This window comes from Lactuca saligna, chromosome 6 (assembly GCF_052625555.1).
Source record: "Lactuca saligna cultivar CGN05327 chromosome 6, ASM5262555v1, whole genome shotgun sequence".
Taxonomy (NCBI): domain Eukaryota; kingdom Viridiplantae; phylum Streptophyta; class Magnoliopsida; order Asterales; family Asteraceae; genus Lactuca; species Lactuca saligna.
Genome location: NC_136422.1, coordinates 78741124 through 78813212, shown reverse-complemented (window position 1 = coordinate 78813212; position 72089 = coordinate 78741124). Strand labels below are relative to the sequence as shown.

The window sequence follows — 72089 nt, the reverse complement described above, 5'->3', positions numbered from 1 at the left end:
TCGCTTGAATCTCGGAATCACTACACAGAATGCCAATAAACCGATAAAAATAAATTACAAACATTATTTATAACTATAAAAGAGTTATAATACCATAAGATAATTTAAAGTCACAAAATTTTCAATTTATTTTGATATTCAAAGTTTATTAAACTCCAAAACCCTAAAAGCCCTAAAACCTAAATTTTATAAAATTTGACATCAAGTATTCTATAAAAATAGTTATGAAACTTATAATATTATCTTAAAACAATTAAATTCAGGGAAATATAATCAAGGAAAATAAAAATTTTAAGTCATTAACATTCATCCTTAATTTATAAGTCAAAAAACAAGGTTTCATGAATAAAAACTTGATTTTAGTGCACATTTTATATAAAATTTAGATATTTTATAAAATAACTTCAATTTTATAAAACAAAATGAATGAGAAAGGGTTATTATACTCAAAATTTTGGACCCCTCTCTTCCCATATATCTCTCTCACACTCTCACTCTCCAACACATACATATCTCTCTTATTTCTCTCTCTAGAAAACTCTCTCTACCTTCTCTCTAATTTTTTTCTCCAAACACCACAACCACAGCCTCTTAACCACGAAATTATGGAGATTCATAAGGGTTTTTCAAGCCACAAATAAATTTAAGGTAAAGAACATACATCTCTTGAAGATTCACAACAATGATTTAAGTTATGCATGTTCATTTTACTTCAAAAACCGACTTCTACTTCATCATCTTCTTCAAACTTGTTTTATTTTTGTTAAAATGGTTTTTAGAACATCATGGATGTGTTCTAACACCATGCATGTATGATAAACAAGGTTGCATGTTCATGATCTTAGTGCAAAAATCGATTTTAAGGACTAAAACATCAAACTCAAGTTAAGAGTTTTTGAGAAACAAAATTTTGTTCATAAATGCATGTATACATTTTGATAAGTTTTAATCTTTTGATCTCTGGAAACATGACTAAAATATGAATTTATCATGATATATTTAAATTATTTCAAAATATTTACTCAAGGAAATGATGAAAACTCACTTTCCTAACCAATCATCATGCATGCAATCTGCCAGATTTCTTTACCTGAATTTAAACTGTCATATCTCACTCATTTCTTAACCAAAATTCGTGATTATTTTTCTAAAATATAATATTTTGAGCTAACTTTCAAACCCAACTGGTCTCACTATAAAATATTAAGTATCCGATTTTTGGCAATTTTTACAAAATGGTTGCGCAAACAGCTCTTTTTCTGTGATCACCATTTTTGCCTTGTTTGATCAATGGCCTTAAACCCGACCATAAATCTGGGGAAAAATACTTTAGAGACTTAACTTATCCAGTGAATGATGGCTGAAATTTCGTGGCTTAAAACCCCACTGAATGGGCTATACAAATTCGTGAACTTCAGCCACATTTACATCTCATGCACCATTGCATGCAACATTTCTTAACTTGTTTGGGTTCAATACCCCTATTTCCCTTCTGAATAAATTTTGAACATTTTTCCTTTTGAAAGCCCTCACATGCATGTAGGGCTGTAAACGAACTGAACGTTCGGCGAACCTGAACAAAAATTACATTGGTCTCGTTCAGCCATATTTACATCTTATGTTCGTTTATTTAATAAATGAACAAACATGAACAAAAATTATCGTTCGTTTACTTAAATGAATGAACATGAACAATGGTCTCGTTCGTCCATTTATGTTCGTGAACGTTCGTTTATGATGTTCATTTACGTTCGTTTATGTTCGTTCGTTTAAGTTTATTTATATTCATCTATATTCAATTATTTTTTATTATATTGCTATATTATATATTCGTTTATGTTCATATATGTTCAATTGTGTTTTTTTTATCTTTGTTCGTTTATGTTTGTTCGTTTATGTTCGTTTAGCATGTTCACGAACATAAATGAACGAACATGAACAAAGTAATTTGTTAAACGAACGAACATGAACAAGAAAAATCTCGTTCGTTTATCTGTTCGTGTTCGTTTGTTGTTCGGCTAACTTAAATGAACGAACATGAACAAGACCTTGTTCGTGTTCGTTTGGTTCGTTTACAGCCCTACATGCACGTGATAATATGTAAAATACCAAAAGATTTTATTATTTCTTTGATTTATTAAAATTATTGCTAGAAACCAAGGGCATAAATCACATAAAATACTTCCAGAGATCAATAAATCCGGAATAAATTCATGAATAACCCTTACGGTGAATAATGACCCCTCACTAAATTTCATCAATTTTTGTTGCTGTTTGGTATGATTACCGATTTTCTTTTCGTTAAGGTATAATAAATCACAAAACCACCTTAGGAACTGTGAATATTGTATCTAACAATTTTCGCTACTCTTACCTGTGGTGGGAGACTCAGAAAAATAATTTCAGAATTTTTCATCATGCCTTCCTATTTTTCTCAATTTTTGGTATTTATAATGGCCTAAAAATAGGAAAAACAGTTCTGATTATCGAAAATTCATGACATTTTACCACAACATCATGTTGTACAGTAGGAGGTTATATAAAACTTTTGATGATTTTTTATCTACTGTATACTATTTTTCTCCTATTTTCTAAGGTTAAATACACTTAAATACACTTAAATACACATATATACCCAAAATATGATTATACAATTTAAAAACCACTTTTGGTATTTTTCCCAGATTACTTACATTGTAAATGAAGTTACAAAAAATTTTGGTAATTTATTTTAACTATTTATTATTTATTCTTCAATTAATGATTATTTAAGGGGATAAAACAAGGAAAAATAGAAATACCCATTGAAAAATATCTTTTATATTTTTCCCAGCCTAGTTACGTATAATAACAATTAAATAAAAAGTTTGGATAATTTTGGAAACTATTTTCTATTTATTTCAATTTTTATTAGAATAAATGCATAAAAATCATAAAAATTGGTTAAACAGTTTTGAAACCCATTTTTATATTTTTAACAGATTAAGTATGTGTAATGACATTACTATAAAAAGTTTGGGGCATTTTCTCAACTGATTTCTATTTTTCATGAATTTTTATATATTTAGAGAATTAAATACATGAAAAATTGTTATGCATATCCATAATCCATGAAAAATTATCTAGTAGTCTTTTAACACATTTAGAACCAAAATCTTAAGTTTGGTAATTTTTATTATCTGTTTAGTATTTTTCATAGTTTTATGGTTATTCGAGAAACTAAAGTGGTGAAAAATAGTTAGGCAAATCAAAAATTCAAGAAAATTTATCTTGAGGTCTTTGACTTCAATTAAAACTAAAATGCAAATTTAGGGAAATTTTAGAACTAAATTGATTTAGTTTTGAATATTTAATCATTGGAACACCTCTAAAATGTTAAATATTAACATTTCAATAATGGAAATTTTCCACTTAAATTGTTATATAACAATTGATTCTTTAAAACTTAATTTCCATAGAAAAATATTTATAATTTATCAGTATTCAATTGTGACTCAGTATTGACATAATTCTATTGTAGTAGTATGTATACTAGTGTTACATTTCGATTAGAGACTCACCAGTGAATACCAATATTGTAGGAATCGGTAGTGGTACACGTGGAAACATAGTCAAGGCACCATTTGCATCATCTCAATGGATTGTGAGTATTCACGCACTCCCCTATTTTCAGTTTTTATGTTTTTGGGTGGAAAAGCATGTCCTAAACTACTTATGTTCGTTATATTTAATTGACTCGTATAAACTTGATTACTATATTTTGCACATTGTGAGTACTCACGAATCCCCTATTTTACGTTTTTAAATGTTCTGGGGTGGAAAAGCATGTCCTAAACTATTTTTATGTTTGTTGTATTTATTTTGACTTGTATGAAACTTTGTTGCTATATTTTCGTATGTATGTGTATGTTACTTTTATTCATGAGGACAGTATCGCGGTTAAGTCCCTGGAATCTCTAGACACAACTCATTAACTCTTTTGAGCCTATGGTTATTATGGATAGCGCTATCAGGTGGTAGACAACTCCTCACTCGCACGATTCGCTTGAGTGCATCTTACCATTTTATACACTATGTTTGCGATACACATAGTAGTCAATAGGGCACGATTCGGTCATTAGGCTTGGGTTCTGAACTCATGAATGGAAACTTGATGCACATACTATTCTTTATGCACATACGAAACTTGTATTCCCGTGTTAGCAAAGACACTTGTATACTTATTTTAGCAATCAAACTTGAATGTTTATTTTAGCAACGAAACTCGTTACTCATTATAGCAATAAACTTGTTTATTAATTATAGCAATGAACTTTTTTTCTCATTACAACAATGAACTTTTATTACTGAAAACTTATATACATGTTTTAGCAATGAAATTGTTTGCTCACTGTAGCAACGAAATTGGTTGCTCATTTTAGAATGAAACTTGTTTACTCGTTTGAGTAACGAACTTTATCTTTCATGAGAATATTTATGTTGCATCTTATTCGGGCAACATACTTTATTTCTCATGATGACAACGAACTGTGTTTACAAACTTATTTACTCCTTTTAGCAATATACTTTTATTATTGAAAATTTTTATCAAAACCTTGATTTCAACCCGTGGAACCAAGATTATTTTGTTTATTTGTGAGTACTCACCAACTATTTTTATAGTTGATGCTCGTTTTACATGCTTTTTCAGGAATCATCGAGTAAGTGGCACTTAGGGACACTTCACTTTTAGGAGCATTCGCATGTGTTGTATTTCAATTTACATTGTAATTTCTTTTAAAAGTTGTTCAAACCCATTGTAAAATTATAATGATTTTTAATACTATGGCTGGTGTTGTCTTTTAACTTTTGTTATGAAACCCTTTGTACTGCCACGTCCTGTGTTTCCGCTTTAGCGGGGTGTGATAGAGAGACTCACGACAAGCTCGAACCTCGTAGTGAGTGATGTATTTTCATCGGCTACCTATAGAAATCCTTTGGATATCTCTTCTATAGACCGAGTGACAATGTCGTCTTCGTTACGAGGAGAGGGGTTTTCTGAGAGCGAGAACTCATAAACCAAGGAGACAATGGGAGGCAAATCGATCTTGATGAGATTGAAGAGTCGAGTGATGAAGGAACCTCGACCGCTGGCGCTCAACCCGAGGAGGAAACTCCGGTTGAACCGATTGACCAATCCTTACCTCTTAGAAATTCCGAAAGAGTTAGAGTTCAACCCCAGTTGTATGGTTTTCATATTACTACCGAAGGGGACAAGTATATTAGTGACAGTACAGTAGTAAATCTAGATGAACCTAACAGCTATAAGGAAGCCATGGCAGGCCTGGAGTTTGCTAAATGGAAAGAGGCAATGGATAGCGAGATTCAGTCCATGTATGAAAACCAAGTTTGGAATTTGGTTGACAATGTGCCCGGACGTAAGACGATTGGGTGCAAATGGATCTTCAAGAAGAAGACCGACATGGATGGGAATGTGCACACGTATAAGGCGCGATTGGTGGTGAAGGGCTTTACTGAAACTCCCGGAGTTGACTATGATGAGACCTTCTCACCCGTTGCCAAGATAAAATCTATTAGGGTGATGCTAGCCATTGTTGCATTTCATGATTATGAGATTTGGCAGATGGATGTCAAGACCGCTTTCCTTAATGGGAAGTTGGCTGAGGATGTTTACATGGCTCATCCAGAAGGTTTTGTCAATATGAAGCATCCCAATAGAGTGTGCAAGCTTGAGAAGTCCATTTATGGACTTAAGCAAGCATCTCGCAGATGGAATCTTTACTTCGATGAGAAAGTCAAAGAGTTTGGATTTATACGAAGTGAAGATGAATCATGTGTATATGTCAAAGCCAGTGGGAGTATAGTTAGCTTCCTCTTTTTGTATGTCGATGACTTATTGCTCATAGGAAACGACATCCTGACTGTGCAGGAGGTTAAGTCCTGGCTCGGGAAGTGATTCACTATGAAGGACCTCGGAGAGGCTTCCTATATTTTAGGAACAAGGATAGTGAGAGAACGAAGTAAGAGACTAATAGGACTTAGTCAGAATACTTACTTGGATAAAGTACTAAAACGTTTAGTATGGAAAACTCGAAGAAGGGAGAACTAACGATACAAAGAAATGCCAAGTTGATTAAGACTCAAAGTCCGAGTACTGAAGCCGAGATAGCTGAGATGAGCCGAATACCTTACACTTCCGCAGTTGGCTCAATCATGTACGCTATGACTTGTACTCGCCCTGATGTGGCCTTTGCTTTGAGCATGGTCAGTAGATATCACGGGAACCCTGACAGAGCTCATTGGATTGCGGTTAAGAATATTCTTAAGTACCTTCGGAGAACCAAGGAATGGTTTCTAGTCCTCGGAGGGAGTGATGTCTTAAAGTTGCGAGGGTATAGTGACGCTAGTTTCCAGACCGATAGAGACAGCTACTGTTCGCAGTCGGGCTGTGTTTTTACCCTAAATGGAGGAGCAGTAACTTGGAAAAGTTCCAAGCAGAAAACTGTAGCTGATTCAACGTGCGAATCAGAGTATATTGCAGCGAGTGAAGGATCAAAGGAGGAGATATGGTTGAAGAACTTCATTGGTGACCATGGAGTTGTGCCCGCCATAAAGGAGCCTGTGGAAATTTTCTGTGATAATAAAGGAACGGTTGCCTTGACCAAGGAACCGAGGGATCATGGTAGATCTTGGCATATCGACATAAAATATCACTTTATTAGACATCGAGTAGAAGAAGGACACCTCGTGGTTAAGAGGATATCATCAGAAGATAACCTAGCAAATTTGCTTACGAAGGGACTGAGTAGGGTTAAGCACTTGCAGCACACTAGGAGCATTGGACTTAAGGATGATATTAGTTTAGATTAGATAGTTTTAGAAACATATAATAGATAAATGTAATTGACATTTGATGATTAAATAAAGAAGTATTATTTATAAGTAAAGTTACTGTCTTATGTTAATTGTTTAACTATTGTTTCAATTTGCATGTTTTTACTTCCTAAATAATTGAGTTATTAAGAATAATCGAATTATTTGATTGATCCACAACCGTTCATATGTTGGAAGTAGGTATGAATGAAGATTGTCATGAATTGGTATGTAGAGTGTATAAAAGGTATTATACATAGCAAAGGTTTGCTACAACGTTCATGAGTGCTTATGAAGATGTTTTGAGAATCGGAATAAACCCGCGCTTGCTGGAATCACTTTATGGAATGTGACAAAAGTGATCGCAAGACGATAATATCATATGGTCTTAAAACCTAGATATATGGTTTATTATTTACTAATTGGTTGTGCATTGATAATGCGAAACCGCATCAGCAAATTGATGTTATAAAACGCATTGTTGTGTATAATTGATTACTGGATAAGTAAATGCATATAAGTCGAAGTTTATCTGTTACATCTATCCTAAGAGGGTAAAAGCGATATCACGGCTGCTCGATGATTTGATTTGACTTATGTGTCAGGCCCGGTCAGGACTGAATTGATGTGTTCAATTAAGTTCTATGTCAAATAAATCTGAGATCGAGAAACCAACTTCTGGACAATTAGTTCCATGAGATTGTCCGTACAATATCTAAACAGAGGACTATACGATCCCTTATCTAAAGGACAGGTTACTGATGAGATCAGAATTGATAGCGTCTTTGACAACTATGATTGCTAATCGGATTGCGTTTTCATTTATAGTTACTAGACTTATCCAAGTGGGAGACTGTTGGATTAGTGTCTAAGGCTATAACTATATTTGGTAAGTACTTGACCTGGTTGTGCATGGTCCTTTTGGGCTGCCTTCACCATAGCAACTTGACAATGTGATTTATATAGAGAGAAGAGATATTATTATCAATGTATTACAAGAATAATATGTTAAAGAAAGAATAATATTATTTGATTGATATAAGTCATAAATTAATTAGGAATTAATTTGGTGACTTAAAGAGATTAATTGAATAAAGGGGCATAAATTGTCAAATGTGTGATAGTTGTGTTTTAGGCTATGAATCCTTATGGATATGGGAAAGGACGATTGTAAGGACATGGATATCCTAGAAATCGTCCAAGGCCTTATCTAGAAGCATCTTTGGATTGCTTTGAGGCTAAGTTATCCAATTAGAGCTTAAGGTAAAACCCTAAGAACTCATAAGTATAAATAGACCCTTAGGGTTGGAGAAAGCAGCCACTTTATGCATGAGGAAACCCTAGAGCCGATTTCCTACCTCTCTCCCTCTCTCAAATCATCTTCTTGCTAGTAGGTGTTTGTAAGCCATTAGAGGACTCACAATTATGACTCTAAGCTCCAAGGAAAAGAAGTTTTCAAGCAAGTAACTCAAGGTATTCTTCTAGATCTGATTTCATATGTTATGAATTGTTTGTTTACACTAGATCTATGATTCAAAGTCTTGGATACAAAGCATGTTCAATTAGAGAAACCTAGATCCAAGCATTAGGGTTTGCATGCACACATAGGAAAGTTCTTATGGCTCAAACCCATCAGTGGTATCAGATCCTTGATTGGTTTCAATTGAATATGATGCTTAACTGCTTTGCTTGCTGAAAATCGTTTTTCTTGGCCTCTTCCCGATCCAACTCGGCGAGTCAGTGTCTGGACTCGGCGAGTTGGCCCTTCTCGATGAGTCCAAAGCTGACTCGGCGAGTCCAAGCGTTAGGCAGAGGATATTTCGGGATTTTGTTGTTTTTTTGTCTTGGATTTGATACCTAAATCATTATGTTATGTTAAAATCCGAAATTTGACTTAGTTTTATGATTATCCATGACATAACAATAGATAATTTCAAATCTTTTGAATATTGGTTATTTATATGATTAATATTGACTATATAAAATTATTTGGTAATTATCTAATGACTAAAATTGGACTAGGTCAAATATAGATAATTATGAAATTAGTTATTTGAATTATTTGTTATTTGATCTCTCTATTTTTGAAAAGTTCAAATTTTGTCCCGAAGTTTTGAGATTTAAATTTTGTGATTAAAAGTTTAATTTATAAGAGTTTAAATTTCAACCCTTAGAGTTTTACAAGTTTAAAATTCAACCCTATACTATTATATTATTAAAGCTTAATGAATATATATAAGTATAATTAAAATGCTAGTCTTACCGTTAGTAGGCCTCATTCACGAACCCGGTGTATAAGGTGGGTATAAGGTTGCTGCCTATAAAGTGGCGTTTAATGAGTGTACACTCACACCCATTGCTTGCTTGACTGGTGGAGGGTCGTTAGCCGAATGGGTAAGATAGGGCAACTCTCTCTTCTCATTAAAAGTATAATGTTAAAATATAAAGTAACTACATGTTTTTCCAAATTCCCAATCGTAGTTACTTTAGGCAAAAGTGAATTGATGCAATCCCATAAAATTACACTTTGCGCCCTTGCTAAGAAGTTAGTGGAGCGTATGTGGTTTACCGGCACACTAATTGGTTCTAAGCAAAGGTGGCAAATGGTGATTCATTGTTTATCATAGTTCGATGGAGTGTGTGTGGTTTACTGGCACATCGAATAGGTGATTGTAACAATGAAGACACCGTGTAGATTAGCATGGTTATTCACACCCACTTTGTGATCCTCGGTATCCCAGTCACAAACGAGAGGGGCATATCGAGATTTAAACATGCCATTGAAAAGTTCAATGAATCTCCAAGAAAATATAGGAATTCTTAGTACATTTAAAACTTAAGGTTATGTTTTTCATGGCGAAGAATCAGTGAGTCATCATTTACTTACCTCCAAATTGTTTGCATGTTGGATTACAACATCCTTTTTCTAATATGTAAATAATGTTGTTGGGTCCTAGCCCTAATTTTTCAATTTGGGTGTTTAATTAGGGATTCAATACTAATCAAACTTTGTCCTTTCTATTTGTATATGTCGAACGCAAACAGTGTTGCTGCTAACCCATTCACGTTAATGAGTCTTATTCAAAAGGTGACTTTCGATGGATCAAACTTTAGTGATTGGATAATATACATTCGCACGATCGCGTGATACGAGGACAAGGAGTGCGTTCTTGATGAGAAGCTCAAGAAGATCAATCCAGAAACTGCTACTCCCGAAGAAATTGTTGTCTTTGAAACACATGAACGTGATGCAACAAAAGTCCATTGCATCATGATAGCCACAATGAACTCCGAATTCCAAAATTCCTATGAGGACATGTATCCTTATGAGATGCATGTAGACTTGATGGAAAGATATCACCAAAGCGCAAGGCAAGAGCACTATGAGATCCTAACGAATATGATCACTGCTAAAATGGGAAGTAGAGAGTCTCTAACCATGCATTTACAAAAGATGCAAAGTTATTTTGATCGTCTTCGCAAGTTGAATGTCAACTTTGGGGAAGATTTGGCTATCGACATTGTTCTTCACTCCTTGCCCTCATGCTACAACTAATTTAGGATGAACTACCACATGAACAAGGAAGAGGTCACCCTAAGCAAACTCCAAGGGCTCCTAAGGATTGCTGAGAGCAACCTTAAAGACAAGTCTATTGCACCAACTCCCAATCCATCCACTGCTCTTGTTTTGGTTATTGGGCAGGGAAGGAGCAAGAAGAGGAAGGGTCCGTTAAAGAACCACCGCAAGGGAAAGTCCCAAGATGGTTCCTCTTCTAGTGGGACCAAGGTTGATCCTACCAAGCCCAACCCTAATCCAAATGAGGCAGAGTGCCATCATTGCCACAAAACAGGGCATTGGAAGAGAAGCTACCCGGAATATCTGAAAGCCATCAAGGATGGAAAGATCAAGCCATCTTTTGCAGGTATATACACAATTAAATCTAATGATTCATCTTATGCTATTTCTTGGGTTCTTGATATAGGGTGTGGTTACCACATTTGTTCTGATTTGAAGGGACTAGGAAGAAATAGGGATGTGGAGCTTGGAAGAATAAATCTAATCATAGGGAGCAGAAGATCGTCGTCTGTTACCAAGATTGGAGTGTATTCTTTAGTGCTTAGTAATGGATTGAATTTAGATTTAAATAATTGTTTCTACTCACCAGATATGGCAAGAAACATCATTTCTTTTCATGGTTTATTTAGACAAGGATTTAGATATTCGTTTAATAACGAGAATGGTCTGATTTATGCTTATCTAAATGGTGTTTTATATTTTGAAGCAATGCCTTATATGGAATTTATGAAACGTCTATGGTTGTAGATGTGACAACCCGATATTTCGAGGCAATATGATGGAATGCAAGTCAAATTTGGGTCAAAATTTAACTTTCCTAAAATCTTATTTGGGTTAAATAAAGTAGTAGGAATCGTATCAAGGTTTTCGTACATATAAAGAACCCTAGAATCCGAGTTATAACGAAGAAGTTATGACCAACCGAAGATTCTCGGCAAAACCGGCAACACCGATTAAACGAAAAACGCAAAGTTTCAATACAATAGTTTTTAGCCTTAAATATCTAAAAGAAAGTTGTAGATAACATTAAACCGTAAACATACATAAAAAGAACGTCCAAATCTGACTTCATATGAAGAAGTTATGATTTTTCCAAGATCCGGATATAGCAGTAGACAGCTAAAAACTCGAAATAGAGATCGAGAGACTTTCGGCCAAAACAACCTAAATGAGAATCAAAGGTCACAACAATAGTAGTACAACAATGAAAAGTCTAACGAAAACGGACATCGGATGAAGAAGTTATGGATTTTTAACGGAATTTTCGTCTCCCAACCCGTTAAAAATAAATAATTAAAAATAAATTCAAAATTAGCCAATGAAGTCTAAAAGAGAATTGTAGATCATGTTTTCAGCTACGCGTGCATATAAAGAACGTCGAAAACGAAGGTCGTACGCGAAGGTTATGGATTTTACAAGTTCGGGGTCCAAAATCCAAGGCTGTCAGGCCCCCACGACGTGGCACAGCTTGGCCGCGACCCGACAAGTGACTGAGGGCGTCCAATCAATGGAAGAGGATAACGCTTGCTCCCCACGACGTGGCCAACTTTAGCCACGACGTGGCACACTAGAAATGCCCCTATAAATAGAACTCTTGGGGTGCCGGGTTTAGGTGCTCCATTCTTCCATCTCTCGTGCTGAAACTCTATGGTTAAGCTCCCGAAGCCCTCCCAAAGCCCCGGTTTTCACCTTCAAGTCCCGAAAGAAGGTTTTGTGTTCCCGAGATTCCCGAGATTCCCGAGAATCCCAAGATTTCCCGCGTTTTCAACTCTTCCTGTCGAAGTTCTACTCGATTCTTTTCTCGACTACTTCAAATCAACCACTTCAATCAAGTGATTTCATACCCCTAATCAATGTTTTAAATGATTTTAAATGCTTTAAAGGGGGGGATACAAGTAGAAACAGACATGTTATTAAATCATTGTTATGTATTTTCTAACTGTGTTTTTCATTTAACAGATTTCACATACTACAAAATGTGATGCATGAAATGGTTTTAAATCTTAAAAGCGCATTGTTATCTATTGTTTTACCTTTGAAATGTATATTAAAATGACATCAATCATTTTTAATTATTGTTCAAACCCATAAGATGTCTTATAAAACCATTGTACATTATTGAACTAAACTATGCATGTACACTTATATTCTTATATATGTATTGATGTTATAGTTTACAGTTTTCATTTAGTTTCTCACACCCTTGAGTAGTAAGAGTGTATAAACCTACTTGAACAACCAATTACCTTCCAGTAAATTATCATAGGGATAATTTGGAGATATCAAACATAATTCCTATTACAAGGAATCACAAAAGAGTCAGTTCATTCATGAGTCTATACCAGTACATTACCTGATACATGAGTACCTTTACATTTCATTACATGATACATGAGTACGTTTACATATACTTAAATGATACATGACCACGCTTACATGAACGTATTACATGAGTACCTTTACGTAGATATACTTAATTATGTACATTAACTGAATACTTGTACCTTGAATTGCGAGGATGATTTATTAGTACCTTCTGTGTAAATCTTCCTGCATATCCCCAGTACCTCGGGATATCTAGAATAGGACCCTATCCCCAGTACCTTGGGATACCTAGATGGGCCCCTATCCCCAGTACCTCGGGATATATGGATGGGACTAACCATTCCGGAACCCATCTGTTAGCAACAGTGGGTAATGAACATCTACGGATGCCTACGGTTATTACTTATACTAGGAGTACCTTTACGTTGATACCTTTACCTATGTATACTTATTTGAATATTTGTATCATGAATTGCAAGGATAATTTATTAGTACCTTCTGTGTAAATTATCTTGCATATCCCCAGTACCTCGGGATATCTAGAATAGGACTCCATCCCCAGTACCTCGGGATATATGGACGGGACTAACCATTCCGGAACCCATCTGTTAGCAACAGTGGGTAATGAACATCTATGGATGCCTACGGTTATTACTTATACTAGGAGTACCTTTACAGGTACTAACCCTTCCTCCCCCTGCTACTGCTACAGAGGATAATTGGACAATCTCTGGATGTTCATTAAGTTATATAGGTCATGTTAACCCTAGTACCTCGGGATAACAGTTACATATGTTGTGTTAGTCCTAGTATCCAGTGACAACACTTACAGTAGTACATTTTCCTGTTTACTTTATTTTGTGATTCTTTCACATAAATGATGAGTTAGACTAAGTAATTTAGTACTAAACAATTAAAGGAAAACTATCATTTTACTTACAAAACATTTGGGTCTTGGTAGAAGACTACATCTCAAACTGATAGGAAATAAGGGATTTTCTAGGGTTTTTCATACGTACATCAACATTTTCATTTAACGATTTACAAGGCCTTTATAACAGATTTTCACAAACAAGGCAATGACACTTATATACTTATGAATTCACCAGCTTTAAAGCTGATACTCGCATTCAAAATAATTTGTATTCTCAGGTAATCAGTAGACAGGTACGGAGGCCAGGTTTTGAGAAGACGGAGTAGACAAATCTCATCTTTTATTTTGATTGTATATTTTTGGTGTCTTACTACAATGAAAGAACACACATGTATTAAAACTTTACTTATAATGTAATGGATGTTGTTGTTGCTTGTTTATTATATAACATTTGTTGTGATACATTACATGACGTCTTCCACCCCAGAACGTTTCCGCCGTTCTCGGTTTTGGGGTGTGACAGATTGGTATCAGAGCATTGTTTATAGTGAATTGAGTATATCAACCCATAAAAGATATACTAACTATAAATACAATGGGATTAAAAAAATACTCTGATTTAGAGTTTATACTTTAAATGATAAAATATTTAAGTAAGTATACGTGCCTGCATTCATACTAAAACCAGTGTCACTAGGACAGTACAAAAGAATTACGATTGTTGGGCAACACAAGTGGGCTTAGAGACATATGGTCAAAACTGGGAAGATATAGCCTAATCACCTATATTATCCGAGGGTTGACTAGCGTGTGCCTAAGTTTAAATTGGGTAGTTGCAACAATGCTAAAATCTTACCAACCCTACCTCAATGAGAGCAATAGAACATAACATTAAAATTAAAATACTACAGGAGTATTTGGTGTTACTATAAGTACTTTATACTTGAGAACTAAAAACGGGATCTTCATCACTAAGTTGATAGTTGCTAAGTGGATACACTAAGGCTATATGTAATTAGGATGTTATAGACTTAGAATCTGTGAAAATTTTACTTCACCCCTATTCTGTGTGAATACGGAGTTAAGGTCACTTATTCGAAGGTCTATCCTGTTAAATTACACATAGCTGGTATGCACTTCACAAATAGCGATGTAACTAATGAAGGTTTTCTAAATAATTATCTAGATAATTCATCTAATAATTATTCTCTTACCCTTAAATTCTCGCATAGAAAACATAGCTGGACTCCATCCCCACGACAACCCGTACTTCCCGAACGAAGGAAGCGCTGGATGGTTCAGAGAAGAACCAGAGAATGATCATCTACTCCCTTTTGAATGATCACCATGCTGAAGACCTTTCGGATGATGATAACTCCGAACCCGAGGATGAGAACCTACCCCTAGTAGCTCCCAATTCAAACCCTAACCCTCGTCCAGCTCTTCATGGCCCGACGCCTCCTTGGGTAGAATGCTTGGAAACATTGAGTGAAGAGCAAGATCAACCTATGCCGTTTAATGGATACCGAAGCTTCTACCTGTAACGTCATAAAATTTCCAACCAAAAAAATTCATTTTTACAACCATTAAGACATGAGCAATTAATTTAGATTTCCAAAATAACGTTGTAGTCTCCAACGATTACATGACAAAAGATAAAATAGTTTTCCCCGAGTGTGTGTACGATCATGCTGGCGCCTTCCCACGGTCCTCACTCGCACCTGAAACACATAAGCAACAACTGTAAGCATAAAGCTTAGTGAGTTCCCAAAATACAACATACGCACATACGCCTTTCCAGGCCTTGACCTTCCGGTCCATGTATTTCAGGGGACTTCCGTCCCGACTGGGTAAACCTTCCGGTCCTACCCACATCAACCTTCACAGTCCATATGACCACGCCTTCCGGCCCATATCAAACATATCATACATGTCACATATAGCAAATAACTTAACACACATAAAGCATATATTCCGTATCATAATCGACCTTCCGGTCACATAGTCAAAACCCTTCCGGTTACAGTATAGTGAGAAGACTCACCTCGTATGCCTTGCTAAGCTGCTACTCGTAAATCCTGGAATCACTCGGGCTCGAACCCTCGAGCTGAAATCCTCCTACGATATATATATAAATCTATAATTATTACTTGTACCACTAAGGTGGACCATTCAACTCAAGTCAACACCGGTTGACCCGGTCAGCAGTCTTTAGTTAATTTGGACTAGACTCGGCGAGTGCACAATAGTGACTCGGCGAGTCTACGCGTTTTTACCAACTCTCAAGAATTTTCCCTTTGACTCGTCGAGTACTCCCCTGACTCGACGAGTTCCACCTGGGCCTGAATCGCAGGGTCACCGCGACTCAACTCGCCGAGTCTAAGGCCAACTCGGCGAGTCCCATCCTGACTCGGTCCACCTGTCAAACCTTTCCAACTCTCTGCGACTCACTGAGTCGCTCACAACTTGGTCCAGTCTACACACAAGATGGTCTCAAGGACAATCTTCAAGTGACTCGTCGAGTCTGTTCTTCAGACTCGGCGAGTCCATGCCATGCACCAGCTAAAACTGGCTCTTGCGGTCAGATCCGTTCCATAAATACATAGATCTGGCCTTCCCAAGCTTATTTGTCACGTAAAGTCTCAGTCTTGGTTGCCATGCAATGCATACAAGGCTTATTTTGAAGAAACAACCTTCAATATGGCAAGTATAGCTTCTAACTCAAATGGATGGGCATAAAGCTTGTCATAAGGGATCTCCTGGACCTGCTAAAGTCCAGATCTAGGTTCCATGTCTCCATGGGACCTCTCATACTTCTTATTCAAGCCAAGAAAGGCAAGAAGAAACCCTAGATTTGGCCCATCAACACAAAACACGAAGATTGGCTCAGAAAGTTACCTCAAGAAGACCCCCTTGATGAAATGGCAACAGATCTAAGCTCCCCAACACTTCAAGCTTGCTCCTCTCCCTCCTTTCCTTGCACCAACACACAAAATGAAGAACAAGAGGCCTTCAAACACACACACAAGGGCTTACAGACGTATGGAGGCTCTTAGGGTTCAAGGTGGCCGCATATGAGGGCCATAAGGTCCTTTAAATAGAGCTTAGGGTCGGGGAATTAGGGTTTCATTAAACAGCACGGACTCGTCGAGTCCATCCCTTGGACTCGCCGAGTCCGGACGCGAACCCCCGCTAAAAACCGCGACCCGACTCGACGAGTTCAACCACTATCTCGCCGAGTCCCCTCACAGAATGCCAAAAATATAAGGAAATGGAGATACCTGGGGATCCGGGCTGTTACACTACCACTCAAGTGAAGGAATCTCAGTAGATAGAGTTCTACAGATCATAATCCGTAGAGTTTCCCGAAACAAAATTCAGAGCAGGACGACTTTTCAACGTATCAAAGAGGTTAATGCCAATGCAAGAATGCATACCATTCACACCAATCGCCTTGATCACTAGTGAGAGATCTGAGAGAAACCATGAGACCCTGCTACAAGCACTAGCTAAAACCCGAGCCAAAGTCATAGAGCCCCAAGTACGCCAGAGGGTGTACGAGAGATACCTACTTGATATGAAACACCAACTAACCAAACTAAGGGTTCACCATAGGGGTGACCGTCGCCAGTAGGGGATACCTTACTTCCTTCTTTGTTTTAAAGAACCGTGTTCCTATCTATGTTTTGTGTAGTACTTTTTATGTGACTACCTTGTACTATAAGTACTTTTAGTTAAGTCTTTATGCTATCAAATACTTTTCTACTCCGAATATGATGTATGGCCTACAACAAGGTCAATTTCCCTAAACCTATTACATCTTAAAAATCAATGATATCGAAAGTCGACTAACTTCCGTGTTACTCTTTGTTCAAATACCTTCATTTTACTACCGTTGGAGTCTATCTGAAACCCCATCTAGTCAAGTTATTGGACTATGGTAATTTAACTTCAAAATTATTTTCAAGCCTCTTTTAAAGGTTGGATCATTTTATCCACCAACCTATAATACCTCGGCTTGAACGATAAACGTTTAAAGACCATTCTACAAACATACTTCTACTCTAAACTAGGACTGCATCATAGGGATGTATGTCAAACTATCATGAACATACTTCTAATCTGTACTAGGACTGCATCATAGAGATGTAGGTCAAAACTTCAAGAACATACTTCTACTCCTTACTTAAGCGATCAAAGTACATCCAGGTTCAACCATTCTCACTCACAAATTCATTTTCTTTCCATGTAACAGAATCATGTCGCCAAAGGAAAACGATCAACCCATCAACCAAACACCAACTCTTCAGATTGATGCAGCTACCTTTCAAGCTAGAGTCTCGGCTGTCGTGTCAGCTGTTCTGACCCACCTTAACGCTAACAACGCGAATGTTAGCGGGATTGTTAACAATAACTCCAATCCAAGTAACAATCAAATACCTCAAGACAGCTTAAGACACAGGAAGTTAACTATACAACACATGATCTTGAGTCAGGAGCAGTGATAATCGCTCTGAAGATCTGTAGACACTACTTGTAGGGTACAAGGTGTACTAATTTCACAGTCCACAAAACATCCAACATACATTCGACCAAGAAGAGTTATCACACCAGTAAGGCAAACGAAAGAAACAAAGTCGTTCCCCGATAGTGAAAGGTTCACTGGAAGGCCATGCGAGGATTTGAATTCACTTAGAAACGCAAAGATCAAATTAAACTTCTATCCGTAACGTAGTATCAATTCAGCTTAAACTCTACTTTTGGGACGAAATTCCCTCTAACAGGGGGATGATGTGACAACCCGATATTTCGAGGCAATATGATGGAACGCAAGTCAAATTTGGGTCAAAATTTAACTTTCCTAAAATCTTATTTGGGTTAAATAAAGTAGTAGGAATCGTATCAAGGTTTTCGTACATATAAAGAACCCTAGAATCCGAGTTATAACGAAGAAGTTATGACCAACCGAAGATTCTCGGCAAAACCGGCAACATCGATTAAACGAAAAATGTGAAGTTTCAATACAATAGTTTTTAGCCTTAAATATCTAAATGAAAGTTGTAGATAACATTAAACCGTAAACATACGTAAAAAGAACGTCCAAATCTGACTTCATATGAAGAAGTTATGATTTTTCCAAGATCCGGATATAGCAGTAGATAGCTAAAAACTTGAAATAGAGATCGAGAGACTTTTGGCCAAAACAAACTAAATTAGAATCAAAGGTCTCAACAATAGTAGTACAACGATGAAAAGTCTAACGAAAACGGACATCGGATGAAGAAGTTATGGATTTTTAACGAAATTTCCGTGTCCCGACCCGTTAAAAATAAATAATTAAAAATAAAGCCAAAATTAGCCAATGAAGTCTAAACTGGAGTTGTATATCATGTTTTCAGCTACGCGTGCATATAAAGAACGTCAAAAACGGAGGTCGTACGCGAAAGTTATGGATTTTACAAGTTCGGGGTCCAAAATCCGAGGCTGTCAGGCCCCCACGACGTGGCACAGCTTGGCCGCGACCCGGCAAGTGACTGAGGGAGTCCAATCAACGGAAGATGATAAGGCTTGCTCCCCACAACGTGGCCAACTTTAGCCACGACGTGGCACAACAGAAATTCCCCCTATAAATAGAACTCTTGGGGTGCCGGGTTTAGGTGCTCCATTCTTCCATCTCTCGTGTTGAAACTCTGCAGTTAAGCTCCCGAAGCCCTCCCAAAGCCCTGGTTTTCACCTTCAAGTCCCGAAGGAAGGTTTTGTGTTCCCGAGATTCCCGAGATTCCCGAGAATCCCAAGATTTCCCGCGTTTTCAACTCTTCATGTCGAACTTCTGCTCGATTCTTCTCTCGACTACTTCAAATCAACCACTTCAATCAAGTGAGCTCATACCCCTAATCAATGTTTTAAATGATTTTAAATGCTTTAAAGGGGGGGATACAAGTAGAAACGGACATGTTATTAAATCATTGTTATGTATTTTCTAACTGTGTTTGTCATTTAACAGATTTCACATACTACAAAATGTGATGCATGAAATGGTTTTAAATCTTAAAAACTCATTGTTATCTATTGTTTTACCTTTGAAATGTATATTAAAATGACATCAATCATTTTTAATTATTGTTCAAACCCATAAGATGTCTTATAAAACCATTGTACATTATTGAACTAAACTATGCATGTACACTTATATTCTTATATATGTATTGATGTTATAGTTTACAGTTTTCATTTAGTTTCTCACACCCTTGAGTAGTAAGAGTGTATAAACCTACTTGAACAACCAATTACCTTCCAGTAAATTATCATAGGGATAATTTGGAGATATCAAACATAATTCCTATTACAAGGAATCACAAAAGAGTCAGTTCATTCATGAGTCTATACCAGTACATTACCTGATACATGAGTACCTTTACATTTGATTACATGATACATGAGTACGTTTACATATACTTACATGATACATAAACACGCTTACATGAACGTATTACATGAGTACCTTTACGTAGATACACTTAATTATGTACATTAACCTGAATACTTGTACCTCGAATTGCGAGGATGATTTATTAGTACCTTCTGTGTAAATCTTCCTGCATATCCCCAGTACCTCGGGATATCTAGAATAGGACCCTATCCCCAGTACCTCGGGATACCTAGATGGGCCCCTATCCCCAGTACCTTGGGATATATGGACGGGACTAACCATTCTGGAACCCATCTGTTAGCAACAGTAGGTAATGAACATCTACGGATGCCTACGGTTATTACTTATACTAGGAGTACCTTTACAAGGACTAACCCTTCCTCCCCCTGCTGCTGCTACAGAGGACAATTGGATAATCTTCAGATGTTCATTAGGTTATATAGGTCGTGTTAACCCTAGTACCTCGGGATAACAGTTACATATGTTGTGTTAGTCCTAGTACCCAGTGACAACACTTATAGTATTACATTTTCCTGTTTACTTTATTTTGTGATTCTTTCACATAAACGATGAGTTAGACTAAGTACTTTAGTACTAAACAATTAAAGGAAAACTATCATTTTACTTACAAAACATTCGGGTCTTGGTAGAAGACTACATCTCAAACTGATAGGAAATAAGGGATTTTCTAGGGTTTTTCATACGTACATCAACATTTTCATTTAACGATTTACAAGGCCTTTATAACAGATTTTCACAAACAAGGCAATGACACTTATATACTTATGAATTCACCAGCTTTAAAGCTGATACTCGCTTTCAAAATAACTTGTATTCTCAGGTCATCAGTAGACAGGTATGGAGGCCAGGTTTTGAGAAGACGGAGTAGACAAATCTCGTCTTTTATTTTGATTGTATATTTTTGGTGTCTTACTACAATGAAAGAACACACATGTATTAAAACTTTACTTATAATGTAATGGATGTTGTTGTTGCTTGTTTATTATATTACATTTGTTGTGATACATTACATGACGTCCTCCGCCCCAGAACGTTTCCACCGTTCTCGGTTTTGGGGTGTGACAGTAGATAACCTAGGAAATGATGTGTTATGTATGAATTCTTCCAATAGTATGGATAAAGCATCATTGTGGCATTGTCGTCTTGGCCATCTACCCTATCTGATGTTCTTCGAAGAAGCATAGAAAAAGTTAAGGCTAAAACCAAATTAAAGGTTGATGCCTTCCGAGCCACCACATCTATGTTACGTCCAATTCCTACACCCATAATTGCTCCTATTGATGAAGGTTATCCACTCCAGAAACCGGATGACATTCCGAAAGAGCCTTTTTGATCCTCTCTTTTGTAATTCACTATTGATGAAAACATGCAACATATCATTTCTATTCTCAACAAAGACAAGGGTAAAAAGTATATTTCGGAAGTTCATCAAGCTCATCATTCCGGACCTCCTCCAAATCTGAAATCAGGATGGTCCCAAGAAGAAATCAATCAAGCACTCGAGGAAACCATCCGAATTCAAGCCCTCAAAGACAATCCTAATCTGATGCTTGGGCTCTCACCTCTCTGATGTGAAGGAATCATTTATGATTTGGATATAGTACCTTTCATGTACTATGACATTCCCAACAAGGATTCAGGCCAACTTGATCTTCCTCTCTCTCCTTACAGCAAGTACTACACCAAGTTTGCCCCTCTCCACCTTGAAGATGATCCGAAATTGATCATCTGGACTGAGCGTGAAAGACTAAAGACCTTCTATTCCAAACATGCACTTCCTCAAAAAGAAGTGTGGCCAAGAAAGAGGATAAAAAAATATCAGGGTGTGGAAGGAAGATTTTGACCAAGTATGAACTCAACTGTGTGTTATTCTATTTCTACATCATCCGGAACAAACCAACTCAAAGAACCATCTCTAATGTCGATTTCCCCACAATTAATCCTAACGACATCCTAACCATTGCTACTCATTTCCGAACTCATCAAATCAATGATATCAGCATGGGAGCTTATCACGCTGCCTTAGGCTTCCTCAAGGATTATGTAGCTGAATTTTGCCGATGCGACTATGAATTGGCAAATCTGTTTGGAACCAAAAACTACCTTATCAAGATTGATTACGTTTTGTCGGAAGTTGAGTTACTAGCTGAAGGGCCCATCTATGAGCCAGTGCTAGGGTTTTCCTACAAGAAAAGAAAGACAAACAAGAAGGACTTCTTCCAAGTCCTTGACAAACACCTAGTTCCAACTAAAGCTCTTCATAAATTCATTGGTCGTACATCCAAGTCAGAAGCACCAGAAAACATCAAGGCGAAGTTTGTGAGTCAGTTGCAATGGTATATTGAAGTTAGAGATTGGTTATTCAGAGCTTATGTTTTATCAAGTAAGAAGAAAATTGAGCTGACTTGATTGCTAAGGTCACTTAGGGGAGATTGTTAGAACCTAAAAGTGAACCTCTAGCAATCACCCAATAAAATTCCGAAGTCAGTTTCAGTTCCGAAGAGAAAATATTCTGGAATCAGAATGTGGTTGGATGTAAAGCTTATGTCCGGAGTAGTGATTATGTTCAAGAGAAGGTGTTCCAAACGAAGTGAATGAATTCGGGGGATGAAGATTATGTCTGAATCAATTTATCCATCTGTATTAATTACTTTTGTCATTTAGTTTGATGTAACGTATCATAGGACTTAGTGTCTTTTGTCGAGTTAGATACTCAGAGTGTCAAGAGTAACTCTATTATCCAGTCCTATGTATATTTTTGGTTAGTACGATGTAACTTGTTCTCCTATTTAAGGAGCATTCAATGAGAAAACCACGAGACGGATTGTTCCACCAAAGATAGATATTTTCACATTTAATTCACTTACACCTTTCTCTCAAATCATTATTTCAAACATTCCTTATGTTCATTTATTGTCTTTACTTTGATCATATTCATAGTATCATATTTAATACTTGAAGTACTTTGTTGATTCCCATATTCAGTCTTGACTGGTCTTACCAGACTTGACTGGAACTATTAATCTGAAACAGACATTGATCTAAAGAATTAACTCAAGGTTTGAGTTTTTGAGCCTTGTCCCTACGCAATCAAATTCCTTGTTCTCACAGTTGTGACTTCAAAAAGAGAAGGAATATGTTTTCTTGATTGAACGCATGCTAGATAATCACTCATTTTTATTATTATACTTTTACCTATAGCAATTTAATAATTGTATTGTGGATCAAAAAGTGAATAAAGTTAGATTAATTAAATCACCTTTAAAAATCATGTATATTGTGATATAAAATATCTCATTATGGATATATCATTTTCTTATATCATATATCCAATTTATGCAATATACTGATATAAGTTCTTGAAACTCCCTTCTAACTATTCTCCCTTATAGAATATTGGGGTTTTTTTATTTTAATTTTTTTTTCTAAATCACTTTTTTTGTTGTATATGCTTATCTTACTCTAGGAGCTTGGAAACAACTTTGGGAATAATTGTCCAGCTATAAGTCATAAGTCAATCACATATGAATCACATGTGATTCACATATAAATAATATTTAATTCACATATGAATTTTTAAAAAATGCATGAAGTTCACATGTCAATTACAATTGAATCAAATATGAATTACATATGATTGATATATGAATTACATGTGATTCACATGTAAATCACATGTAATTTACGTATGAATCACATGTGATTCACCTGTAAATGATAAGCGAATCATATATGAATTACATCTATATGCACATATGCATTTTATGTGAGTGTTCTTCGTTATTTACTTTTATTTTTATTTTTTTAACTTTAATTGTGAATTTCATATTTGAATCTTAAAATATACAATCACATGTGAATATCATATTATATAATCACATGTAAATATTACATGATATATATATATATATATATATATATATATATATATATATATATATATATATATATATATATATATATATATATATATTGAGTGTTCTTGCTTTAAATTTTTTTTTTAATTTTCTTGTATATTTGAAAGAATTTGTGGAAAACATTAAAGAGGTGAAAAGTGATAAATTGAATAAAATAAGGAAACCTTGACACGAAGACATGAAAACTTTGAAATTTTGTAGCATTTTTTGTTTTTTATATTTTATTTTGTACTAAATAAAATACTTATAAAATTTTGTTTATAAATTAGTAAATAAAAATGCATTTTTTTATGATTAGTTATGAATATTAAAGCATAAGAAATATGCATATATGCACTTGAATATATATATATATATATATATATATATATATATATATATATATATATATATATATATATATATATATATATATATATATATATATATATATATATATAACGTTGATTTTTTTGGTTAAATATTATAGTTTTTTATTTATTTTTTTATTTTTTAAATTTATTGAATTTTAAAAATTTACTGTTTTTAAAAAATCGCAATTAAAAAAAAATCAATTTTTTTTTTTTAAATTCATGTTTTCTAAAAAAAATTTAAAACTATGTATTTAAAAAAGATAAGAAAATTTGATTTAGTATGTTAATTCTTAGATATTTTTATTAATATTTCTAATAACACAAAAAAGTAAACATTAAATGAGATTTGTAAAATGATGATCATGTCCTTAGTGTGATAATTTTGATCAAATGCTCCAACTTTAAATCTGGAAAAACTATGAGTTCTTAATAGATCTCACACTATATATATATATATATATATATATATATATATATATATATATATATATATAGAGAGAGAGAGAGAGAGAGAGAGAAAGAGAGAGAGACACACGAATACTTTCAAATAAAAATATTAAATAAAATGATGAGGTGAAAACACTACTTTAATTTATAGTTCTATTATAAATTTCTTTTATATTACGATTATCCATAAATGTAAATAATCATATATATTTATATTCATATTGTATTTCACAACAATATTATGTATATATAAAATTAAGACAAAATTGCAAGAATGGTCCCTGTGGTATGTCAAAACTAGCACCTTGGTCCAAAATAGATTTGGCTTGCAAGGATGGTCCAATAGTTTCGTTTTGTTGCGAGTTTGGTCCAATTTCCTATGGACTTTTTTATAATGACGGATTTGCCCTTATATTTTAATTTTCCATTTTATTTTATTATCAGTAATTAAAAAGCAATTAAAAATAAAACAAAAATAAAATACTCTCTCTCTCTCTCTCCCTCTCTTTCTTCCTCTTTCTCTCTCTCTCTCTCTCTCTCTCTACAAACAAAATTAATACAAATCTGGTAGTGGATTTGTAAAATGAAGAACCCTAACTTTTATCAATTTTGTTCAATTCATTGTATGAAGTCGAACAGACTAAACACATACACACTCATATATGCATATGAATATCAAGAACACTCGGTTTTTCCTGAGTTCAAGAACAAGAACATCATATTCACAAACTAAGAAATCGATTTCTGATGAACTGCCATCACTACCATCAGAATCAATTTCTTCTATGAATTGCCCAACTCAAACCCATAAGCACACAAACAACTCAATAAACATAAAGACGAAGGTAAACTACACCCCTTTTATCCCCCTCCCTGAATCGCAGACACCGTATACCCTAAATCAGTACAGGTTAAAAAGATTACGATTTATAGATGAAAGGGTTACGATTTACAACCTAGAAATGTTTGCGTCCTTTCCAATTATTGAATTAAATGCCAATCATGTACCTCTCTCTTGTGCTTCTCTGAATCGGTGTTTGAATCAAATGCCAATCATATCCCTTTCTCTTGTTCTTCTCATCACTGCTACACCCCATCACCATGCTCGTCGCCTTCAAATATGTTCAGTCTGTAGCTAGAGGATCCGGCGGTGGTGTGGAGATGTAACCCAGATCGATGACCCCCTTGATCGATGACAACCACCTCGTCGGAGGCTTAACAGCCGAGGAAAATTGATCCGAGGTGTCTTCCCCTCGATTTCCAGTCGCGAAACCCTCCATCTGAAAACCATAGCCGCCAAGAAACCCTAATCGTCAAGAAACCCAAACTTCAGATCTCGATCTCCTTTCTCTCGTTGGCATCTGTCTAGGTTCAAAGGGAGGGTAGCAACGATCGAATCGGGTGTTTGGGGTGGTGCTACCTGACCGGAGGGAGGCGAACGGGCAGCCTAGGCCGGTGACAACCACTCGATCTTCTTCTTTGGATAGTAGTAAGCAAGAAACGAGAGAGAGAGAGAGAGATAGGGTATTTTATTTTATTTTGTTTTATTTTTAATTATTTTTAATTGTAGGTAATAAAACAAAAATGAAAAATTAAATAATAAGGGCAAAATCGTCTTTCCAAAAAAATTCAAACCAAATTGGACCAAACTTGCAAGAAAATTAAACTTTTGGACCATTGATGCTAGCCAAAACTGTTTTGGCCCAAACATGCTAGTTTTGACATACCACAGGGACCATTTTTGCAATTTTGTCTAAAATTAATTTCAAAATAATAAGATAAGACTTGTTTGATTAAGTCTTGACTTTTTTAGTGTTTTTAACTGAAACATGCGAGAGATATATATATATATATATATATATATATATATATATATATATATATATATATATATATATATATATATATATATATACACTTTGATATCAATAAATTATAATAATAACTAGATATGTTGTTCGTGCTCCGCATGAGGCGTATGCGTCTGATTTAAGTGTGTTTTGTTTATAGATTAATTGGCGTCGTTGTTGACTCTTTTAGTTGACTTTAAATTATTTTTATTGGGTTAAACAGTCAGAGACGGATAGATAGAGGGCAGAAAAAATACAAAAAGTTAAATATGATGACCAATATGTAAAAAATATATCAGAAGAAAAAAATGGTAGACACAGAAAGTGCAATGATGAAAATAATAAAAAACTGTGAGTTTCACTATTCCTAACTCGTTGTTGACTCTTTTAGCGGAAAAACTCGGGTTTGCCCTTGGCCATTTTTTATGTTTTTTGTGAAAAAATGTAATAGTTTTGATTGTAAGGACCAAAAATGTCAAAATGGATAAGGAATTAAAGGGTTGGAGTTAACAAGGTTTTAGAAAAATGACCAAAGTTGTTAACTCCTTAATGTTTTGTGGCCAAACTTTGAATATTAAAAGTTTACTAAAAATGAAAAAAAAAATTGATTGTAAGGACCAAAAGTATCAAGAATAAGAGCAAAGTTGACAAAAAAAATATACAAATTTACTATTTCTAACTTTTAACTTCTATATATATATATATATATATATATATATATATATATATATATATATATATATATATATATAAAATGGGTTTTAAAACTCATCTGTAATATTTTATAGCAGTTGACGATTGAAAATTTAATTTACAATAAGAAATGTTAATTGTAACATAAGATTATAAATTATATAAATATTATTGTGTTAATTTACAATAAGAAATTTTAATTCTTCTTGGTGAGAGAGACTCTTGGAAATCCAAGTTATCAAGTGGGGATTTTTTGTTCATGATATTCGGACCTGGATTGAATCCAAAGTTTGGGAAAATGACTTATTAAGGTAACTAACTATTTCAATTGTCCATATATAGGTAATGTTCTTTTTTTTGTACACATTAAGGTAACTAACTTGTTTTGTTTGTTCACATTTAGGTAATATGACCGGCTATCACCTGTTTTTGCTTATGTGGCATCCACCTGGCATTACGTGGCATGGTGCATATATGGGAAAATGACTTATTAAGGTAACTAACTATTTAAATTGTCCATATATAGGTAATGTTCTTTTTTTTATACACATTAAGGTAACTAACTTGTTTTGTTTGTTCACATTTAGGTAATATGACCGACTATCACATGTTTTTGCTTATGTGACATCCACCTGGCATATGACTTGAATACGTTACACCTACGTGGCATGGTGCATATTTTGTCTTCATTCGATTACACTATAACTGTGTCATACGATTCCACCCCTAATTCTAAACCCTAGATCGATCGATGATGGCTTCTTCTTCCTCATCTTATTCTTCAAAATGACAAGATGAATTTCAAGCTGATTATCAATTGCGGTTTACCATCTCGTGTGAAGATTTCAAGAACTCCTGCAACATATTCAACAATATTGATTTACCATCGAGTTTTAACGAACTCTAAATTTTCTTCCATGGTTGTCAGGAGTTCTTGAAATCTTCACACGAGATGGTAAACCGCAATCACATGGATGATCAGCTTGAAATTCATCTTGTTGTTTTGAAGAATAAGATGAGGAAGAAGAAACAAAACAAGTCATATGTCAGGTGGATGCCACGTAGGTGTAACGTATTCAAGTCATATGCCAGGTGGATGTCACATAAGCAAAAACATGTGATAGTCGGTCATATTACCTAAATGTGAACAAACAAAACAAGTTAGTTACCTTAATGTGTATAAAAAAAAGAACATTACCTATATATGGACAATTGAAATAGTTAGTTACCTTAATAAGTCATTTTCCCATATATGCACCATGCCACGTAATGCCACATAAGCAAAAACAGGTGATAGCCGGTCATATTACCTAAATGTGAACAAACAAAACAAGTTAGTTACCTTAATATGTACAAAAAAAAGAACATTACCTATATATGGACAATTGAAATAGTTAGTTACCTTAATAAGTCATTTTCCCCCAAAGTTTCGACCCCGATAAGCGGTCCTATGGTGTGGATAAAGTTAGTTCCTATCAAGGTTGTCTTATTTATTTGACGTGCTTGTATCAACTGCATCCCGTCCGTTGTTGCCCTTTCACGACGAGGAATTTATATCTTCTCTAACGCTTGTCATGGGTGTTTTGATAGGGTTGATGACACGAATCACCTTGTTTGCTTCCCTTTTGCCACTGACTTCAATGTTTTTCGGTTGCTGAGCTCGTTACTTTTGTTGCAGGATGGGGGAATTGTATAAAAAAGCGCAAGATATTGTTAGCTATCATCTATGGATACCTATGGAGCATTTGGTGAGCTCGTAATTATAAAATCTTCAATAAAATTTGTGTGTCGGCTGCAAAATTGGTTGATAACATTATTACTATAGTTTTTAATTGGATTAATATAGGGGCTACGGGAATTGTAATTGGGTGGATTGGGTTTATTGCCCTTTCAAAATTTTGTAAGCTGTAACTTGTTTTTATTTTCCCTGGCCTTGTAGCTTGATAGACTTTGAGCTTTATAAAATCCCGATATTTCAAAAAAAAAAAATTATGATTGAAATTAAAAATTGGTAAACCAGTGTTAAACTTAATTATTTTAAGAATAATTACATAACAATAAATAAATACGTCAAACCACATATGCGGTGCGGTTTGTGGTTTTGGCTCCGACACAAAAGTACAACGTGCACACCCCTTATTTAGATGCAAAATGTTGATAGAAGAGTGTGAATAATGTGATTAGTATATATATTTACTTTATTTCAAAATAAATTGTAACGTGTATTATTCAAAGAGTTTACTTGAATCAGCACTAAAACTCAAATAAGAGGTAAATCACTTAACACAAACAAATTAGTTGCAGTTATAAATATTAACTTACTAAAAATTTCTAATAGTTAATAATTGTGAAAATTTGAACTTATCAATACATGGACATTCACTTAACTGATTGTGTGTAGGGACGGTGATCAATCTTTCGAGGTTTAGATTTTGATAGATGTAAATTCTAATGCTACAATTTACTGTGTATTTGAGGTACTTGGAGATTAATTAGTGGTCCAATCAAATCCAATTCTACCTAAAAAACCACACAATTAATTCCAATCTCAATCATATATTAGTTCTATTTTGATTACCAAGGTCAGCCCACAATCTCAAAATACTCAGTCAACATTAGCTACTCCACGTGGGACTTATCTCGTTACCTCACATGGGCATTAAGACTAGTGGTTGCTCCTCTTTAGTTTGGTCCCTAATTTGAAGGTATACAAGATTCTGGGTTATGAATGTGTTTAAGTTCAAGGAACTTGTGGTTAAGAAGTGATTTGGGGGAAGAAAGAAAAGGCAGCCCACCAGTTTGTTTGTAGGGCAAGGTACATTTTTTTTTCTTCGAAAAATAAGACAATTTGTTTATGGAATATTTCCAACTTTTGAAAGCCGAACTAAATGATGTAACCTTTAAAGCTTTAACTACTTTAATGTATAAAACTAATGATTGAATCTTTTAGTGGTATCTTAATTCAATAGCTTTTAGGTAGTTCCCATATTCATGGGGCTTAATTCTTATGCGCAATAAAATCTCACTTGTTTAATGTATTTAAGTAACATCAACTTCTTGTACAAGCCCCTAAATTTGTATGAGAGGCCAACTATATCCAAGATTAAGACTTACTGATGTCTAATTTAATTAACTTACAAAATTAATGGATCGAAATAGTTATTCGGTAGGGTTGTCAATATATAATACCATCCAAGTCAAGTTAATATTAAATGTATATATTTTTGTTATTTTTAAGATTTTTGGCTTTACTTATATTCCATATTATATTATCTGGTAGTTTATTAAATTAAAGGATATATACACACTTTAACCCAAAAGATACGATTTAAGTTTTGAGAATAAAAATAACAATAAATATTATAAGTTATAATAACTTTACTCTATAAGACATCGGTCTTGTAGGCATTAATTACTGTACGATTATTAAGAATATATAAAAAAAATAATTTGAAAATCAAAGTCATTCTATAACTTTGACTATAAAAAAGATGATCTATACATTGCTTTTTAATAATAAATATGTTTATGGGAGTCTTAATAGCAACATCCTTATTTATAAACTAAAAAAACTTTTCTTATTGAAAAGTTCAATTACCATTGATATTTGGATAATCAATGCATAATTATTGATATTTCAATAAGAGTTGAATTAAGTTGAATGTCAATTTGATAATTAGTAGATTAAATTAATATACAAGTTTAATTGTTACTCAACTCTATATCATAAACTAAATTTTATAAATATGAAAAATGAAACCTTTTATAATTTAATATATTTTAGAAATAAATAAATAGAGTTCTATATGAATAACAATGATAATCTATAGTTATTAAACTTTAATAGGTTTAATGTATTATGAACTAGGTTAAAACCCGTTGAACCCACGGGTGCTGTTTTTGAATTGAATTTAAAAATTAATTATTTAATAAAATATTATATCAATAATTCTGATAACTTATAAATTGTAATATTGAATATTTAAATAATTTTTTTTATTGGTAATTATTTAATTACTAACTAAATGGGAAGTATTTAATTAGGAATGAAGATTTTTGAAAACTATTTTTTTTTATTCATCATTCTAATTGGACATATGCAGATGATACAATACCAATGTGTGTAATGAAATTAACATAAAATACAACAATACGTAATTATAAAAAAATACAGTAATATGATGGATTAAGTGTGATTTCCTAAAATTGAATAAAACGACGTTACAAAAAAGTTGGCTACAAATTTCGAAAAACTTCCTTATAAACAACATTGGAAGTTTTATTTGTGAGTTTGCCATCTTTATCTAAAATTAATAATTTTAATCCCTCTCTACTCTGAACTCTAGATAAGGCAACATACAATTGTCCATGTGAAAAAACTGGATCTTTCAGAAACAGACCAACCTTTGACAACGATTGTCCTTGACTTTTGTTAATAGTCATTGCAAAACATACAGCCAAAGGAAACTGTCTTCTTGTGAATTTGAAGGGAATCTTTTTTTTTCTGATGGAGTTAAAGACATTCTTGGAATAAAAGTCCGATTTCCAATATTAGTTCCAGTTATTATACGTGCCTCAATAACACGTTTGCCCAATGATAACACCTGTAGTCTTGTGTCATTACATAAGCCGTTTTTCTGATCAATATTTCTCAGTAACATTACTGGAACACCAATTTTTAAAACTAATTTATGATTTGGTAAACCGGATACTTTGAGTCCATTTAATACATCAGGAGAGTATAGATTTGCATCAAATTGATCATGGAGAAATTCGGATTCACATATGCAGTCTGAACTTAAATATTCAACTTGATCTCCTGGAAACTTCTTAAGTAAACGGTCGTTTATTTCCTGGACAACTTCAGTTTTTGGAGCAAGTATCGCTCTTTCTTGGAAATAATTTATATCGCTATAATACTCTAAAATTGAAGGATATACAAACTCAATTAAGGAACCTATAGGATCATGTGAATCATTAATGAGAATATCATCCGGAATATCGATAATCGTTTCACCGTCGTTCGGACCACCAAGTTTTCCTTCTCCTATATCCAACAACCAATTTGCAAAATCTCTTATTTTTCCTATATCTGATTGATCCCTTCCAACAGTTAGCCTCATGTTTTTTGTTAATCTATGGACTTTGCAATGTTCCCATAAATATGAAGAACTCAAAGAAGCATTTACAATGTTCTGTCTACTGCCACCTGGCACAACAGGTAGAATTTGTCTAAAATCTCCTCCAAAGACAATAACTTTCCCTCTAAATGGAATATTTGAGATGGTTGAATTTACGCACCTTAATAAATCCTTCAAAGTTCGATCTAAAGCTTCAAATGCATGCTTATGGACCATAGGTGCTTCATCCCAAATTATCAAAGAGGTTTTCCTTATTAAGCTTGCCAACTCACCGTCTGGATTTATGTTACAAAAAGAATCCTCTGTAAGCTCAAATGGAATTATAAATCGAGAGTGTGCTGTTCTACTACCGGGCAATAATAAGGAAGCAATACCACTTGAAGCAACATTTAATACAATATTTCCTTCAGATCTAATTGCTGCAGATATTGTTTTCCATAAAAAAAGTTTTACCCGTTCCACCATACCCGTAAACAAAGAAGACACCTCCTTTATTTTGTTGAATAGCACTCTTGATGTTTAGGAAAATGTTTCGTTGCTCATTTGTTAATGCAAGAAACATACGATCATAGTCATTCTTTATCACGGGAATGTCGTAATCTAGTTCCTCGGTGATAAGTCGATTGTTTGAAGAAGAAACGGATTCAACATCTGGGTATGACATGTTTTTGAAGTTTTTGAGAGTAAAGTTGTTTCGAAGTAAAATTTGTTGTATTTCGAACAAAGTTAAGTTCTTAAGTTCATCTACTCCGAGAGACAATTCTGCACGAAAATATTAAATAATTAATAAAATACGTGGTTGATATTTAATAATTTCATTACTAATTATTTAATGGGTGTTGAAAAATAAAAATAAATTAATTTTAAAAAATAAGAAAAAATGTAATACCTGCTGACTTAAATCTTCGTCGTTGGCTATATAGAATTCCATCTGCCAAATATTCCCATGTATTTTCCCAAACGATCTCTGGTTTAGACATACTATTACACATCAACAATGTAGCAAATAAAAAGCGTAGATAAAAACCAGATCCAGAATGACTTGCTTCTTTAATTGCATCAATGTATTCCTTGTCATCATCTAATAGCCCGAGTGCATAACAGGCATCTCTAAAAGAAGAATGTGTTTCTCCATTTACCGTGCGAATTTCATCAAATGATGTTGGTCCTTTTACTTTATTTAAAAGAATCCTTAAGAAATATGCTTCACCTAGTTTAGGTGAAACTGAATGAATTCTACCGATGGCTTTTCCTACTTTCCTTCGCTTCCAAAACCGACCATTTAATATCCAAACAAACTTTGTAGGGAATTCAACATATGTGAGTTTTCGTGCTTCACTGTCGATTGCATTACACTCCATCCAAGCTGTGAACTTTGAAGCGGCAACAGAAGGTTTGTCAAGAACATCATCAATATCATCATCTTCGCCATATACAATCTGTTGTTGATTAGGAAGATGAAAAGGTAGTCTAACAACAGAAGGATATCTGCAATGAACATCATATCTAAAAATTCGCCATGATGCTTCACATGCTGATAAATATCTACAATCGTAATATTCAGCTATTTCATCGACCACATCATTATTTTCACATTCATTGTTGGTTGGTACAACAGCAACTGTAGCTCTATCAGGACCCTTATTTATGTATTTAAACAAATACTTTATAGAAGATCCCTGATTGCACCATTCAATATTAATATGTGCCTGATATCTTTTCAATAGATATTTGTTGTATGGAACAACATTTCTATTATCCAACCTTACACATGATTTTTCTACAAAATGACCATCGTTTCTTCGCCTATATAACGGAAAACCATTCTGATCAACAGACGAATGATTAATGAATTGTTTTGGAAAGTTTTTAGAGCACTTTTTTATCCACCATGCATGGACAATTCATATTTTCAGCTCCACATGGACCATGAATCATATACTCATTTACAAGTGAATACAATTTAGGATCTTCAATTCTGTCTGGTATCTCTGCTGAAATTATTGGATCGATAAGTTCAACAGTTGGTACCTTGTTGTCAGAATGCATGAATAGACATATATGACTATGCGGCAAACCTCTTTTTTGAAATTCAATGGTATAAACATCTGTAAAAGAATTTGACAAAAAATAAAAGAGAATGTGATTAGATATCAAAACATATTTAAAATATAATAATAAGATCAATGTTTTATAAAAAAATTAAAAATATAGTTTTAATTACATGCTTGAACTTTGCCGAAAATTTGATTCTCCCTTAAGTCTTTAATGAATGCATCAAGCTTGATCTTAAACAACCTACATAGTATATCAGGTCTGTCTTCTGGTTGAAGTGAAGTATCCTTAAGAAACCTTTTAATCTCAGGCCATTTGGGATTACACGTAAAGGTTATGAAGAAATCAGGATATCCAAACCATTTACATAGTGACATGGCATCCAAATAGTTTTGCAGCATATAGCGTGCACCTCCGGTAAAGGATGAAGGTAATATGACACGTTGGCCGACATTCGAGATATCAGTCGTTCCTTAAGCTTTTTGGTTACGTAAATTTTCATAAGAATCACATCTAAGAACATGTTGTTGCCTACGTATGTAGTACATTCTCTCCGTTTCCATCATAGTATAGGCATCTACCAGAAATTGTTGAAACAACCTTCTTGAATTAAGTATGAGAGAGAACGAATGATCTTTGTCTTGAATCCTATAAGCGAAATATTCTCTCATTGTACATTTCGCACGCTTGCTGTTGGTCGTAAATGACACACCTCTATGAAGAATGTCAACACTATAACCATCATCCCCATATGGAAATAGCAATGGATATTGGAGAGGAATGTACGAAGGATGCAATTCACTGATACGTTGTAGACAACCATTTTTTGTTTGAACGACGATATCCCTCTTTTCGATTGAATCCGAAATGTCACCAATTATTAAAGCAGCAACCTCAGAAGCAGTCGGTAGGTTATATGTTCTTCCCTTCTTGATCCCTTCTCCCGATAAGTCGTAATTTCATATCAACTTCTGGATTTTTTTGAAAAGTATCTCTTACCATTCTATAAGATCTAACCAAGACATTATTTGAATCCAACATCACCTTAATATCTTTAACAATATCACTATCAGTTGATGTTGATTGATCTTTTTCACCACTAAAATAAATAAATTTATACATAATATTAGTAATATATACATAATATATATATATATATAATAATAATAGATTATGAATAAGAAGTTTGAGAAAATACCGAAAACATCTTTGTCTATTTGTAATTTCGTTGTCAGTGTCATAAATGTATAACTGAGAGAATTTTGGTTCCGATCCTTTTGCTGGCAAAAGACTTCCATTACTATGATAATTTTGACCACCCAATCTGAAAATGTAAGGAGCGTTTCCTCTATTGATTGAAGAGTCAATTTTACCACCCATCGATGTGAAAGAAAACATTGAATTGTAACGTCGAATGTTTTTCATGAAATGTTTGCTTTTTGAATCCATATTTCGAAACATTCTTTCATAAGTAGGGGGTGCATTCTTTAAGTCTGGAAGTTGAACTTTGCCGTAACCACAACATAATGAATAATCCGTGTTCCCATTTTCTTTACCTCTAATGGATTCATTTCTCCATAACTTTGCACGACATGTTTGACATACAACATCTTGATCACCATGATCCAAATATTCTGTAAAATAAAAGCGTTGAATAAAATATCAATGAATTTTATAATTATATAGAACATAGTATCTGAAATGTAAAATGGATTTTATTTTTTCATTACCATTTGAGATACCAACTATACGATTTTCATTGTTCACTTGATGTATATTTTCTACATCCTCTGTCAAATCAATCAATGGGATAGGGGATAAATGTCTTGTCTTCGTTTTTAATTTATGACATCCTGGATTTAACTTGATTGATGATGAAGAAGTTGTTACTGTAGATGCATTTTTTGATGTCATATCATTTGAAAGTACATGGTACTGTCTTTTCTTTGCTAACTTGGAAGTGATATATTTATCGAAACCAATGTTATCTGAATAAAATAAAAATAAAATAGTTAACTAAATAAATAAATATTTACATAATGGATAATAGTATATTTTAAAAACCATAAATAATTACCATTCGTAATGTTAGATAACGGATTTATAACATTTGTAATGTTAGAAAATGGAGTTCTAACATCTGTAAAGGAAGGACAGTATTGTATGGTTGTGTTATGCTTTGCAGGTGTTGTAAATGAATTGACATTTTGAGTTTGACGAACAATGTTGGTTGATTGATCTGCAAATAGAAATAACTTATAAAACTTGTAAATATATGTATTCAACTATATAACAGTAAAAGATGGAATATAAAATACTAATACGGTTATAGTTAATGGTTTTTTTGAAGAGATGCTGTAATGATATACTTGGAACGTTTGATATTGTTTTTATTTTCTTCGATCTTTTATTTTCCAAATATATTTTTCTTTGTCTTCTTTTCTCTTTGGCCTGCATGTGGTACATGTTACTATTGTTTTCTGCATAAGAAGACATAGGTTAGGAAATGAAATGTGAAATTATGTACATAATATGTTTATATAATACAATTGAAGTTAGTTAGAATTAAATAAATAATGATAATAAAGTAAATGTATTTAAAAAGTTACCTTTATTAATTTGTTTATTAAAATGTTTAACAAAATTTGCAAATATTAATTTACTCTTTTATAATATATTTTTAAAAAATTAGTAAATTGAAGATTTTAAAAATATGAAACAGTATAAAATAGAAAATATATTTGTTTATATTGTGTAAAAGAGACTTTAAATAAAGATATTAAAGTTAACATGAGTCGGATTGTAGATATGTGTCCGAAACTAAGATTTGAAGCGGAAGATTGTGTTGTAGTTGCAGAAATAAGTCCATCAAAAGAAGTCTGGATGTTTGTATACAACGACTCCAATCTTCCATAGACGGTCGTCGAAGATCAGCAGTCAATGACTGTCCTCGATTCCCCCTAAATCGATCGCAATCTACAACGCATGAAAGGCAACCTAAAAAATCATGGAGATCTACGATACCGTGTAATCGTCCGAATTGGTCTCCGTCAGGATTGAAAAATACGATTCGAAGGTAGACTCTCCTTCTTGCTGTTCCACAATCAATTATTTCCCTAATGAGCATCATGACTCATCATCCTCATTTCCAACCTAGGGTTTATTCGATTTAAATCTACTGTTTCCCCAATTTCAACCAATCGTGGGTTCGGATGATATCAGGGGTTAAAACCCTAGATCTCCATGGAATCAATGAAGGTAAAATTGTGTGATACACGATAATCGTGATGATTATAAATTGCTTATTGATCTTATGTATCTATTCAAGATTATTTTTTTACAATTAGAAAAACATCTATTCCAGCATATTGATTATTGTTGTAAATTTCAACCATAAATTCATAGAGAAAACAAAGTGATTTAAACTGATAATACTAACCTGACATATGGATATGGAAATCTTGCAGGTAGAACTGGAATGAGGATTACAACTTTAATGAAGCAGTTTGATGTAAGCTTAATGAAAAAAAAAATCGCAGAAACAATTGAACATTAAGAAGACGAATGAGGTGTTTCAAAATTTTGGATTTCACGTTTTGAGGTAAAGTTATATGCTTGAATATTGGAAAAAGATTACGATTATATGATTTTATTGTTGTTAGATCTTTATTAGATATAATTTTCTTCCTGATTTTTTGGAATTTAAAAGATTACAACTAAAAATTAGTTTAATATTCAAATTTCATCTAAAAAGGGAGTATAGAATATTAGGAAATAGTTGGTTGAATATAGGTTATTTACAGAAGATAAGTAAATATGCTGCAACCATTACAAAAATGTATGAATTAATTTTAGAGAATCAAAGATATAAATTTTGTTTACATTTTATTATTCACAATACATAAGTAGCAGATTTTATTATTCAGAATACATAAATAGCAATATACTTAGTTTTCGACTTTTGAGTCCAAAGATGTATGATTCGAACTTTAATTGTGAAATCATCCTTGATTGAGTCAATTTCCTTTATAGGAGTAATATGTTCCATTGTACCTTGCAATTAAAAAATAATTGTTTTGTTAACAAATATGTTAAAATATAAAAAGAAAAATCGAAAGCCATTGATTGATTTATTTATTTATTTGTCTTAATTGTTAATTGACATTTATCAAAACATTTTCAAGTTAGGGGCAATATGATCGTTTTGGAGTAAACGAAGTGGAAAAGGGTAACATGACAGTTATAAAAAATAAAAAACTATATCATAGACTATAGTAGAAGTTTTATTATTCAAAATACATAAAAAAAAAAAATAGAAATAGCAATACACATTGAATTTTTTGTTATTCAGAATACATAAATAGCAGAATACATAAAAAACCAAATAGATTGATTGATTATTATAGGTCAGATTTTATTATTCAGAATACATAAATAGCAGATTTTATTATTCAGAATACATAAATAGCAGAATTTTATTATACAAATCGATTGATTGATTTATTTGTCTTAATTCTTAACTGCGATATATCAAATACTTATCAAGTTAAGGGCAATATGGTCTTTTTGAAGTAAAAGAAATGGAAAAGAGTAAGATGACAGTTATAAAAAATAAAAAAGTATATCATACACTATAATAGAAATTTTTTTATTCAGAATACATAAAAAAAAAGTAGAAATAGCAATATACATTCAGTTATTTGTTTTCAAATTAAGGGCATAGATTGATTGATATAGCAGATTTATTATTCAGAATACATAAATAGCAGATTTTATTATTCAGAATACATATATAGTAGAATTTTTATTATACAAATTGATTGATTTATTTATCTATCTTAATTGTTAACTGCGATATATCAAATACTTATCAAGTTAGGGGCAATATGGTCTTTACATATATAGCAATATTTTTATTATACAAATTGATTGATTGATTGATTTGTCTTAATTGTTAATTGCGATATATCAAGCAGATGAAGTAAGATCGATTGTTTTGAAATGCGATGTCAAATCTGTTGAAGGGTGTAATGATTATTGTTTTCGAATGGTATGTGTTCGATTGGTTATTGGGTTTGTATACAGGGATCGATTTTAAACGAAGGTTAAAGATTGTGGGAACGAATAACTGTTAAATTCGATGTTTTCTGGAACGAAGCCTTGGTTATTAAATGAATCATACGAAGGATCTGTTATTTGATTTTGGAATTGGGGCGAATAATCGAACGATTTGGAGTTGCGAATTTGATTTTGAAAAGCCAATCAGTTGGGTTCGCATATGAAAACAGATAAGTTTTGATTTTGGATTCGCAATTGGGTTAATTGGGTTATTGATTGAGGGACGATTCGTGAAGAAAAATGCGAAGTCAAAAAGGACTGTGAAATGTGATTTGTTCAATATTGGAGTCAAATGCAGTTCACGTGTAAAAGCAAAAATGTTCGCATTTGGTAATACAAATCAAAATTGGGTTTCGCATATGAGGTTGTATGGATTGGGGTTAAAGATGCGAAGGTGATTATGGTTAATATTCATTTCGCATTTGGTGAGACAAACAACTCAAATGCGAATGAACTAAAAAAATGACTGGAACATGCGAAGAAAGAGGGTGAATGAAGAATGCGAATTTTACAGTAGAATGCGAATTGGGGAAGAAATCTAAGAATTTCGCATTTTTATTATACAAATTGATTGATTGATTGATTTGTCTGAATTGTTAATTGCGATATATGAAATATTTATCAAGTTAGGGGCAATATATTTTATTTGAGTTATAACCAAAATCAACTAACTTGTCCAATTTAAAACAATAAAAGTATCCAAAAATATTCAAAACCAATAATATTTGACATCCTAAATACCCCAAAATAAAAATCATACCAAGCAATTAAAATATCTTTATAACCAAAACAAATGATCAAAATATATTAAATGTGTCTTATAACCGATAGAAACTCACTTTTCAATTTTTGGAATCAAGAGTGGAGTTTCCTCTGCGGTTGACTTTCTTTTAGCCTTAGTTGAACTTAAATCATATCCAGAATCAACATCATAAATTTCTTGGAGGTTGCGCTTCAAATCACCTGATATTTTGCAAGGACTTGTTGCGGTTGACTTATCAACTGTTGAGGGTGTAAAACTTTCGTCTGTTTGTGAGATCACTTCCTAATTTTAAAAAAAAAATGTTTGATTCCTAAAAAAAATAACTAATATAATTAAAAGTTTATAAAATAAAATGAAAAACCTTTTGAACAGGCTGTACAACATCATCGGATTCCAAAGCAACTTGATTTTAGGAGACAGATTGAATACTCTAAAAAATAAAATGGAAACATGTTAATCGTTATGTACTTTAACATTAAAGAATTGTAAATTTTCAACAATAAAAAATTACATACCATAAGTTCTATTTTACTTTCCAATTCACAAACAATGGACATATCTTCTGTAACTCTGAGAACTGTGTAGATGTTATTATAGTTGTTGACATTGTATTCTGTAATATCTACAACAAAACCAAACTTGCGGTTTTTCAACACGTTAAGTTGCATTGGAAATAGGGCATCACTGTCTCCGGCCTGTAAGATATATTTTAATAAATTAAAAAAATTAAGTAAATGTTTTCTGATTTTAAAGGTATGAATAATATACCGCATCATGTATCTTTTTCAACTCGTAGGCACTTATATTTAACAATCTCCTTGCTTCCCTATCAAAAAGAGTCAATCCAATGGTTCCAGTACAATCTTGTACGTTAATTGGAATTATATACCTAAAACAAAAAATAATTATGTCACTGTTAGTGTTGATTTAAGATTGACAAAATTAATAGAAATAAATATGTCTATACTTTATAACTGACTGAAATTCAGATTTTTTGCATTGTGCATTTGTACACTCGACAACCATAGTTTCTGAAATTCCCTCAGGGTTGGTATACGAATGATTGGTTTTGGGAACAGGGATAATTTTTTTTTCCACATTTTTTGCATGCTTCATAATACCATGGTAGATTCTGCCTTATATTAACAATGGAAGCAACTAATAAAAACTTCATTTCCTGTATCATATCAAATGTAAAAATTATTAAAATAAATTATGCAAAAATAAAATGTAAAACATATAAAATAATGCAATATACCTTAATTGGTTCGGTGATCTCACAGATTGTTTTTAATGGAAAATTGTCCTTAAAGTCATCTGTATATGAAGAAGAGTAGCTTTGAAGTGTAGTTATGCTTTTTTCAGTTATACCGAAATTGTCATGACATTTCAACCTGTAATGTTTAATTTAGATTCATGAATATTAGGTTTTGTGTTTTTTTTAAGTTAAACTACATTATAAAAAAATAAAAAACAATTGGAAACTAACTTATTTTTAAACTCATTTATTTCATAAATGTCAGAATTTATGAACAATTTCGTTACTTCAAAATGACTTTTAGCTTCACCAAGACCTGTAAAAAATGTATATCCAATTATTAAAATTTATATAAAAACAGTAATTATAAACATCTATATATAAAGACTGAATACAAACCATTCCAAATGTTTAGCTTCAAAAACTGCATCACGATAACAACAAAATTAACAGTCGGGTTATTTTTTAGGTATTCTGAAATTTGATATGCTTGACTTCCAAAAATAGTAACCTTCAGATGTACAGAACTAAATAAACCATAAAATAGTATATTAATATTAATTTGTGATTAATTAAAGATAATAAATAATAAATAAATAATACAATATAATCTCACTCTAGGTTGCTAAGAGTGACTTTTATATAATGCTTGGATGGTACTGGATTTGAAGTTTCAAGAGGCCTAAATGACACGATATGTCCAATAACATCTACACAACAGATACCACAAAAAAATAAAAGTTTAGGATTAAATTCGTAATATTTAAATAATAAAATGTATAACCAAAAAAACAAATGATAAAAAATGATTTTATTAATATTTTATGACTAACCAAAGAATGTGTCTTCTGGGCATGTTTGTTCTATGATAGAATTAAAGTCAACAAACATAAATCCATTGACCGGACCCGAGAAATCATCACATTTTTTTAGGATGCTTTTCCAATCCAAAGTTAAGGTCTGTTTATGACCTGTATAACTAGAACCATTAGTAACAGCAGCCATATTGGGTTTTATAACTATATAACTTTCATCTTCCTTTAAAAGATGACGAAATCTGGAGAAATTCTGATTGAAGACACGAGCTTGGTATTGTGTACCCTGTTTAAAAAAAAATTAAAAATTATTATGTTCATGAAACATGTCTAATATTGAATGATGAATAAAAAATATATCAAATACAACAAACCTCCTCATCCATGATGATCATTTCAATGGAACAAACTTTATTATTTCTGACAAAGTTCCAAATTTTAAGCACCCGAACCTTGATATGCGATTTTTCATCTATCTGGTCAATGTTATTTAGGTAAACCTTATTTCCTATTTCCATTTTCTGCAATAAATTTAATCATTATAGAATTGTAAGGAAAATTAGCAACCTTTTAAAATGTACAGAACATCCTAACCAATAAGTAAAACAGAAAAATTATAAATCAACACATGACAATAACAACTGACTTAATGTACTCATAAATTTTTAAATTGAATAATTCATTTTATAATAAAATGGAATACAAACAAAAACAAATAATTCATATGAAATAATGTTTTAGATTGAATAAAAGTTTATATAATAAGATAGAACACAAATATATAATAAACATGAAAACGACAATTATACCGAAAATGCCCCTGCAACATACTAACACTAACAGATAACATAACAATGAGTAAAACAGAAAAATTAAAAATCAACACATGACAATAACAACTGACTTAATGTACTCATAAATTTTAAAATTCTAAATTTTTTTGAGATTGTATTTAGATAAAAACAAACAAAATTTAAAATTTCATACCATAAAAAAAGTTACTGTGCACATCTGAAAAAGACTATTTTTAATTTTTTTTTAAAGAAAATGAACTTGTAATGTTCATTAGTTTTTCGTCTTTTAAACTGAAAAGGTAGAAGAAGTAGACGATTAAGAAGAATTACAAAAAAGAAGAAGAATAGAAATCATACAATGAGAACGTGATAGATACAGATAAATAAGAACATGGAGGAAATATAAATATTGGTAATTCTGATTTTTGAATACAATAACCTGATATTTAATTCTTGAAGCGTTGCAGAATAACAAAGAATGAAGAAGAATACGTTTGCTGTGGTTTCTATGGAGCAGAATTGTTATGGAGCAGAATTGTAAAAACAAAATAACCGTATAAATGATATTTACGTTTGCTGAAAAATACTGCAGATTTTTAGAGATTTAATGATTGCAATATATTGAATTTGCAATCAAAATAAACAAACTTTCAAATTTAATCGTGATTTTCGAATCTGATTATTCATTAACATATTTTTTCAAATTATTTCCATAATCTTTATTCATTTAAAATTAATGCATGAATATTTTGAATGCAGTTGACAGCTAAAATTTCCTGATATATTGCATCAGTTTGAACTTTTATTCAATTTTCGGATTCAATGGCATTTACGTAAATATAGAAGAAAAAATGAGCGGGAAAACTCTATTTTGGGGGGCTGGAAGAATGCCACGTGACCGAGTTCTACTTATTTATTAGAATTAGGATCTATATCTATATAACAATTTATGTTTAAAATGTTCGCATAATACAATTCTATAAACCATAAATTATTATGTATAGAAAAAAACTGTTGTTTACTACTTACTTCCTATAAACTATGGATGCTGTAAGAATTTAAAGAAAATTGAAGAAAATTTTGAGTTAACGCAAATTACATCAAAACTGAATAAATCTTTAAATCTTGGTGTAATATGGAATAGCGTTATCACATAAGAATAAATTTGAGGCCCATATCCCATGCGTTAGACTCTTAGAGGGCCTTTTCGTGGGTTGTTTTCAGCCTTCTTTAACTCCTCAGAAATTCTTGTGCACATTTACCTATCCACAATCCCATTGTTTTATAAACGTGCTAACGAATTGCTTATTATCATTAGTTTGCCTCAATATATCAGGGTATGTGAAGAAGATGGCACATCAAGCTTCTAACTTGGCGGATATATGTACATGTACTCTTTTTGCCAAACTTAGGCACCGGCTCAGGAGGCTGACTGAGAAAGAAAGTAAGACTTTACAATAATACCCTTGGCCTTGGATAAAAACAAGGTTACAAGAATTGAACTCAAGTCCCCCTTATAAATATAATGATGTTTACCAGCAAGCTAAAGGGTTTTTTGTGTTTTAATCTCTAAAATAATATATTTAATGTCTATTATGTTGGAAGTTTTTGTATACATTATTATTATTATTATTATTATTATTATTATTATTATTGTTATTATTATTATTGTTGTTGTTATTATTATTATTATTATTATTATTATTATTATTATTATTATTATTATTATTATTATTATTATAAAGAGCATCAGGGTAAAATGGTCATTTTGCATCAGTCAGAACTTATTACTCAGACAGACCTTTCTCAATCAGCACTTTCTCAGTCAGCAACTATCAAACGACCCCTTAGTACGTACAGAAAATATATAAGGGGGTGTTATTCAGAGTTTCGATAAGGACTAAGTGCATTCTTTTGGTTTTGGTACATATAAATAGTTCACTCCATTGATCTTGTTCTCATTAATCATATGCCTCCCAACATGATTGCCTAAACTTAGCAAAGCAACACAGATTAACTAATCATGTGTTATTCATGACATACACCCTCCTGACCATTTAAGAGCTAAATTGTGGTCACGGGTTTTGATTTCCTTTTGTCCAATCAATTTATATATATGCTATTTTCATCCATCGATCATTTAGCCTCTTTTTGATCATCTTTTATTTTCTGTATACGTACATATGTAAGTACCTACGTATGGATTCCATAACTTAACCAACTTTATTTTCAAGAAGAAAACAATAAACTAGACCAGTTGCTATTACTTTATTTCCTAGAAAATGACCATCTTAAAGCTATCACTTTCCAATATCCCAATCACATGCAACGCCTTGTGGCCTAACCCTCCCCTATTTATACCTCTGCACACCCTCTCACCCCCTCCACACATTTACATCTTCCCTTAATTCAATTTCCCTTCTCTCTCTTTCTCTCTCTCTACTCTTGACCTCTGTCCTATCCATTTCACTTGCCCATACTTGGAAAAAAGAATCTAGACGTATACTATTGTATTCATTCAATACTTTTGGTCCTTTTGATGCTTTGTTCTTGTAATACTATCAACCTTGATCATCATAACTTCACAACGATGGTTCATCAAGCTCATGAACATGGCGACTTGTTCTCCCGGAGATGCATACTGGTAAACGGTCCGGTGATAGTTGGGGCTGGCCCATCGGGTTTGGCAGTCGGCGCAGGTCTCCAGCGACATGGAGTTCCCTTTGTCATCGTTGACCGTGCTGACTGCATTGCTTCCCTCTGGCAAAACAAAACTTACGATCGTCTCACACTTCATCTCCCAAAGAAATTCTGTCAGTTACCCTTCTTCCCTTTCCCACCTAATTTCCCTGAGTACCCTTCGAAATATCAGTTCGTTGACTACCTTGAATCGTATGCGAAGAAATTTCAGATAAACCCACGTTTTAATGAGTCTGTTCAGTCTGCGAAGTATGACGAGAGTTGTGGGTTGTGGCGTGTGAGGACTGTTGTGGATGATTGTGAGGTTGAGTATATATGTAGGTGGCTGGTGGTGGCAACCGGAGAGAATGCAGAGAAGGTGGTGCCGGAGTTTGAAGGGTTGGATGAGTTTGCCGGCCGTGTTATGCATGCTTGCGACTACAAGTCCGGCGAGGCTTTTGAAGGTGAAAAAGTTTTGGTGGTCGGCTGTGGGAACTCCGGCATGGAAGTTTCTCTTGATCTCTGCCACCACAATGCTTTTCCGTCCATGGTTGTCCGAAGCTCGGTAAGCTTAATACTAAAAAACAACATAATTCTTTAAATTTACAATACGTTATCTTAAAAATCAAAACTGGAAATGTTTCTTAATTCTTTTGGTTTGAATCCACAGGTTCATGTCTTACCGAGGGAAACTTCTGGAAAATCGACATTCGAATTGGCATCTTTGTTGATGAAATGGTTGCCAGTGAAGGTGGTGGATAAGATTCTGCTGATTCTTGCTAGGTGTAGTCTCGGGAATTTAGAGAAATATGGTATAAAGAGACCAGTAATGGGTCCAATTGAGCTCAAGAACACTCATGGGAAAACCCCTGTTCTGGATATTGGTGCATTACAAAAGATCAAATCTGGAAAGATTCAAATAGTTCCAGGAATCAAGAAGTTTTCAAGTACTGGTGTGGAGCTCATCAATGGCGAAAATCTAGAAATAGGTTCAGTTATTTTAGCAACGGGGTATTGCAGCAACGTTCCTACATGGCTAAAGGTAACATCTTTAAGAAATTTCAATACCATTAATCATTAATCCCAACAAACATACTTTTATATTTATTTTCTTAAAGGTATATCGATTCATGTGACAGTTATGGAAGTTGGGTTTCCTGTAGATGACTAGATACTCTGTTTTTGTCTACTTGTAGTGTTGGGCTCTGTTTTCTTTATAATTTATATCAAGTATTGATTTCATTAAAGAATGTAAAATACCATTTATACCCTTTAGTCTAATGAGCTGTTATTTTGGTGATGACTTTAGGAAAGTGATTTATTTACAAGAGAAGGGATGCCAAAGATGCCGTTTCCAGAGGGGTGGAAAGGGAAATCAGGGTTATATGCAGTTGGGTTCTCAAGAAGAGGGCTCTCTGGTGCATCTTTTGACGCCATTAGAGTCTCACAAGACATTGCTAAAATTTGGCACCAAGAAACCAAATCACAAAGCAATCATTATATCACTGTTTCGTGTGATAGAAGATGTAAATAGATGCAATAACTCGTCCTACATGAATTAAAGATCAGAATAGTCAGCTGAGCTCCCCATACTTACTTCCATAATGATTATAAATTGATCAAGAACTTAATGGACTAATCTATAACTTTAAGCTTGAGGTGTTAAAGTAGATTGGTAGAAGGAACAGAATCGGTTTTTGTGGTCTTTTTTTATTTATTTATATTACTATGTTTTGTAACGTGGTACAATGACAGATAAGAAAATGTTCTCACGTAGGAAAAACAGAGAGTAGCCATCTCCGGTTAAAGCCTAGGTCTTTTGGGGCGTTATCTAAAAACAAGAGGAAGATGAAGCGTTTTTTTCATTTGTTTTAGTTTTAGTGTTTTGTATATCTATCTTGTGGTGTAGTCTTTATAAGATAAGAGTAATGGATTTTAGAAAAAGAATTTTGAGATCTTTATTTTCGATTGGTTTATAATGGATTTTAGAAAAGAATTGTGAGATCTTTATTTTCGATTGGTTTATACGCGGTTGGTAACTATAGTTATAAAACTTTCAAAGTAAAAACTTAAAATTGTTAATCAATTATTTTAAATAAATAATTAATTAAGAAATTATTTTTAGATATATAAAATTATAATTATTGATATAAATAAATATGTAACCTTATAATTTGTATTAAATTTATTTTAATTTCTATTCTAATGTTATTAATTTGATATAATTAAAATGAAAAATTTAAAATTTAAAATGAAAAATCAATAAATTTACCAGTAGCATTGTATTAATTAAGAGACTTACAATACAATAGAATGACACATTACAAAATAAGAATAAATATATTTTTTTATTAGGATAAGAAGATTCCATTGTGTGCCAAAGAAAATTTATTAAAACTTTAGAACTATGAACTTTAGTTTTTAATTTAAAAAGAAAAAATTAAAACTCAAAGGTTACTTCATAGGTTCTAACTATAATTTTTATATAATTTTATACTTCTAGAATTTTATAATTACGTTGTGAACATTTATTTATAACTATCAATTTCCAATTTTCAGCTATCATTTACTAAACACAGGTTAGTTTGCTTAAACATACCTTAAAATTTCCTTTCGGTAACGACACTACAAATGGTCCATAATTATAATAAATAAAAATGGATGGATTCAAGGACCAAAAGTGATACAACTATGGTCCCAATTAACGAGGTAGGTCTAGAATTCATTATGCCTCTAACCCTGGCTATTAATCTTTAAATTTAAACTCACGACTCGAGCACCTCTCTTGTATGTATGATAAGTTCACATGGGTTCATAGAGAAATAGATATGAAAAGTACAACCCCCATCTAAATCCACGGCTAATGGTCGACAAGAAATCTATAAATCAAAAAACACAAAATTTATAAATAAATTACAATATTAATAATTAATCCTACCAATCATTTTCTAGGAAAAAAAAAAAAACTAGCAAAATTATCCAAATAACCTTAGAGTTTTACAGGTTACTAGGGGTGTAAACGAGCCGAGCCGAGCCCGAGCCTAACCAAGCTCGTTATACGAGCCTATATATATATATATATATATATATATATATATATATATATATATATATATACACACACACACACACACACACATATATATATATATATATATATATATATATATATATATATATATATATATATATATATATATATATATATATATATATATATATATATATATATATATATATATATAGGCTCGCGAGCCCACTAGCTGAAGCTCGGCTCGAGCTCGTTTAATAAACAAGCCTCATATTTGGGCTCGAGCTCGGCTCGGGCTCGTTTAATTCGATCTCGAGTCGAGCTTTTAGCAAGTCGATCCCGAGTAGCTCGGCTCACTTACACCCCTACAGGTCACATGTGAAAATACGAAATTTTTGCGTATGGTCATCAACAAAAAAATATAGATTTTTGGCAACTTTGACCCATAATATATCTATCATACAAACTTCATTTGAGTTGAATTTTTTTATAATCTTATTTGAACCAAAGGGTATCCATAGATATATTACACTGCAAATTTGGATATCGGGAATTTGTTTTGTATCAAAACACTACTAGAAATACATGCTTCAGTGACGGAAATATCAGTCGGAAATCCGTCGCTAAAGACCTTCATCGACCGATCAGCGACAGAATGAGTCCACCAGTAAAAACTTTGCCACTGAAGGTTAGCAATAGAATCAGCAACAGAATTTTTTTGTTAGCGACAGATTATGTTGTCGCAGAATGTTCTTGAAAAAATTAATGCCCGTCGTAAATCCGTCGTTGATTATATAATAACGACGATTTAACAACCAATTATGATGTCGCAAAAAATTCCTAGCACTGTTCAGATCCGTCACAGATCCATCACTGAATTGTTTATATGATATAATAACCTATTATTTGTCACTATTCCATAATCAAAATCAAATTCTATGTTACAAAGCTAAATAAGACATTCATATTCTATTTCAAAATAATAAATTCGACTACCAAAATGAACATTTATATTTGATTTCAAAACATTAAAATTCAACTACCAAAATAAATATCCATACTCGATTTCAAAGTATCAAAACCAAGTCACAAAAGTTAAAAGTGCCAACGTCTAATTAGTGTTATTTCCTTGGGCGAGCTTTAGTATTTCGTTATACATCTTCGCAATTTCTTATTTTTGTGCCTCCATTTCTACACGTTCAGCTAAAAGCTCTTGCTTCATTTCTTCACGTTCCGACTTAAGTTCTTCCTTCATCTCTTCACGGATTCGATCCATGATGACCTACAAAGTAAATTAACAAATATAAAGTTAAGTGACATGAACAACACTAATAAGTACAAAAAATAACAACTAAATACAAACAACGCTTTCAAGATGATTCATCCAACAATAACATTGTACTTTCAAGATGATCCATCTAACAATAACATTGTACTTTCAAGAAGGAAAACAAGTCAATATTATACTTTCAAGATGAACCAACCAAGAATAACATTATACTTTCAAGAAGTAAAATAGAAAAACAAACCAACATCAAGATGAACCAAGAATAGCATTATACTTTCAAGAATGAAAACATTAAAACAAGACAACAAGTGATGATGAAAACATGACAGCATTGTACTTTCAAGATGAACCAACTAATAACAACATTGTACTTTCAAGGAGGAAAATATGAAAACAAGTAAACATTGTACTTTCAAGTATGAAAACAGAAAAAACAGGAAAATAAAATAGCAGGTTAGCGAAAGAGAATAAACAAACCTCTAAGTTGTCTGAAGATGTACTTGGAGCTACAAAAGAAGGCATCAAAAACCTTTCTGGATCAGACACAGAACCAAATCCAAGAACTCTTCCTTTCTTGATCCCTTCACTAGCTTCAACCCATAGTTCATGATCATAAGGGGGGTGGCTATCATTATCATCACCATATCTAGCCACCATAACATCCTTATATGGATTCTATATTATCACAAACCAATTACTATATATTAAAAGTAAATATATATCATCAAAGAATAATTAATTTATTTATTAAGGATTCAACAAATACCACAACTATTCCGGCTTTAGGTGTAATGTACTCGGTATTTGAAGTGCCTTCTTTTGGTTGTTTAGTTCGGTATGTTTTTTCAAAAAGTTCAAGTTGAGCAGGTGGGCATTTAAGCTTTGATTCCTACAAATTTTCAAGAAATGAGATACATACCACCAAACAAAGCTAACATATTTTACAAAATATCTTACCAATATATCTCTATGATGTGAAATCGGGATAGAACCGCAACAGTGTTTGGAAATTGAACCATGTTCCATTTTGTTTCTATTTTCCTTTGCAGATTTTGACTTTTGTTTCCATTTTTCCATGTTCCAAACTTTATCAATAATTTCTTCCCAATATTCTGATCTTATCCATTCTGGACGAAACGAATTTAGAATGGATAAATCACCTTCTAATGATACATTGACATTTTTAGCATTTGCAAGTTTGACAAATTCATCTCGTGCATTTTTTAAAGTGTAAGAAAAACGCCTTTTCATGACATTCTCACATGCAACTTTAATAACTTGATCAGTATACTTAGCTTCCCATTGATATAATCCCTACACAAATCACAATCATACAATTAGCCATATCCTATACAACAAGATCTAGTATTTTAAATTTGCAAACATTACTATGTTCAAACCTTAAAGTACTGCCAAAGTGCCTCACGGCTAATCAAGTCAACATTCCTCCATGAGCTCCATGGGCCATTAAATATCGACTTCAATGTAGAAATGACTGTTTGGATAGCTTCAGGACTTGTAAATCTAGAAAAAAATAACACTAACACAATTATTATCATACTTAACATATAACTTTGTTTGAATATATATTATATATACATATTGTCCAGCAACATTGAGGCTAATCATCTTCCTAGATGATGGGTCGATAGGTATTTGCTCCAAAACATTTGATCCTCTCACCCTTTGAGATGAATCAGCAGATTGATCAACAAAATTAGATCCCGGACTTAGTGTACCATGCATGTTTGTTTGTTGTATTGGAAAAGAATCATTGGTTGACTAAGGGTTGTTTATATCTCTTCAAAAACTACTACGAGCACCACCATGAGCACTATCACGAACACCACGCCGCGCCATATGAAGCACTGAAACAAAAAAAAAAATAGATTTTCTTTAGTAACCATTGGTCATGCATCAAAATCATTCAAATTTAACAGGTTTTTTCAAAATACATATGGATACATCACATAAAATATAATTTTCGAAAATTAACATTGTTCCAAATACATAATTTCATTCATCAGAATCATTCAAGTTATCATCCAATTCTTCTTCCTCATCTGTGTTATCATCAAATTCTTCTTCATCAACCGAACCATTTGAATTATCATCAAATTCTTCTTCGTCTTCACTCACTTCTATATATGTATTGACGGGGTCATTATCAGTAACTTCTTTTGGTTCTCCTTCACTAACAAAACATATAGGTTCTTCTGCCTCATCTTCACTACTACTTCTGGTATCTATTAATTCCCAACTATCTTGAAAGAATTGCTCCTCCTCCTTATCATCATTTGCTTCTTTACTAGCTGGTTCCGGTAGTTCATATATGGTACGTGGCTTCGTTTTGACAACAACCCACGAAGATTTCAAATCATTTGTAATTGAACGATATGGTGCATAATACACTTGAGTAGCTTGGGACGCTAGGATAAAAGGATCATTGTTCCTTAGCCTTGACTTGTATTTAACATCAACCAAATTATGTTTTCGATTGATGTTTATCCCTTCGTCAGCATCAAACCAAGTACACTTGACTAACACAACAACACAACGCCCTACACCTTGATATTGTACTTCTAGGACCCCATCCAATAATCCATAATAGTCACACTCATTCTCATCATAACACGACCTTTTCACACATACCCCACTATTATGTATGACTCGACCATCGCCATATTTTTTGGTATGGAACTTATAACCATTAACAATGTAATACTTGGTATGTTTTCTTCGGTATATGTATTTTTCTCTAGGACTCGACGAGTTTGAGGATCAACTCGTCGAGTAGGGACATGGCTGCGGGCATTTTAAGTGACCGACTCGACGAGTCGGGAGACTGACTCGGTGAGTAGGTGTTGGTTAAGTGAAACCCTAAATCTCAGGGTTTGAACCCTATATAAACAAATTAACTCAGCCTCCCTTGTCCCTAACACTCTCTTGAAATCTTCATATCGAACCATAGCTGTTTGTGTGTAAGTTAAGGCCATTTTTGGTGTTCTTGTGTGGATTGTAAAGCTTAGAAGGAAAAAAGGAGTTTGGAAATCGAGTTGGGACTTGTAGATCCGGAGATCTTACTTCATTTTCAGTAGCTTCAAGGTATAATGCCCCTGTCTTGACTCATCTATGTGTTTATTCATCTTTAACTTGGGATCTCTATGGATTTCTAAGTCATTTTTTGGATTTGGAAGTGTTGAGTGAGTTTTAACTTCAGATCTGGGCCTTAAGAGGGGTCTCAAGGCATAAAGGTGCCAACTTTAGGGCCATGAGATCCCCATGCACATTGTAGGATACTTTATATGGATTTTTGAGCTAAAAACCCCGTGCATGTGCATAAAGTTTGGAACTTTACGTATAAAATGGACATTAGGAGGCCAGATCTATGGTTTTGGTGTGTTAGATCTCATTTAAATCGACTGTATGGAATTGGTCAAGGTTGGACTCGACGAATTGTTCTTGGCACTCGACGAGTCGGTGACCATTGTGCACCAAGCCCTTTCGGTGAATGGGTAAGTGTTAGGAAGGAAGTCCCTTGTGGGTTTAGATGCGAAAAGGGACCTGAAAGCCATAGGACTTGGCGAGTGGTATGAGAAAACTCGGCAAGTCCATATCAATCTCCCAATTTTTGAAGATGGACTCAACGAGTTGTTCATACAACTCGACGAGTCATAGACTGGACAAGTTCTTAAGTTGGAGATGAACTTGACGAGTTCAAGAAGAAACTTGGCGAGTCGGATGAAGATGGTCCCGATGTTATGATTGAAGGAGGACCCGTCGAGTTTTTGCTAGACTCGTCGAGTGGAGCCAAGGTTTTGTGTGGGATTAGAGAAGCATGGACTCGACGAGTTGGTAGGCCAACTCGGCGAGTCAAGTCAACTGAATGTTGACGTTGACTAAACTTGGACTGACCCTATTTAGGGTTGTATGTGATGTGTGTTGACTTGAAGGTTGTCATGTAGGGATCGAGGAGTCGTAGGGAGTCGACTTGTGCATTAAGGATAGTTCAGACACTGCACGACATTGAGGTAAGTTACCTTCTAGTAGGGGTGGGTCTAAGGCCACAATGTCGGCCCACCAAAAGGGGTATTTAGAAGATAATGGTCTTTGTGATAATTATCTTGGTCAAGTTATCTGGCCTTCTGCCCTGGTGAAAATGATTGAGTTTCGCTTCGGATCAATCTTCCCCATCTGCATTTTATTCAAATCACTTGCAGAGCCAACTGGGGTGATGGTGGGCTTCTTTCTGAGAACACTTGCAACTTCCTGATCCAGCTTGGCAACCTCCAAGATGTAACACACCAACATCCTCTTGAAGTGGTCTATGATTGGTTCATATTCCTTTTCATTGGTGAGGAGGATGTTGTGCAAGATGATCCAATCATGAGGATGTAGGTTGGGAAGATTAGCGAGAGAAATGTCATGTTTGGCTTTATCAGATCCCCTTAAGACTTTGAATCTGACATTTGTGAAGTTACCCACCCGAACGGGTTTGAGGACCCGAATGTTGATAATCTTCTGTGCACTCCACGTATGATACTGAGGTTGAGCAGTCCTCAGATAGAAATCAATAAGTTCCCTATCAACCTTCGGGTGAGGATGAGGGACTTCAGCTATGTGGGAGAATGCATGAAAGATGAAAGCCTTTCGGGTCAAGGGCATGTCGAACTAAGAATCAACCGAATTGACCCTGTCCAAGGAGATCACGGGTTCAAGCCAAAGGATGCTGGGGGACTCGATAGCTTCTTTGACAAGCTCTTCAAGATTCCAAGGAGGGAAAAGGGTTTTTCGAATTTCAAGGAGATCATGAGCCTCCTTCATCCTCCTTTCATTTTCTTCAGCCTCCCTAGCAATCCTGGAATTTATATCAAGTTCCTTCTCCCTAGCATGTTTCTTCAAAATGTCGGCAATGGTTTCTTTGTCTTCACTTCCATCACTGTCATCAAGAACCTTTTTACCTTTGTCTTGAGCACCCGAACCTGATGCAAGGGCAGTAGTTCGTAGTTCGGTTGCTTTAGGTGGAACTGATGAAGAAACTGGAAGTGGTTGAGATTGAGCTGTGGAAGTAGGAGGAGGTTGAGATTGAGCTTTACCCTTTGAAGTCTTTTCTACCCCTTATTTTGGATGGACCACTTGTTCAGGAAGCCGCTCAATTCAGCTAAGCAAGGCAAGGGCAGGAGCAAGCTTCTCAGCAAGAGTTCGCCTCACCGAGTAGTTGAGAATCGGGTCATGAGCTTCGATTATATTTGAGAGGGATCTGTGGACATCCGAAACACAACTTTTTACCACTTCACGCTTGGACTGAAGAGAATCAACCTCTTTCTCCAATTGGGAAAGTTGATGACTCGTGACTTGGATCTCGGTCATGTTGCGGGTAAGCTCATCCCTGGAAGAAGATTCTGTGGCAAGGGCTTGTTGGAACTTGAGCAGACCATCTTCAACGGATGACTTAAATAATTGGTTGTCGTCTATGAGGGTTTGACGAAGACTGGAGAAATGCTGTTTTTCTGTTTCTAGGGAAGTGGTTAGCTTCTCCACAACCGAACTAACCTTGGTTGCATTAGTTGCAGCTGCCCCTACAAAGACTCTAAAAAAGATATTAGCATCTTGAAATAGTTTTTTGACTTTTTCTGTCGCAGCAGCACAAGCCTTTGTTGATTTGTCGATGGCATCAGTAGCGGAGTTGATTGAGGCTTCGTGTGCCTGGGTGAAAGTATCAACCATCCCCTGAATAGCAGCTTTTGAGATATGGAACCGAGAGGAGGAGGAAGAAGCGACAAGATTATCAATCTTCTCGTGAAGTTCCTTGATGTGCTTTTTGGTGACAGGAGCATCATCATCATCATCGCTTTGAACCTGGTAAGGATTGTAGTAAATGGAGTCGAAAGTCATATCTTACCCTCCTAGAAAAGTCTCGGTTTCGACTGAGTGAGTAGGAGATAAAGGTGATGTGGATGGTTCGGTTGTGGGAGTAGGTTGGGTGCTGAAGTTGGTTCGGGTGTAGGTGTAGGTTTGGGTGCTGAAGTACGATCCCTCGTATTAAATACGTTGGTTCGAACTCCAGTAGTTGTTGATTTAGTGGCTTCAGTGAAAATGGGTGGTAGTATAGGAATAGAAGTGGATGGAATCTGAGTAGAGGTAGTTATGGGGGGAGTAGAGATAGAAGAGGTTATGGTGGGAATGGAAATAGTAATGGTGATAGGTGGAGAGGAAATAGGTTTGGTTGTAACAGGTACCTCATGTATAGGAGATCGAGGAGGAGAGTCGCCTCGAAGTGACTCCTCTGAGTCTAAACCATCATCCTTTGATTCGCTTAAGGAAGAAGCAACAACGAGTTTTCGTTTAGGCTGTGTTTTCTTCTTCTTCGGTGGAGGTGTTTGGGCTGCTTTGGAGGACTTTCTCTTCTTAGGAGTATGAACTTTTGCCCCTTTTGCCACTTTCTTGATCTTCCCCTTTTTTGATTTCTTGCCCCTGGTAGCAGGTTTGTCTACGTCATTGATGGATTGAATCATCTCGGCAGTCAGCTCTCTCGGACCCGAAGGAGGAAATTCCTTGTAGGTTTTGAAGATTCGACTCTCCTTCGATACACCAGCATACATGGACTCTGGAATGGAGCCAACAAAAATAAATTTTGAGGGATCAGTGACTATAATCTTGGTGGTATGATACACACCAATCGAGGAGAGAGGAGAATTCTCCACGGTAGGGACATGATATTTTTCTATAGCCCATTTGGTGACGAGCATCCAAAATCTGGTATAGGAGACTTCGGTATGTCGAGAGGTAGAGGTGAGGCTTTGAATCAACTGCTGCCAAAGAACTGAGCCATAATCGAGATTGACCCCATGATACAACCCATAAAGGATGGTCATGAATAACCGGCTGGCCCATCAGAACCTACACTCCACTCAGATAATCCTTTGAATAAGATTGTGAAAAAGTCGTTCCATTGAGGAGGAAGGCATGACTTCTTGAATTTCTGTAACAGCCCGGAATTTCAGGTATTTCTTTAAATTATTTTTGGGCACATTTAAGAGGGAACTCGGCGAGTAGGTGCATGACTCGCCGAGTAGGGCCATGGTCTTGGTCGCAGTCGCAGATACGCGACTGGACTCGACGAGTCCAAGTAGGGACTCGGCGAGTCGACGCTGTTTCAGCTGAACCCTAGCCGTTTCATTTCTGATCGTATATAACGATCTTATGGCCGTCATGTCGCGTCTTTTGGCCGGTTGAAGATACCCTGGGAGTGTGTGAGCATCTGAAGCAAGAGAGAGGACTTGAGGAGGCTTGAAGAGATTGTTAGACAAGGAGGAGCAAGGTGGTGATCAAAGGAATCGAGTACTGGAGGTTTGGAGACACAGGGAACACGTTTCCAGGTAATCTTCGGATCGAAATCTGTAACTTTTACGTTGTATGCGAGTTTAGGGTTTAGGAAACCCATTTAAGGATTTGTTAGATTATATTGTTGTTATAAGTGTTAAAAACCCCTGTAATAGTATATGTGAAAGTCCAGGAAGCCCCATATCTATATATTTCGAAATCATGCGAAATACAGGAGGCAGCGGATTGACTGCATGGCGAGGACTCGCCGAGTCCAATGATCAGACTCGGCGAGTAGCTTGAAGATTCACTAGAACTCGCCGAGTTGTTCTTCAGACTCGGCGAGTAGCTTGAAGGTTCACTAGGACTCGCCGAGTTGTTCTTCAGACTCGGCGAGTAGCTTGAAGATCTACTGGAACTCGTCGAGTCGTTCTTCAGACTCGGCGAGTGGTGTCAGGGTGTCTATACTCGTCGAGTTACCCTTTGCACTCGACGAGTCCGGTCAAGATTGACCGTTGACCTGGATATAACTTAGTAGGGTCAGTTGTCTTGTTTGATAAGATCATTAACAAAGGATGTGGTATTATAGGGAACCTGCGGATTAGCGGATCGTGTGCGAGTAGCTCGAAGGGTTTATAGCTTGCATACTACGAGGTGAGTCTTCTCACTATACTTCACCCGGAAGGGTTTGACTGTGAGACCGGAAGGTCGTATGTGTTATATTCATGCTATGTCTAGAGAGGTAGATGCTTTATATGTGATGTATGCTTATATGTGATGTATGCTTATACGGGCTGGAAGGCGAGACTTTATGTGATAGAAAGGACGGTATGATGTATGACTTATGTGTTATGTGTATTATGTTACATGTGTTATGTTTTATACTAACATGGGCCGGAAGGCAAAATACTATGGGTCGGAAGGCAATTTAATACGGGCCGGAAGGCGATATATATTATGGGCCGGAAGGCGATTATGTTACGGGCCGGAAGGCAATGTTATGTGGACCGAAAGGTCCGGGCCGGAAGGCGTATGTGGGTAAGTCGTATACTGGGGAACTCACTAAGCATTTATGCTTACTAGTTGTGTTTATGTTTTTCAGGTACTAGTGATGACCGTGGAAAGGCGCCGGCGTGACACGTACACACTGCCACTGTTGGAGATCCTGGAGATTTATTAGTTATATTTTTGAAATAAACTTGGAATAAACCCTTTGTCGAATAATGATGTTTTGTTTTAAATGAAAATTTTGTTTGAAAATTTGAGATGTTACAATTGGTATCAGAGCCTTGGTTTGAGGGATTCGGGTGTACTTTTGGGTGCAACTGAACTCAGACCGGGGATTTGAGGAAAAACTTTTTCTTAAAAATAATAAGGACATAACATTTTATAAAGGGTAAGGCGGTAAAAACAAGGGTGGAACAGTGTGTACGAGCAGCCAGCGTCCGAACGGTAAAGATCCCCAGAATACCTTACGATGTTATGTTATGCACTGAATTATGAATTGTTATGCATGCTAGAGGACTAGGTATACATGATAGGACTAGAATTGCCTGTTTTGTGATGCCTTAGTCTAGGGAGACTGCTTATATGAGATATTTGGTAGCGTGCAAGTAGATAGTGCATACTAGAGGTAGAGTACTCATTATTCGGGATTTGGGGAGGAAGATTTGGGACGAATACTGATACGGTGTGGTCGGTAGTATTGGGCCCGTACTATCGAAGGCACCGGATCAGTGGAAGACTCAAATAAGAATCCCTGGAAATCGGAGACTGGGTAGGGCGCGTATCGAGTACAATTGTACTTGGTGGAGTCTCTGATGATTTTATGTTGTATTTCAGAGACATCATGGTTATCACACGCAATGGGGCGAGTTCGAGCGGTGCGAGTGACGAGGAGATTCATCAGATTATTCAGGAAGAGGTAGCAGCGGCGGTCCGGGCTGAGATCCCGGAGATGTTTGGGACTATTAAGACCACGTTGATGGAGGAGTTTGAGGAGCGGTACGCCGCACTTACTGAAGCTGCAGTTGCTGCCGCTACCGCAGCAGTGGCTGCTGCCAGACCGCAAGGGGTGATTCATTACTATTCAGGGAATTCAGCAACACGAAACCCCCTGAATTTGATGGGACGCAGGATCCGATTGCAGCCATGAGGTGGATCGCCGACATCGAGGGTTGTTTCTATACTTGCTCATGCCCGGAGCACTTGAGGGTACGGTTCGCCTTGAACCAGCTCCGTCTGGGAGCGAAGGATTGGTGGAAGTTCGTGATAGCGAACTTCACTCAGGCAGAGATTTCGGCGGTGACATGGGAGATGTTTACGGAGATGTTCAGGGATGAGTACGTTCCCCCGGTAGAGAGGGAGCGATTGATTCAGGAGTTCTTGACCCTTAAGCAGGGTACTGATTCCGTGGCAGTGATCACACGGAAGTTTCATGAGAGGGCAATGTTCTGCCCCGAGCTGGTATCTACGGAGCAGTCGCGGATGAGCCGCTATTTGGGTGTTTTGAAGAGGGAGATTCGGGAGTTTGTGTCAAACTCCACCTATCGTACTTTCACTGAGCTTCAGGAGAACGCCAGGAAGCGCGAGATTGAGTTGGAGACTCAAGCGAGGGAGGAGGCTGAGTCTCGGCAGGTGGATCGCCAGCCGGCCCAGTCTCAGCCGGCAGCCAAGCAGACTAAGTTCGCTGATTCGAGGATGGGAGGTTCGAAGGGTCGCACTTGCGCGAAGTGCGGCAAGAGTCACGAGGGGGCGTGTCGAGCTGGTGGTTGCTACAAGTGTGGCAAGGAGGGACATATTGCCAGGGATTGCCCTAAGGGGTTTATGGTTTGCTTTCACTGCAACTAGACAGGCCATCGGAAGGCCGAGTGCCCGCAACTTCGTCAGGGAGCTACACCTACTACCCGGACTACTGAGACTCGACCGGCGAAGGTCGAGGCCCCGAGGGCTCGCGGGAGAGCCTTTCAGCTGACTGCGGAGGAGGTCCGCGCTGCGCCCGATGTTGTGGCAGGTATGTTATCATTCACGTATTTAATTAAAGGTCGAAATGTTATGCTTATGTTAATGTATGTGTAGGTACTTTCCTTGTGAACTCTATGCCTGCTCTAGTATTATTTGATTCGGGTGCGAGTAGATCGTTTGTATCGTTAGCTTTTAGCCAGCACATCGGCATTAGCCGTGAGCCGTTAAGTCGGCCTTTGAGCGTTTCTATTGCGGCTGAGAGGGTGATTTGTGCTACGAAGGTTCTTAGGGGATGTGTGCTAGAGATCTTCGGGGTCGCGTTTCCGATTGACCTCATTCCTATTGCGATGGGTGATGTCTGTGTCATCGTAGGCATGGACTGGTTGAGCCGATTCAGCGCTGTCATCGACTGCGAGCGTCAGCTGGTGACTATACGAGACCCTAGTGGGGGAGTTCTTACGGTATACGGCGAGGGTACCCGTTCGAGATCAGCTTTTTGTTCGGCCGCTAGGGCGAGGCAATGCCTACAGCGGGGATGTAACGGTTTTGTGGCGTATGTGATGGATACGCGGGAGAGTTCCGAGAGACCGAAGACATTGAAGGAGGTTCCAGTGGTGCGCGAGTTTCCAGATGTTTTTCCCGAGGATTTGCCGGGAATACCTCCTGCGAGGCAAGTGGAGTTTGGTATCGATCTAGTTCCAGGGGCTGCGCCTATTGCGAAGGTGCCTTATCGTCTTGCACCTCCAGAGATGCAAGAATTGTCCTCGCAACTTCAAGAGTTGTTGGGGAAGGGATTTATTCGGCCGAGTAGCTCGCCGTGGGGGGCACCGATTCTGTTCGTCAAGAAGAAGGATGGTTCACACCGGATGTGTATCGATTACCGGGAGTTGAACAAGGTGACAGTTAAGAACCGCTATCCGTTACCGAGGATCGATGATCTATTTGATCAGTTGCAAGGGGCATCTTGGTTTTCCAAGATTGACTTGAGATCAGGGTACCATCAGGTAAGAGTGCGGGATGAGGACGTCCAGAAGACAGCCTTTAGGATGCGGTATGGGCATTACGAGTTCGTGGTGATGCCTTTTGGGCTCACCAATGCCCCAGTAGTGTTCATGGATCTCATGAACAGGGTATGCAGGCCGATGCTGGATCGGTCTGTGATTGTGTTCATCGACGACATTCTGGTGTATTCGCGGTCTAGGGAGCAGCATGAGGGACATTTGAGGGAGGTCCTTGAGGTACTGAGGTCGGAGAAGCTATATGCAAAATTCTCCAAATGCGACTTCTGGTTACGGGAAGTTCAATTTCTGGGGCATGTTGTAAATCAGGCAGGGATATTGGTCGATCCGGCCAAGGTGGAAGCGGTGATGAGTTGGGAGGCACCGAAGTCACCTTCGGAGATCAGGAGTTTCCTTGGGTTGGCGGGGTACTATCGAAGGTTCATTAGGGACTTCTCCAAGATCGCGGTGCCACTTACCAAATTGACCCGAAAGGGTGTTACATTCTCATAGGGACCCGAGCAGCAGACTTCCTTCGAGACACTTCGTCAGAGACTGTGCGAAGCACCAGTACTGGCTCTTCCGGAAGGGATGGAGGACTTTGTCGTATATTGCGATGCATCGATTTCAGGACTGGGTGCAGTGTTGATGCAGAGGGGCCATGTGATAGCCTATGCATCGAGGCAGTTGAAGCCTCACGAAGCGAGATATCCCACACATGACTTAGAGTTGGGGGCAGTAGTGTTCGCCCTCAAAATTTGGCGTCACTACCTGTACGGGGTTCGTTGTACCATATACACGGACCATAAGAGTTTGAAGTATTTGATGGATCAACCCAACCTAAACATGCGTCAGAGGAGATGGTTAGATGTGGTTAAGGATTATGACTGTGAGATCCTATACCACCCAGGCAAGGCTAATGTGGTAGCTGATGCATTGAGTCGTAGGGCGGAGAGTACTCCATTGCGGGACGTATGTTTGAGATTGACGGTGATGACTCCGGTATTAGATACTATTCGTGGGGCACAGGCCGAGGTTGTGAAGTCTGGGATGCAGAAACAGGAGCGGGTCGTCGGGTTGATTTCAGAGTTCGTTACGGATGGGCGGGGACTTCTGACATTTCAGGGTCGGATCTGGGTGCCATTCGTGGGCGGTACGCGTGTTACTTTGATGGAGGAGGCACATAGATCGAAATTCTCGATCCATCCCGGTGCTACGAAAATGTATCTGGATTTGAAAAAGGAGTACTGGTGGCCTTGCATGAAGAGAGACGTTGCCTGGTTCGTTGAGAGGTGTTTGACCTGCCGTAAAGTTAAGGCCGAGCACCAGAGACCGCACGGTAAGTTGCAACCCTTGGAGATCCCTGAGTGGAAGTGGGATCAGATCACGATGGATTTCATCACCAAATTGCCGAAAACTGCCAGGGGAGTCGATGCGATTTGGGTGATTGTGGATAGGCTAACAAAGAGTGCACACTTCCTTGCCATTAGTGAAAGTTCATCAGCAGAGAAGTTGGCAGAGTTGTACGTGAGAGAGATAGTATCTCGGCATGGAGTGCCGACCTCGATTGTTTCGGATCGCGATGTACGTTTCACTTCCAGGTTCTGGAAGAAATTTCATGAGGAGTTGGGTACTAAGCTGCATTTTAGTACCGCATACCATCCCCAGACCGACGGTCAGAGCGAGCGGACGATTCAGACATTGGAAGACATGCTTAGAGCGTGTGTGTTAGACTTCTGGGGTAGCTGGGATGCGCATCTGCCGTTGGCTGAGTTTTCCTACAACAACAGCCATCATTCGAGCATTGGTATGCCACCTTTTGAGTTGTTGTATGGTAGGAGGTGTCGGACTCCCATTTGCTGGGGAGAAGTGGGACAGAGAGTGATGGGCAGTACAGAAATTGTACTTCAGACGACCGAGCAGATTCAGCGTGTGAGGCAGAGGTTATTGACCGCCCAGAGCCGACAAAAGAGTTATGCGGACAGACGCCGATCCGAGCTCGAATTCCAGGTCGGCGACTTCGTTCTCCTAAAGGTTTCTCCTTGGAAAGGGGTAATTCGGTTCAGGAAGAGGGGCAAATTGGGGCCCCGGTTCATAGGTCCATTTCGGGTAATTGCAAGGGTAGGTCGGGTAGCTTATCGGTTGGAGTTGCCAGTAGAGTTGAGTCAGATTCACAATACCTTCCACGTGTCGCAGTTGAGGAAGTGTATAGCCGATGAGGCAGCGGTGGTTCCGTTAGAAGATATTCAGGTGGATGCGAGTCTGAATTACGCCGAGAGACCAGTAGCTATCAGGGATCGGAAGATCAAGGTTCTACGGAACAAGGAGATACCTCTGGTGTTGGTTCAGTGGCAACATCGGAAAGGATCGGAGATGACTTGGGAGCCGGAAAGAGAAATGCGGGAGCAACATCCGGAGTTATTCGCAGAATGAGAGACTTCGAGGGCGAAGTCTAGTTCTAGTGGGGGAGAGTTGTAACAGCCCGGAATTTCAGGTATTTCTTTAAATTATTTTTGGGCACATTTAAGAGGGAACTCGGCGAGTAGGTGCATGACTCGCCGAGTAGGGCCATGGTCTTGGTCGCAGTCGCAGATACACGACTGGACTCGACGAGTCCAAGTAGGGACTCGGCGAGTCAACGCTGTTTCAGCTGAACCCTAGCCGTTTCATTTCTGATCGTATATAACGATCTTATGGCCGTCATGTCGCGTCTTTTGGCCGGTTGAAGATACCCTGGGAGTGTGTGAGCATCTGAAGCAAGAGAGAGGACTTGAGGAGGCTTGAAGAGATTGTTAGACAAGGAGGAGCAAGGTGGTGATCAAAGGAATCGAGTACTGGAGGTTTGGAGACACAGGGAACACGTTTCCAGGTAATCTTCGGATCGAAATCTGTAACTTTTACGTTGTATGCGAGTTTAGGGTTTAGGAAACCCATTTAAGGATTTGTTAGATTATATTGTTGTTATAAGTGTTAAAAACCCCTGTAATAGTATATGTGAAAGTCCAGGAAGCCCCATATCTATATATTTCGAAATCATGCGAAATACAGGAGGCAGCGGATTGACTGCATGGCGAGGACTCGCCGAGTCCAATGATCAGACTCGGCGAGTAGCTTGAAGATTCACTAGAACTCGCCGAGTTGTTCTTCAGACTCGGCGAGTAGCTTGAAGGTTCACTAGGACTCGCCGAGTTGTTCTTCAGACTCGGCGAGTAGCTTGAAGATCTACTGGAACTCGTCGAGTCGTTCTTCAGACTCGGCGAGTGGTGTCAGGGTGTCTATACTCGTCGAGTTACCCTTTGCACTCGACGAGTCCGGTCAAGATTGACCGTTGACCTGGATATAACTTAGTAGGGTCAGTTGTCTTGTTTGATAAGATCATTAACAAAGGATGTGGTATTATAGGGAACCTGCGGATTAGCGGATCGTGTGCGAGTAGCTCGAAGGGTTTATAGCTTGCATACTACGAGGTGAGTCTTCTCACTATACTTCACCCGGAAGGGTTTGACTGTGAGACCGGAAGGTCGTATGTGTTATATTCATGCTATGTCTAGAGAGGTAGATGCTTTATATGTGATGTATGCTTATATGTGATGTATGCTTATACGGGCCGGAAGGCGAGACTTTATGTGATAGAAAGGACGGTATGATGTATGACTTATGTGTTATGTGTATTATGTTACATGTGTTATGTTTTATACTAACATGGGCCGGAAGGCAAAATACTATGGGCCGGAAGGCAATTTAATACGGGCCGGAAGGCGATATATATTATGGGCCGGAAGGCGATTATGTTACGGGCCGGAAGGCAATGTTATGTGGACCGAAAGGTCCGGGCCGGAAGGCGTATGTGGGTAAGTCGTATACTGGGGAACTCACTAAGCATTTATGCTTACTAGTTGTGTTTATGTTTTTCAGGTACTAGTGATGACCGTGGAAAGGCGCCGGCGTGACACGTACACACTGCCACTGTTGGAGATCCTGGAGATTTATTAGTTATATTTTTGAAATAAACTTGGAATAAACCCTTTGTCGAATAATGATGTTTTGTTTTAAATGAAAAATTTGTTTGAAAATTTGAGATGTTACAGTTTCATCATGGTTGTGAGGATTTCTGTGTAACCCATGTTGTAAAACATGGAGAAAAGGTGACCCACAGAGATTGAATCAGGGTTAACCTTCGATTCATCAGGTTTAAACCCTAGAAGCAAGCAAAATCGCTGCTTTGAGATGGAGGTTTTGTTGTCAAGAATATCGAAGTAGATACGATCAACAGATTTGTCGTAGTGAGCGGTGGAGAAAACCTGCAAGAGACATTCCATTGGCACGATTTCAACCTTGGAGAGTGCGAGAATTAATGGAGAGTATTTGAGACACTCCACTATGGGATACATAAAGGCATCATAAGAGATTAGGTTGAGATCGATGACCAAGATTTGTTGAGGTCTAATAGGGAGAATGGTAGATCGAGAAGAGGTTTCATGAACTGAGGAGGAATCTGCCATAGTTGAATGCTTCAAAGAAGAAGATGAACAGTGGGAGAAAAACCTGTGTTTGCTTTCAGAAATGTGGGTTGCAGTGAAGAGGGTAAACATCTGGGGTTGAATCCTTTATATTGGTTATGAGGAGAGAGAAAAATTTGCTCCCAAATCTTCTCAGAACTCGAAACGGCACTTGATTTGATTGAAAATTGACAGTTAACATCTCGGATGATTACGCATGAGAGAGAATATTGTTTCCTTTTAGCACGCGTGCCCGTTAAATCACTCTTGAACCCGTTAATCTTCCGACTGAGTCAACATCTTATCTTTTAAATGAGCTGTCATCAGGAAAGAAAAGCAAAGACTTATAAAAACCACAACATTCCCTTGTTGAATACATAATGAATAACCAAAACTTCATAAGGGAAAGTAGCTAGTATAGAACCAAACCAGACTTTTGGAAAATCAAAGATTTTCATGCATAGAGTGTCAAAGATAAATAAATAAAGCTATATCTACATGGGAATTTGTGATGTCAATATAGACATGAAACAGTGGATCCCGGGCACGGATCTCTTTCTTCAAAGTCAAGAGAGACTTTAAAGTGTCTGTGTGGTTTCCCGTTGAATTACGATCAAGCACTTGTTAAGAAGTGTTGAAAGGCATCTTTTGATGAGGCTTAGATGGGTGGCTTTCGCTTCAGTTCAGAATTCTGGATCATGACATAAGATCGAAACCGAACGGAGTACCTGTGAGACCGATGTGGTCTATTGAACAAGTAGGTTTGGACTATATTCAGTGACTTGTTGCATATGTTTAGTATGAAATCTCAAAAAAAAAAATTAAAACAGGATTCTAAGGGAAGAAATGTTATGGTATTTAGCAATTTCATAAGAATCACACAAAAATAAAAGTAGAGATTTCATGGTACAACCACATGGGTGGTTTCGTTAAATCATGGGTAAAAACTAGAGCAATTTTAATTGTTCACCATCAATGCATAGCGGGTATTGAATTTTGGGTTTCACTTAGCACGTAGTGACACGAAGCTAAGATCATTAACACATAGATTGAGTAACCATAAACCTCAGTGGTTATATCTGAGAGTCTCAAGGGTTACTTTTATGAGCCGAAATATAATGTAGAAAAATTGTTGAGTTGTTGTAAGGAAACCAAAGTACCTCTGCTATAAAAATAGTGACTAAGCAGAAAACTCTTCACTCATATGAGAGAAGAGTAAGGATTTATTCAAAATCAAGTGAGGCTTTGGACAACATGCAACAGCATGATTCTAGGGACACTTAGCTAGTATAAAGTGTGAGAATGATACCTGCCCCATCAATATTCTATAAGCCGCTAACGTGAACAGAAGTAAAGACAAAAGAGAGAAAATATTTTTGGAATTTTGATATGTTAGTAAAGAGAGGAACAAAACAAAAGTATACAACCAAACACATCACCTTTTTTAGATAAGCAAAAATAAGTTTAGTGGGACCGAACCCGAAATAGACCGAGCGTTCGGTTCATTTCGGTTCCCGTGTGAACCACGCCCGAAATAGACCGATCATTTGGTTCATTTCTCTTTCAATTTCTATTTGGTACTAAATCTGATTCCATCATACCTAGGCCTTGTAGGATTTTATTGAAACTTGCTTCAGGAAGGGCTTTGGTGAAGATGTCCGCCAGTTGATCAGTGGTTCGAACAAAGTGAATTTCGACGTTTCCATCTTCCACATGATCCTTAATAAAGTGATACCTGAGTGATATATGCTTGGTATTGGAATGTTGCACTAGGTTATGACAGATACTAATTTCACTTTCTGAGTCGCAATATAGTGGGATCTTTTTCATAATGATTCCATAATCCTGGAGTTGACTTTGGATCCAAATTACTTGTGATGTGCAGGAGGCGGCTGTAATGTACTCTGCTTCGGCCGTAGATAGAGAAACACATGTTTTTTTCTTCGATTTCCAGCTAACCAACTTCCCATGTAGGAATTGGCAACCTCCTGTGGTGCTTTTTCGATCTAGTCCACATCCTCCTAAGTCTGCATCTGAGTAGGCTTGAACAAAGAAGCCTGAGTTTGAGGGATACCAGAGACCGAGAGAGGTGGTTCGCTTCAAATACCGGAATATATTCTTCACTGCTAGCATGTGTGGTTCATGAGGATTTGCTTGAAACCTGGCACAATAGCATACTGAAAACATTATATCTGGTCTGCTAGCTGTGAGGTACATCAGGGAACCAATCATTTCGCGATATAGCGTGATGTCGAATGCCGGTTTCTCCAAAGATGATGTGAGCTTGGTGCCGAACGCCATAGGGACTTTGACCTTTGAATCTCCCATCATGCCGAATTTATCAAGGAGAGTCTTTGTGTATGCTTCCTGATTGATAAAGATCCCTTCGGGTCCCTATCTAATGTTTAAACCAAGGAAAAAGTTAATCGGACCCATTGAGCTCATTTCAAATTTAGTCTCCATCAACTTCCTGAATTCAGCTGTTAGGCTAGGATTCATGGAGCCGAAGATGATGTCATCGACATAGATTTGAACGATCATAAGTTGGTTACCTTCTTTTTTACGAAAGAAGGTTGGGTCAACCGAACCTTGTTTGAATTTAGACATCTTTAAAAACTTAGTTAATGTTTCATACCATGCCCTGGGAGCTTGTTTCAGACCATAAACTGCTTTATCCAAGATGTAGCAGTGATTTGGATGCTTTTCATTTACGAAACCAGGAGGTTGCTCCACGTACACGGTTTCTTCAAGTTCGTCATTTAGAAAAAGCACACTTTACATCCATCTGGTATACCTCAAAGTTCTTGTGTGCAGCATAGGCAAGAAATATTTGAACAGATTCTAACCTTGCAACTGGAGCAAATGTCTCTTCGTAATCGATTCCTTCTTCCTGGAAGTATCCTTTCACCACTAGCTGATCCTTATTCCGGATCACATTTCCCTCCTTGTCCAGTTTGTTTCTGAATACCCATTTGAGACCGATAACCGAGGCATCTTTTGGGGTTGGAATAAGTCACCATACGTTATTTCTTTCGAACTCATTGAGATCGTCTTGCATTGCCTGAACCTAATCAGAATGATTGAGAGCATTATTGACGATCTTCAGCTCTATTTTGGAGATGAATGAATTAAACATGCAGAATTCAACGTTGGAGAATAGAGCAGTTTGCTTTGCCTTTAGCTGTGATCGAGTTAGAACCTTTTCTGATGCATCACCTACTATTTGAGATACAGGATGATCTCTAGTCCATTTGGTAAGAGGAGGATAATTTGGATCATAAGAAGGATCTATTTCAGCATTTACCTCTTCTTCCAACTCTGATTGGAAATCATCATCATAGAGCTTATTGGAATTCTCCACCTCAACAGATGATGAAACCTATGGATGTGAACCAAAAAATCCTTCGTCTACTTGGATTTCGGTTTGTTCTAGACTTTCAGGTGCAACAGGACTTTCGGGTCGTTCCGGACTTTCGGGTGTGACCGGGCTTTCGGGTGCGACTGGGCTTTCGGTTGCGACCGGGCTTTCGGTTCCATCAAAGATTGGATTCTCCCCCTGGATTTGTGAGTTGTGTTGATCTGAAAAGGATTGATTCTCCCCCTCGACTGAAGTATTGCTCTGAGGAGGTTCGCTTCTAACCGGTTCTTCTTCTGCCATTTGTTTGGCTGCATCTTCGATAACCTTCCTAAGATTATCCACTTTGTTGTCTGATGCCTTAGCTTCGGAATGAATAGCCTTCTGAGGTTCATCAATTAAATCTATGAACTGGTCAAAAAGATTGGCGATTGAGGCTGTGACTTGACCGATTTGAGAGAAAATCTCTCCAATTGTTCCTTCGGTAGACTTCACCTCTTTACATAATTGTCATCGAATGTTACATAATAGGTTTCTTCAATACGTTTAGAACGCTTATTCAAAACCCTGTACGCCTTTGAAGTAAGAGAGTATCCCAGAAAGATACCTTCATCGGCTTTGACATCGAATCTGTTGCGATGCTCCTTAGAGTTGAAGATGAAGCACCTTGAGCCGAACACATGGAAGAACTTGACATTCGGCTTCCTGTTGTTAAGAATCTCATAGGGGTGAGAGAGAAACGCTTATTGAGATAAGACCTGTTTTGAGTGTAGCAGGCTACAACAATGGTGTCTGCCCAGAAATATAGAGGAAGGGAGGAAAACCACAGCATGGTTCGGCCCGCTTAGCACAGGGATCGATTTCGCCTTTCGACAATTCCGTTCTGTTGAGGTGTATAGGGGGATAAGAAGTTGTGACTGGTCCCTTTTTTTGCTAAGAAATCTTCGAATTCTTTGCTCTTGAATTCTATCCCATTGTCGCTTCTGATGTTTCGAACGACTTTTCTCAGTTGCACTTCAACCTGCTTGATAAAGATCTTCAGCTTGGGAGTCGCCTCAGATTTGAGCTTTAGAAAGAATACCCATGTAAAACTTGAGAAGTCATCAACAATAACAAGGATGTACTTGTTACCACCAATGCTCTCGATTGATGATGGACCACATAAGTCGATGTGAAGCAACTCAAGTGGTTCAACAACTTTTTTGTTTATGGTTGTTGGGTGACTTTGGCGACTTTGTTTCCCCATTTCACAAGCAGCACATAAATGTTCTCGATTGAACTTAAGTAGTGGAAGACCCCGAACATGATCACCGATGACTAGCTTGTTAATATCTTTGAAGTTAAGGTGCGAGAGTCTTCGGTGCCACAACCAGCTTTCGTCTGAATGGGCTTTAGACAATAGACATTTGGCAGGATTTCCTTTGATTGGGTTGAGATTCAGAGGGAACATTTCACCTTTTCGTTCTAACTTGAGAATAACTTTGTTGGACCTTTTCTCTATTATTTCTGAACCTTTGTCATCGAACGAAACCTTGAGACCTGTACCTCCCACCAGTTGAGACACACTGATGAGGTTATGATGCAATCCTTCTACATAAGCCACCTTCCTAATTGTAAAGTCTCCATTGGTTATCATCCCATAACCCTTTATTGTTCCATAGGAATTGTTACCAAACTTGACGTTACCACCGTTTTGAAGGGACCGAAACTCCCTTAGCTCTTCCTGTTATGTGACGTGAGCAGCCACTGTCTATGTACAATTCTTCGTCAAACTGCTCGTCACTTATAACCTGCAAAAATTAAGCAGATTTAGGAACCCAAAGTTTCTTGGGTCCTCGTGAGCCTTTCACAGAAACAAGAATAGCAAGAGAAGCATTAACAAAATAAGTTCGTTTTGTTAATTTTGTTTCATCTTTCCTCTTAATAGTAAACACTTTGATTTTATTTGAGTTAGTTTCAAGTGTTTTGGATTTAGGTTCAGGAGTTTGGACTTTGGATTGCTTTCGGTCTTCATTTGCTGAGGAAATCTTCCTTTTTCCTTTCAAATCCTTCATTGATTGTGAGTGATAAGTAAGCTTAGAAGAAGAATGAGAACGAGAGGAATTAGAGGAATAGAAATTAGAATGAGAGTTTTTCCCAACTTGAGGTTTGAAATAATCCTTTCAGTTTTGATCTTTTGAGGGACCGAAGCCGAACCTTCGGTTGCAGTTTGTTGATGGGCCGAAACTACCTTTTCGGTTGTTGTGAGTTGTTGGACCGAAACTGGGTCTTTTGCTATAAAAGCTTGATGGACTGAACTCTGGTCTTTGTTTGTTGTTGTTTGGTGGATCAAACCCGAGCTTTTGGTTATTGTTGCTGTCAGGACCGAACCTAACTGTTCGGTCTTGTTCTTTCTGTGGCCCGAAAGTTTTCTTTCGGTCCTTTTGATCCATTCGACCGAGGCTCTGTTTATCCTTATTCTCTTCTCCTTTTGGCTTGGAGTTTTTATTAAAGTGAGTGTAGTGAGGATTTTGGGAGCGCCAAAATTGCTTTCGCTCTGAGAGATTTTTCTTGTATCTTAGATTCCTCTGGCGCTTTTGATTGTTCACCTGTTTCGGTTGTTTGTGAATATTTGCCTTCTGTTTCGGCTTCTGAACAACAGGTTCACT

General features: G+C 36.1%; 2 protein-coding genes across 2 annotated transcripts; one reads left to right on the top strand and one right to left on the bottom strand.

Annotated features, from left to right (window-relative positions):
- Positions 1–31224: 31224 nt before the first annotated feature.
- On the bottom strand, positions 31225–34957 carry LOC145002743 (uncharacterized). Its single transcript, XM_078961947.1, has 6 exons — positions 34726–34957; positions 34452–34609; positions 33391–34180; positions 32988–33263; positions 31935–32920; positions 31225–31254 (listed from the first exon to the last, which is right to left on the bottom strand). The coding sequence occupies exons 1-6, from the start codon at positions 34955–34957 to the stop codon at positions 31225–31227; spliced, it is 2472 nt and encodes an 823-aa protein (XP_078818073.1).
- Positions 34958–45708: 10751 nt separating this feature from the next.
- LOC145000848 (putative indole-3-pyruvate monooxygenase YUCCA7) lies at positions 45709–47907 on the top strand. Its single transcript, XM_078960135.1, has 3 exons — positions 45709–46548; positions 46654–47025; positions 47293–47907. The coding sequence occupies exons 1-3, from the start codon at positions 45844–45846 to the stop codon at positions 47515–47517; spliced, it is 1302 nt and encodes a 433-aa protein (XP_078816261.1). The 5' UTR covers positions 45709–45843; the 3' UTR covers positions 47518–47907.
- Positions 47908–72089: the final 24182 nt, after the last annotated feature.

What these genes read in the sequence shown, in the direction of transcription:
- LOC145002743 (XM_078961947.1), bottom strand. Translation starts at nt 34,957, where the DNA reads ATGCTGCAAAACTATTTGGATGCCATGTCACTATGTAAATGGTTTGGA. An exon ending in ATCCTAAATTGTATTCACTT is followed by an intron (nt 34,181 to 34,451) that starts GTAAATGAGTAT and finishes TGGTGCAATCAG; the next exon opens with GGATCTTCTATAAAGTATTT. An exon ending in TGGGCAAACGTGTTATTGAG is followed by an intron (nt 31,255 to 31,934) that starts GCACGTATAATA and finishes ATTCAAAAACAG; the next exon opens with CACCCGTGGGTTCAACGGGT.
- LOC145000848 (XM_078960135.1), top strand. Translation starts at nt 45,844, where the DNA reads ATGCTTTGTTCTTGTAATACTATCAACCTTGATCATCATAACTTCACA. An exon ending in CCATGGTTGTCCGAAGCTCG is followed by an intron (nt 46,549 to 46,653) that starts GTAAGCTTAATA and finishes TTGAATCCACAG; the next exon opens with GTTCATGTCTTACCGAGGGA. An exon ending in ACGTTCCTACATGGCTAAAG is followed by an intron (nt 47,026 to 47,292) that starts GTAACATCTTTA and finishes TGATGACTTTAG; the next exon opens with GAAAGTGATTTATTTACAAG.